Source organism: Lepidochelys kempii, chromosome 18 (genome assembly GCF_965140285.1).
Source record: "Lepidochelys kempii isolate rLepKem1 chromosome 18, rLepKem1.hap1, whole genome shotgun sequence".
NCBI lineage: Eukaryota > Metazoa > Chordata > Testudines > Cheloniidae > Lepidochelys > Lepidochelys kempii.
In genome coordinates, this window is record NC_136397.1 from 9,359,255 (window position 1) to 9,420,105 (window position 60,851).

Consider the following 60,851-nt stretch of genomic DNA (forward strand, 5'->3'; position numbering starts at 1 on the left):
ATGATAGGGCTGCTGGGAAAACTAAAGGTTGTAAGGAGCTCTGAAACCTTTGAATTGCTATAAAGTGAAAAACATTGAGGGGTTGTACGAGGAACCTTTCACCTTCAGAGAACCGAAATGTTTAGCAAAAAAATGCTATGAAATTTTTGCTAACACACATCACTGAATGGTAAATAGACTTGGGTTTAGGTACAGTATATTTGAATTGCTTAGCTCAGTCTGACAGCCCTAACTGCTTTGCGTCTTCGGATTTGATCTGTGAGCTTGGGTTAGCATTTAGTCTTACCTGTATAAAATGCTGCCAAACTTATGCTTTTCAGGTTAGTTAATGTGCCTAGATTTTAGAAAATGGGGAAGGGGACCTTTAAGGACATTGAGGTGCCCTTTCCTTTGAAGTTTGGAGGGCTAGATGAGTGATTCAATGCTGACGAGTTTCTGTTACATGCAGCTAAACATTTCCCTGGATGTCAGGTGTTATGGAAGAACAAAGTTAGAAGACAAGAACTGATGCACGCAAGACAGACAACCAGGAAGTTTGGCATTTATTTTAAGGGGGTTTTCCTTGTAACCAGACAATTACCATAACCCGTTTTCATCAACGAGCTTCAGAACACAGCCCCTTTTCACAGAGAAGCCCATTTGGTACGTGACTTGGAAATCAACATTCATAGTTAGAATTTTTATAAATGAAGAGCACAAAGATGAACCAATATCACGATGCTTCTCAGAAGGGCAGTACCACAAGCACAGGATGGCTGAGAATGATGGAGGTGGATACGTGCTTGGACTTTTGCCCTTTCAAGACAGAACAAGAAAAAACAGTATACAGGCAGCTAGAGATCAGATCTACAGTTGCTAGTTTTTGGCACTACTCGGGGAATTGTGAGTTCCAGTGGATTATCTCCAATTCAAATGCTTCGGGCTCTTGCTGTTCATGTTTCTAGTGCTCCTTCCAAAATGGATAATGCAAAACTCTTGGACAGTCTGTAAACCAATTGGTCTGCTTTTAAACTTAAGGACAGACTCCAAACAGAGGGGCAATCCACTTAAATCTGGCCCTTCTGGAGCAAGCTTAGGAATTGGTTCATCCTTGGATCTTTCCTTACTGGAGATCAAATAGCATTGTCACTCAAGTCATTTTTTCCCTTTAAAATAAGCTAATATACAGAATATAAAGCACAATATTTACAACAATACAGTAAACAGTTTCATTTCCACTCTGAACAGTAGTCTGTTTTAATGAGTATTAAAATAAAACTCTCACATGAGCCAAAAAAAACCCTAACAGACACAAAGTGACATGGCATGGAAAGGAGTTAATTAAGGTCTCCCCTTTAAACACTTTAAAAAATAAATACCATTTTTGGCAAAATTTAGCTAAAAAATAGCTTAACCCTAGGGACAGATGACTTTGTATATTCCTTTCAGTGAAACTCTATTATTAAGGAAGTGTGGTTAAGTGCCCAAGCTCTTAACCATCTTAAACATTTATTTCTAGAACAAGATTTAAGATTAACTCTGTATGGGTTGTCACTTTAGGCAGCCAACAAATTAAACATGGCCCAGATTTGCAGCACAGGGGTACATGTATATTTCACCATGGGAATGATTTGGACTGTCAATTTCAAAACCTTTAGACAAGTACTGCAATGAAGTCAAATGTGTAACTATTTCTTAAGCAGTTTTTCTGATGTTAGCATCACTGCCTGCCTGAAAAGACAGACCTATTCAGATTTAAGACCATATCTTGTTTGTGAAAGTGCTTCATTATTGGAGTGCCACAAGTCACAGATAAGGAGACCTGACATGCTCTTTTAAAGAGTTGAGGGCCTCATCAGCATCCAACTTCATCCAGCCTCTCAAAATCTCTGCTACTTCAAAAAGATGAGCTTTCTGAAAGGCTGCTTTAAATACAAAAGACGAAGACCCCAAAGCTATGCACAAATGCATGTGAAGACATTTTAAAAGGAAAATTTAAGCTCAAGTAAGAAGCTAAGTTCAAAGCTTGACAGGTAAGTCTTTCAAGTACACTTTTAAAAATGGTATTTAGTACAAGCCTACATGTGTAAAATTTGCTTGATGATTTGGGATCTTGGTATTATCTGTTATGTTTTTATGCTGGAGGCGAGGGGCACTATCAGGTCAAAGTTAGTCTAAAATTTAGGTTTTGTGAAAATGAGATTGGACAAAACTTAAGGCCAACAAATGTTTCAGTGATTTTTATATAATTTCAAAGGAAAACTTTTAAGCATGTCTTTGCTGTGTCTGCAATACAAATATTGCTTCTTTGTGCTAATGCACCAGCTCCTTTAAATAAAAGTCTAGAAACAAAATGTGAAAGAAGCGATCTGAGTATTACCTTGGATCCTTGGTCAGCATTATTATCCAAGCAGAGTTTAAATTCCAACAGAACAGCTTAGGTGAAAGACCCTTTTACAGTTTTCCACCGTTATAAGCATTAATAGCATTAAGAGTTTAGTCAGCAGCACTCCCTTTCAAACATTATGCTGCTCAAAGATGTAGCAGTCACAAAAATGAAGCACCGTCAGAAGCCCTTCATTATTAAGATGTTCTTCACTACATGTTCCAGGTACAAACATTCTTCCATCAATATTGATCTTTCCACAGTACAGAAATAAGGAAAACATAAGCAAATATCTGCTTCATTTCAACAGGTTTATGGGTGTTCCTGGTATGGCTGTAAGCACTCCTGTGCCACCAATGCCATCACTCATCCTAAGGGCCTGTCTCCACTTACAGGTGGGTGCAGCAATCCATCCACCGGGGGTCGATTTAGCGGGTCTAGTGAAGACTCGCTAAATCAACTGCCGATCACTCTCCCATCGACTACCGGAACGAGAAGCATAAGGTAAGTCAACGGGAGAGTTTCTCCCATCAACCCAGTGCGGAGTAGACATCGCAATAAGTCAACTTAAGGTACATCGACTCCAGCTACATTATTCACATAGCTGGAATTGCATCACTTAGGTCAACTTAACCATGTAGTGCAGACCTGCCCTGAGTCTGGACTGACAATGGGAATTTCAGTTTTTGAAAGCAAGTATGTTATGTTAATATTTCCTTTACCATATCGAAATTGCAACCAGTTCTAAAAAGCCTTCCTACATACAGAAAGATTCTGATCTCCAACTGGTATAATTCCATGGAGTTACTCCCCATTTATACTGGTGTAAGGAAATTAGCAATCAGGCCCCTCAAGTCTGAATTGCAGTCCTAATATATTCTACCCTGCTAGAGGGTAAAATACAAATCTTATTCTAGGTCAAATTTTAAAAATGTAAAATATGCATCTGAAGTATCATTTGTGATTAGCAGAATAGATGTCAGTCCATACTCACCCTCTAATAGAAGGCATTAGAATCAGTGAAGATGGGGAAAGATAATTCTGCAGTTACAGTAATGTTCGCAACATATGTTTTTCTTGCTATGAGGAAGAGATGGGAGGAGTGTTTCACAGACAGCCACACCTGTTACATTTGTTTCTCATGCTGATACTTGAAAGTGTTGAGAATTTGGAGTCCCATAAAACAGAGAATACTTTACAGAGGAAGACCTGTATTTGCTAACTGACTTCTGTTTGCATGTTTAAAAAAAAATATATATATCTAGAAAATAGAATAAACTGTGTTTATTTATAAATAGATTACACATTTCTCTTAGTTGCATTTAATGTTTTTCCAACCCATACTTTAAAAAATGCTTTCATTCCTTGTTTCTTGCCGGAGCTAACGTAGTATTTATTAAATCCTTGAAAAACGTTTGTACCACATGATTCTTTGGACTTTTTGAAGAACATGCATCCACAAAAGCACTGAGATTTATTCACTGAAAACACTGTTTTTGTACAAATCCATTTTAGGAATTTGATCTACTTTATTACACTGCTAACAAGCAAAAAAAGTTTGCTTTCTTGAAATCCTCTTTAAAAAATGAGGAAAAAAACAATGAGGAGGATTTACTGATAAGTCTAAAAAAGTGTCAATATGACACTGCGTTAAAAATAGAAAATAAAAAAAGTATTTACAGCTTTACAAAGGAAAAAAAGAGGTCATCAAAATGATTTCCAGCATTTTCACAATTTTTCTTCTGGCAAGCTTTTGATCTGGTCACTACAGATGTGTTAAATACAGACAAAATGGGACCACCGTCAGCTAAATCAGCAGCATCATTTGAAACAAAACTAAACAAAAAACCGCATGGGAAAACGACCATCAATAACTACCAAGGGGCAGACCCCGCTAGCTATCAGGTCCAATGCCTTGACTAAAATATAACCCCAAACCCAGGTATGAAGACAAACTTTAAAAATGGATTACATATGGTTATAGAAAAAACAGACAACAACAACAACCATGGTCATTGCTATTACCATCATACACATTTCATCATCATACACATTATTTCTTATTCTTTACTATACAGCTATCCTCACCTCCTACATTTCCAAACAATGCAACCTCATTACAGATGCTCCTCATAATTATGGCTATGAGATGAACTGTAGGTTACAGATTACTTGTATCAACAACTAAGTTTTGCTTCCTCAAGCAGTTCACTCTAACGCAGGATACTCTTCTCTTTCCCTGCCTCAACATGCCAACCATTAAAAGGTAAAACATTGAACCAGTCTCCTTGCAGAATACTGCATTTTACAAAGAAAGCAGCAGCAGCTAAGTAGGACGGCTGTTTAAACTGTTCAACTTCTCCCCTACAAAAGAGGTTTTCATAATCTGAGGACAGCTGACTGGAAGTCTCCAGGAAGGCTGTCTCATTACAGGAGCAAACTCCTGTTATAAACAATGTTTCCTCCAAAGTCACTAGAGAACGAACTACAAACATTCAGCTTTGGCAGGTGGTCTCAACCTTTCGAGAAACCTAATATATTTAGCAGCTGAGGTTCAAAGAGGCTTGGTAACCTTAAAAATACTTTAACTGAAAACATGGGAGTCCCACTCCCTTATCAAAAGGGCACAACTGACATGTATTTTTCACCCCACCCCGCAAATCCCACTCCTAGTGAACATAATTTACTGCTTTGGCTAGATAAGATATGCTAGGAATGAGCACTTTGGAATACAGGTTTCTTTTAAAAAAGGACCTAAGCACAATATTACACATGTAATGAAACATTTTAAAAAGGCCACTGAGGTACAGTCTGACTGATAAAAGAGTTCCTAACAAGAGATTATGCACAAGTGGCTTGAATGTTTCAAACAGCAAGAAAAGTAAAATTGTGTGTCCTTGCATTACAGTTCTTTTCGTGGACGGGAGTCATTTAAAACTCACATTGTGGATCCAGAAGGGTCTCATCACAGTTGTTCTTCCCACCTGGAAAGATATGGGGGGGCCATATGTTTCAGATAGCCCACATAATTCAGTCTGGGTCTATGAAGTCAGCTACAGGACACTCAATGGGAAGAGTAATGAGAGAATTACAGGCAGCAATGCAGGGAACCAGAGTCGATAAGATGGTACGGTACACAAAGCTACTGTACAAGCAAGGATCTGTCACTTCTACCAGAGTGAAGCAAGTTGTGCAAAATTCCAAGAGGCATTCTCTGCCTAATACAGACACTTGTGCTCTGTTATGGAGAAAGCAGCACTCTTCTGTGTACTAGATTTTGTTTGCTCACAATGCCATCCCCTGATTTTATTTCAAGTTGATGGGTACAGAACAGCCATCTCAGCACCACTTAACACTGAGAGGATGCTAAAAACCTGACATTTCTCTGTCCAATCTACATGAAATAGTATGGGAAGAAAACCACTCCCACTCCCAGTATTTTCCAACCGCTGTGGGAGGAGTTTCATGAAAGGGGGGAAAAAATAATAATTTGAAATTTAGTCTCTAAGTCTTAAAATGGTCACTAGCTACATAGTTACTTCTAAGAGATATTAATTAGGTCTTCAACAGTGGCCTGCAAAACAATCTGGTATGGTCTTCCGCTTGCTTACAGTCAGGGGATTTCCATTCCCCTTTTCTCTTGGCTCAGTTGTGATAACTCCTAATTATAACCAAGAACAGCCCATCTCATGCCACCAGCTCCCTGAATAGAAAGTAAATAAATTAGACTTTTGATGCTGCTTTCTCTGGTTTAAAATACAGAGGAACAGATACATAAGGCCTAGGTCTACTTGCTTTCTCACAGAGAAAGCACATGGCTGTTATTCCCTAATTCCAGAGCAGCAGTAGTTTAGGATTTGTTTTACTGTGCCCTAAAAAGCATTACAGTATTTTCTGATTTTCAGCTTTTCCAAAGAACAGTGGTCTGTAATGATATCACATCTCAAGCCTACATCTATAGCATAGTGTGTCAGTTTACCCTGATGCTTCAACCACGCTACTCATGAAATTGCATTTTATGCTGCTTATATCCCAGACAGTAAAGACAGACCTGCAACTATTATGATTAAAAAAAAGTATTGGAAAAAAAATTCAGGAACTGAAGGGCTGATCCCCCTCCTAATCCCATCCCAGGAAACAAAGGCATTATAACAGACATTCCTCCACAAAGGAAGCTCTACAGATAACTAACATGTGCAACTGTGTTTTTTAGCTTTCCTTCCACCAAGAGATAACTCAAGCCCAGCAGGGACCAAACATTCCATATAAATAAGGCAAGCTTTTTTTTTTTTTTTTTTTTTTGCATAGTAGTTTAACGGTGATATTCCCACCCCAGTGTACCCTGTCCATCTGCTTTGCCACCGAGCTGAGAACTGCTTCTTGGGATTCTAGACTCAGGCAAAAAGCTTGTGCAGATTCCAAAGGTCCCTCCACCCAGACAGATGGCATAGAGATTCCTTTAGATACCTTATAATTGCATGAGCCTAAAGTCTGCCTCTAACCCACTGCTATTTTTAAATGGGGTTAACGGCTACATTTGGAGGTGTTTACATTTTTTATTTATTTATTTATTTTTTTGGTCAGACAGCTGTGGTCATCATACTGTAATTGTGTTGTGTTCCATGCTCATTTTGCCACAGTGTTCCTTTCGCCAATCAGTGCAGCACTTCAGTAAGTTGTAAGTCTACCGAAACACGCAAAACTTTTCCAGCACCATTCTCTGCTGCGTCCAAATTTTTTTCCCCCTTTTTTTATTTTTCTTATAAAAAACACCTGCTATTAATATTTCATTAGAGCTCAAAGTGGCTCAGCTTGGGGCAAAGGCACAATTAAAACACCATATTTTCTTACAGAATTCTGCATTTGTAATTTGTAGAACAGTAGAAATGTACAGCACCAATCCTTGGGTGGGGTGGGGATGCGTATTGGAATGAGTCTTCAGGAACCCTGTGCCAGGGCTTATTAGTCTGTTCGGTCAGCATTCTATTTTTTCATTTTTTTTTTCTTCTGTATTTTCCCTTTTACTGGAATGCTCTGATTATGTATCAGCTGACCATAGGCTCCACATCCGCCTCTCTGTCAAACTCATCTTGAATCTCGTCTGTGTTTCCTGAGTCACTGCTGGCTACAGAGCTGGGAGATGGAGAATTTCTGCAGAGAAATGTAGAGAAAGGTTTAGACAAAGTTCAGCAAGTGATGCTGTTAAACATTGCTCTTTCTGTTCATTTTAAGAAAAAAGGGTCCCTTTCCATCCTCAGGTAAGATGAAAAAGTGTCCTATGTCACTGTATCTGGACTTACATTTTCTAATGAGTATTAATAGTGATATTTAGCACTTCTCATCCATAGAATCTCAGTGTTGTACAAATGTGAGCATCACTAGCCCCGTTTTACTGATGGGAATGTGGAGGCTGAGTGCGCAAATGACACACAAGTCTTCAAACACAACAGTGAGCATCAAGCCTCTTTGGAAGGTGCGTAAAACTTTCTTTCTAAACTGAAGAAAGCATCAACAGGAAGTATTTTACTTCAATGCTTTTTAATGGACTGTTAGGCAATGTGTCTGCAGGAGGAGTTCTTAGAGAACAGCAGAGAACCAAGGAACATCCTATTTACCTGTCAGCTGAGCCTTTGATAAGTCTACGACAGGTTTCCATCTGTACGTCCAGGCCCCTCTTCATGCTGCACATTTCCATGTATTCGTGGAGGTGGCGATTCATGTCACTCTTGGCTGTGGCTAGCTCCAGCTGTCCAAAACAAGAGACGGTGGTCAGCATATAACAAGGAGACTTGCTAAATCCCCGTCCTCTCCAGTTTTAAGGGTTGTTGGCATACTGAATGTCATGCAAGCACTCCAGTTACCTATTCCATACACATTCATGAGGTCCACAGGGCAGCCTTACTTTCCATCTTATCTGAGGTTACCATATTTATCAGCTTCTTCCCAGTACTGCAATCCTATTTAGTTTTAGTTTAGTCTTTCAACAGCTCTTGGCTACTAATTGTTTGCATCCTGTTTGTCAATGTACAGTGATTCCTTAAACTTGCAAACTGCCTGTGAGATGCTATTTATATTTTATGGCTCACAGATGGAGCATAAAGATCTTGAGAAGCTATACTAGTGCAGCCTGGCATTCTCTGAAATCATTCCTTAGCAACTAGAGGGGTTTCCCAAAGAGAAAGAAAGGATGTTGTAGAAAACTGACAAAATCTCAAAGTATTTTTATTTATACTCGTCTGAGCTGTCCTTTACCCACTAGTTACAACGTTATGCTCACTCAACATAGTAGTCTCAAGTAAGTTATTGCACTATTGAGGAAGGATGTGCTATACTGGATGCGATGCTGAGGGTCAAGTTCTGCAGTTACATATATACACTCCATCATCTTCAGTGGTCTGAAATTGAGCACACAATTTGGCCCAGGGAGTGTACCCACAGTACTGAAGTTCATAACAGATTTTTAAGATGGTAAATAAATCCTTGAGTATTTTTCTTTCACAGGGCACTCTCTCACCTCGATCTGTCCTATTGTTTCCTGATATTCTTGGTCTCTTGTTTTGAAGAAAGATTCTGTTTCATGGATCAAGTTCCCCAGATTCTCCTCCTGCTACAGAAGAACATTACAGGCCAGTTAGTTGGGACAGATTAAAACAGTTTATGGAATAGCTCATTTAGGTCCCAATCATGTAGCCCTTTAATTACACAACTAGCCCTACCCCACCCTTAATCCACTATGACTGCTTGTGGATAATAACTTCAGGATTTGTCCCACACAGTCACATTTTTCAACGTGTTTAGGCACTAGTAGAATTTTCAAACACCCTTCAGCGTCCAAAACTCATTGATTTCAATGGGTGTGGGTGCTTAGATACTTTTGAAAATCCTACTAGGTGCCTAAAGAACTAAAAATCTGCCCTTTAGTGACTCTGACTTCTAAAGACCTCCATGACTTCAGCCCTGGCAGCTGGGAGCTGCAGGGTCCCACCGCCTCCCACAGCAGCAGGGAGCTGTGAGGTACTCCTGCTGCCTCAGGCAGTGGGCCTTCAAGCTCTACAGCTCCTCGCCAGCCACAGGGGAATCCCCTGCAGCTCTGAAGCTCTGCGCCCTCACGGGTGGTGGGGACCCCAGAGCTCCCAGCCACCATGTAGCTGCCCAGTCCCTTTCCCATTTTATCATGATATTTTTAGTAAAAGTCAGGGACAGGTCACAGACTTCTGTGACTTCTCCTTTTTGCCCGTAGCCATGACAAAATCTTAGCCTTAATTATGGTTTGAAATAATTTTTCAGAAGTGTTAGTTTATTTGTAAACAAGGAATACTGCTTTGGAAATCTGGTTTATAGATTAACTTAATCACCCTTATTTACTGAGTCTCTGATTTTGGCACTGCTCCGGCAGGAGAGACAGCCACTGCTCCAAGGAGTTTGCACTGAATAAACATGAGTAGTGTAGCCAGGTGCCAGACAAACCAACCATGATACACTGGAGATATTTTGGAAGATTACGGCTACCAAACATTGAGCAATGAACAGATCCCTATAGGACACTCTAGAAACAACCCCACTTGATCAACAATTACCTATTTATAATTACTTTGAGACCTATCAGTTAACCAGTTTTTAATCCATTTAATACGAGTAACATTGATTTAACATTGATTTTTAAAAAAAAAAAGCATTATACAGAAATCAATGTCAAAAGGGACAAAATCAAACGCCCTACAGAAGACTAAGTATACCATCACAGTTAAATTTTGTTTGATGAAACCTATTTTCCATAAGACTATGATGATTGGCATTAATTACGCTACCATCCTTTAATTCTTTAAATATTGCATCCATATCAGCCTTTCCATGAGTTTGCCTGGGACCGATGTCAGGCTAGCAGGCCTATGATTTACCAGAGTTATCCCATTTTCTTCTTTTCCCATGCAAAAGGGTTTTAAGGAAGGAGGCCACAAATGAAGGTGGCTGGGGTGTTGAATAAGAACTCTACTGCGGGAGACTCAGGCATGTAAACCACTATGATGCTAAAGCCCAGACACACTCAGTCTGTCTTAATTCAGAATCTCCATGTACAAGGCAAATCTACCCTTTCCTTGTGTAATATTCATTCAGAAGGATTTAAGCCTCTTAAAACCTTTAGAGTTACACCACAGAAGGTCTGAGTTCTGTAATATGCCACTGATAACTGAGCTTATACATGCACACATGGCTATATGCAAATAATCTGTCACTAATTCCAGCACACAGCTACATTACTTGATCATTCTGGCACTCTCCCGGCTCACCAGAAGACATATAGCTAAATATGCAGTATTCTGCAGTCTTAGCTCCTTTAAGTAATCTCTGCAGTTTCAGCATGTGCCATATGATACACAAATGGAAAGATGTAAATTAACACACTCCTGGCAGTCAACACAAGACAATATTCAGAAGACAGCTGCCTCAGCATCTTTACATTCTAGTGGTGACGGGGTGAGGAAGGCAGAATTCCTACTCACCCAGAGCTGTCATGCTACTCAGTAATGGAGTAACAGTGTATACACCTCTAAGGTGCCCCTGTTTAAATCTTATCTCCCAAAGCCTGTCTCAAACACTCAAAATTTCTAAAAGAGGAAGCTTGTAGCAATCAGATTTATTTCAAACAGACTTAGAAATCTTATTAACAGCAAACTCCATGAGATTATTGCCAGATGGCCTTATCAAAAGGGGAGACAGAAGCACAGGATCCATTGTTTCAGAAGATACCAGAGACCCTATCCAGCCCGGTAATTCAAGTCTTTTGGCTTTGTCTGCACCACATATAACAAAGACATTTTATAAAAATACCTGGATGGCCAAAGTCTTTAAGCTCATCACATCTGTGAAATGTGGATACTATTCTACACAGATTATCTAAATAGATATTATTTCCACAGTGCCACAGCTGTACATAGCACTTTACACAGAAAGTGAGATAACGGCTCCTAAGGGTAGGAGCCAAAGGTAGTTAAACGACTTCAAGGGATGATGAGCAAGTGTGAACAATGTTCCCTCTAATTTTTGACAGGCCATGTGTGCAAAAAATTTCTTCTTGCAAATTTTTGTGCACGCGCACAGCTTAGAGGGACCAGTGAGTCAGAGTATGGGAAGGATAAGATTTAAAGCAATAGATCATGAGATGCAATAGTTTAAAAAAAGTATCTTGTTAGTTTCTTTTGCCTTGTATTTTATTTTTAACGTTATATTTAAGTTTTGAGGGAGCAAACAGACAAGACTGATGGAGTGTAGATCAGTATCAGAAAGCAAGCCAAAACCATTAGAGGATCTGAAAAAGCATGTTTTCATGGCCAACTGAATCACCAGCCAAAGATACAAAGGCTGAGAGTAGCTATACATGATAAGCTGCAGTGTGCCATCTCCTGAAGGAAATAAATGGGAAACAAGTGAAAAACAGAACAACTCAGCTCACTTCTCCTTGCAGGTCAACTGAAGGATTGCAGTTTGTGAAGTCTTCCCAGAGAAGCAGGGTGTCTTCATTCTCCTCCCATGTTAAACTGTCACAGTCATCATCAAAATCAAATGTCTCACGCCTGTTAAAAGAGCAGTTACAAAAAAAAAAAAAAAGAAGGGTAGAAATTATTTCAAACCATTTCTTTCCACAGCCTTGGAAATACCTTCAAAAGAACAGCCTTAAAACACTACATTAAAACTATAGGAGAAAAGGAAGAGAAACAGAAATGCAACAGCTGAAAAATCTAAAGGCTATTAAAACAGGCTCTGCTGCTCTGTCTGGAAGGTTCCGATACCTGGGTTTCTCCCCACCCTGCAACAGAGTACTGGAATCTTGTCAACATTCGATCTACTTTAAACAGACAATTCCAGTTTTGGCCTCTAGATGGTGCTTTAATTTTGCTATTTCAGCACTGAACAGTTGCTAAACCACAAGAATGTTTTAAATTATTCCGTTATGTAGGAGGACTGAAAACGCAGTTTGCAGAATTAGTTTGAAGACAAGTTTGACTGAAAATGTAGTTTTAAATGTTCCCAAAAGCAAAGGCCAATAGAATGGTTCCCATGGATTTTTTTTAAAGTGTCAAATGGAAAGTTTACACACAAACATTCTGCCTGCAGCACTAGCAAATCAAATGTTGCAGTTCCAAGAAAGAGACCCACTGTGAACAAATTAAATAGACTCCACTGATTTTCATTCTCCAAACAGAAGCACAAAACCGCATGAGTAAAAAATCCTGTTTACTTTCTCATTTAAATTCCATTTTGAGTAATAGTTTCATTAACATAGGTTAAAAATAGCCTGCAATAATTTTTAATTTGACAGTCCCTTTAATTTGGTCAGTTGCTAAGTAAATTAAAATTACAAGAAAGAAGAGACTTGAGACACTTGAACAGCAGCAGAATGGAAATTCTATTCTAGCTACTTTGTTTCTTTTCCTTGTTAAAGCAGAGCGGGGTGGAGGGGAGAAAGGCTTCTTGTTTTATATTCTCTCAATTGTTTCAGGCTTAGACATATTTTTGTTTCCTGAGTTCATTTCCTTTTAAGATGATCACATCAAGCCGGAAGTTGAGTCCAACTCTGTATCTTATGAAGAAGTTAAAGAACTTGGCAAGAGGACAGGCAGGGAACGTACGTCTACTGATGACCAGCCTTGCTTATTTTTAAAACTTCTAGTTTAATGCACCCACCCTTCACAGTCTGTTCAATCATAGAGTTCTTTTCACTCTAAGAGCTCACTGTTTGAAAAGACAAAGACCACACAATTTAAACTGCTGTCTGCTTTAGCTGTATTCATTGTTCAAAGAGGGTTATTTGTTTTATTTGAATGCTCAGGACCTTTCACTAATAACAGTGCTTTAATGATGCGCCTCATTAATTACAGCTCAAAAAACAAATTATTTTCATCTCTGGTGTTGGTATGAGTCCATACCCACAAATCCATTACCACAAAACCCAAGGGGATGTAAGTTTGAAATACCTTTGTTTATCACAGGTCACTTAAATGAACCTATGACCATTCAGTGTTATTTAGATCAACTACATTTGAAGTTAATAACAGGATTTCTATGTGCTACTGCTGATACAGGAGTTTTTTCTTTTTAAATCAAGTTTATAAAAACAACCATTGTAGAAGCCTGTTGCATTTTAATAATGAAGCCATAAATTACTGCAAAGCTTACGTCAGTAATTAATTGAAAGGAAAAAGGAAAGCAAAAAACGCACCAGCAGCATGTAGGGCTGCGTGAGAAGAGATAAGAAAGACACAATGAAGAGGGGTTAGTGTCCTACTCAAGAATCTTCAGAATGATGTCACAAATAAGTCCCCCGCAATAGAAAGTTTTATAAGGTGTGTGTGTGTTGTAGACCTGGAAGATTTATTTGCTAATTAGGAGAGTATTAGAGACAGAGTATTAAGAGGACTTCACCATACAAACCAAATCTTAAGTTCCTTGTTTTTTAAACTAGTGTTGGAATTAGTGTTTGTATCATGTTTTCAGTATAATACCGTAAATGCTAATTACTACTAAAAACTCCACAAAACTCCACTGTTGGTTTGCAGTTAAGCACACTGAATTTCAGCAACGAAGGAGTAGTAAAGAAACCTAAAATGCATTTCTATTACACTATGAAATAACTGCAGCTGGCTGAACTTTGACAAGGAGAAGAGGGCCAGAGGGATGTGATAGTGAGCACCTAAGATCCACATTTGGAGTGGCATTAACAAGGGAGCCATCTACAGCTCTCCAGCTCAGGGAGTTCCCATTATGTAAGGCTTGAAAAGCCTTATAGTGACTATTTTGATAGCAGCCAACCAGGGCAGAAAGCAATGAGCCTGAACTCTAGAGATTGTGAAAATTTACTATCTAGTACCATATCTTGTCCTATGTTGTGCGGGAAAGCACAGAGAGCCTCCCACTTTCCCAATGTATTCATTCAGGAGACAGGCAGGGCACACTCAGTATTTCAACTTCAGGAAAGGGCAGAGCTTGTGCACCTGCTGGTGTTCAAAGCCCCCAGAGCATGCTTGCCACAGTTGGGGGCAGATGCTAGAGAAGCACATGCCAATCCTTTCTAGAGAGGCAGTAAGGAGCATTCCAGAGCTCGTAGCCTCCAACCTTCCTGAACTATCCTGTCCTGCACCAGCAAGATGTTCTGGAGTTTTTGATAGGCTGCTATAGTTCTGCTACCACCACCCCAACTTTTGGGGAGGATGCGGGGGAGGAGTTAAAGCAGGAATTTGCCCTACTAATTCTAATCCACAAGAATACCAGTCCTGAGCAAGACTGTTCCAGCATTAGTGTCCTTAACATCCATAACTAGGTATTCTGGTAAAAAGAAAAGGAATACTTGTGGCTCCTTAGAGACTAACAAATTTATTTGAGCATAAGCTTTCATGAGCTACAGCTCACTTCATCGGATGCATTCAGGTATTCTGGTGTTGGAGTTCCTAGACAGAATCGCCATGACAGTTGGCTAAAGTTAATTCCAAACCGTCCTGCAGAAATTCTGTATTCATATTATGAACTGAGCTTTTAGCAAAGAAGTTAAGGAAAAACAATTATATCTACTCAAATCTCACATTCTCAAACTCTACTCGGACAAAGAGGCAGATGCAGGAAAAAAAATCTCACAACTCTGGAAACCTTTATGCCAGACCATATAAATAAGAGCGGAGTTTCATTCTTGAGCATCATACACGTCAGCTACAAGCAGGGTGATTATTAAATAAAAGTTTAGAAGTCTAATTTCACTATTTATTGCTACTTGCTTTCTGCATTCTACTCGGTGTGGACAGTGAAAATTAACTGTTCAGTTACACTTTTGTTTATATCTAAATTTCACTCCGAGTCTTATGCGGTACTAAAATTCTGCAGTCTGAGTTCAATTAATGCTGAATATTTGGTGAAAAAACTATTTTTACTGGACATTTAGAAAGTTTGTGGAAACACACTGGGGTCTTGGATTGTGACAACACCAAAAATCTGAATTTGGAGTCTCAGTTGATCTGAAAGTCCCACAATAAAGACCTCATACTCTACAGAATACTCACAGCTGATTAAACATTCGCTTCATTTCATCTGTGATGTTCAGAGAACAGCTGACTTCATCATCTGATAATCTGCTGTTGTCTCCATCCTGCTCAGAGAGGTCATCGTCAGATGTTAGCTTGCGTTCTTTCTTTTTGGAAGCAACCTTAATTGGAGAGAAGGGCAGTGACTGGAAGGCTCAACTGAGGTGCTGCACTGAAGGGTGCAGAGAGAAGAAAGGAGAGGTGTTAGGTTAGGTGGAAGATAATGGTTCATCAGTACCCAGTGATTCAGGTGCGTGAGTGACTGCACGCATTAAGGACAGGAATCAGATCTATTAGGAAGTAGTGAACGTAGAGCAAAAGGAAGCAGTTCAAAATGGCACAGAGCAAAGCAAGCTGCAGACTGCCAGAGCTCTACATACAGGATGTACTCACTGGCAACATTATATGGGCTACAGAAAAGCATGCGAAGGCTAGAACGATACAGGGACCAAGCAGAAGCTGGCAAGAATGTCCAGGCAGCAGGCTTGAGAGAAATAACAGTACTCTCCCTCTCTTGCCACTACCATCACAAGACTGGTCCTCTCAGAACTGAACACTCACAGAAAGTACACAACACTCTTTTAAAGGTAATCTTGATTCCATTGCTATTCCCACCCCACTGTCACAGGCACAGATTGCTAGTCATCAGTTTGACAGTACAAGAGATGTGAGAACTGAACTGAACAAACCCAAATAAATGCAGTTGATAGATGTGCAAAGAGAACCAAAAGCTAACTCTGAAAAGTGAAGGATCATTCTTTTGTCCAGTGGGACTTAGGCACAAATATTCATGAGTATTTACAGATGGTGTGATGCAGTCGCTAACATGTTTAAAGCACACAATAAATGCCAAATCTCTTTAATTTTCACTAATTTGCTAACTGAACCATTCAGGACTGGTGTTGCCCTTTGCGCTGATGATTTTAACCACTGCATACTTGATCAAAACTGTGTACTCAATTTAGAACAATAGCACAGTTTTACCACTTATCAAAGTTAAAAGTCAAGATCTCTCTTTAGAAAAATGGAATACTGTTGAACACAGGGGAGCTGCAATTCTCTCCCCCTATCAAGTAGGTAATTTGAATCAATTTCTGTCCAGATTACCAAAAAAAAAAAAAGCGCTAATGAAAAAACTCATGTTTACCTTAGCTAAGCATTTTATAAGATTAAAAAGTTGATTTGGAATGGAGGAGAGTTTACTGTTCACCACATTTAAGACATCCATGTGAAAGGCTCAAGAGAAGGGCAAGGACGTTTTAATAAAAAACCTGTGTTTGTACAGTGCAGCCCTTAGCAGCTACTGTACTGGAAAGATTAAAAAAGTCAGATCTATTTATTTGAAGATGGAAAGTTGAGGTAAGTTGCAAGGGCCAATGATCAATTTAAAATGCAGTTATGATCAAAAATTGACTGTGCTAAAGGCACTTGATCACTCCATAGCTCTGTTGTGTGTCTATTTTGAGCTATAACGGCTTACTTTTGGAGCAAAATAAGTTACTAGTTTTCCCCGGTTAGTACTGCACAGCCAATATAGCTATGGGAAAGTAAACTGTATTCTATTTGCCCTCACATATCAAAGTAATTGTAGTTAACTAACCATCAGTGTCAGAAATTTATTTATTTCTCTTCATGGTGTATGAGCCAAAAATAAGGGCTCAACTTGGAGATCACAGGATGCAAGTACAGTGCATGAAGTTAAATCCTCTTACTTGTGAAGGGAGCAAATCTGATGGAACCATTTAGGTGAACATAGAATCCCAGGATGCTTTTTTGTACAGTTACTTGTAAACTACCACCAAACTTTAATAGTATTTTTCAAAGGACATTCTGAGCTCTCTTTGGAAGGTTTTCTATAAACTCTCAAGTCTTAATACTGCAGCAGATTATGTGGATCATTGTTACAATTGGAGACAGATTCAGGATGAAAAGAAGTCTACTGGGGAGAAATTTCAAAAGAAGTTGAGAATGTTGGATGAAGTTTGAGCATGAACTAAACTCCCCAACATTCCCTCTCTTTTCCCTCCCTCATACTGCCATCATCTTGTCCTGCCCTAGAGAAAATTCAGGGCCTAATCACCTGGAATATCTTGGAAACATCTTCAGAGTTGCGCTGCTGTGCTACATCGCACAGCTTGGCTGTAATATCGATTCGACGGCAGATGTCCATGTCCACCTTCATGGCCTTTTCTTGGATCTTTGTGTCCAGGTCTGTCATGGGCTGCAGGAAGGACAGTAGTGGATTATCTTCTATTGTTACACAGTTCAGGAGTGAAGGGATATGCACTGTACCTCTATAAACCCAGAGCACACCATTCTTACACCACATTGCGCCTGTTCTCCAGGGAAAGGCAAAACAAGGATAGTCTAGATTAGACAACTACTGGAATTAACACTTTCAAATCTGATTCCAACAAATGCAAGTGTTTGAGAATGAAAACTAGCTACTGAGATTCTTTGCTATGGGAACAAGTGACTCCTAGACCTAGCAAAAGTCACCTCTTATGGATTCAGTGAAACTATAAAATGGGGGAGGAAAAGATGTAAACCTGTTAAGCAAGCAAAGAACAAGATGAGAGATTTGATGATACTTCATCACTTTTGCCCACTTCAGATAGGAAGTTAGCACTTCACTGTAAAGAAAAGTTAGTCAGATTCTGCTCCGAAAAAATTGTGCACCAACTTCATATATATCTCACAAACACACAAAAAGTTAAAACAGGGCTAGGTCTATAGAAGTCCATGTGAGTTTGGTACAGAGCAAAAGTAAGAACTGCCACTGCATCATATCGTGCTGCACATTAGACAGAAGTTATATATATTATTTGTAAGTAGCTGCTCCTCCTTCCCCATTGGCAATGTCGCTGCATGATTGTGCGGAGATTTTCTCCATTTACAACTGTAGAGTTTCTGGACTAAAAAAAAAAAAAAAACAACAACTTTGCTTTGTTGGGAAGGACTGACCTGAATGCAAGTCATAGCCTGCTTTCACATAGTATTTGGGAAAACACCAGTCAGATGTGTATTACTCTGTAAGCACTACTTTCAAAGTGGAAATGCTTTTGCTAACTAAATCAGAAAGAAAAGGAGTACTTGTGGCACCTTAGAGACTAACCAATTTATTAGAGCATAAGCTTTCGTGAGCTACAGCTCACTTCATCAGATGCATATCGTGGAAACTGCAGCAGACTTTATATATACAGAGAGAATATGAACCAATACCTCCTCCCACCCCACTGTCCTGCTGGTAATAGCTTATCTAAAGTGATCATCAGGTGGGCCATTTCCAGCACAAATCCAGGTTTTCTCACCCTCCACCCCCCCACACAAATTCACTCTCCTGCTGGTGATAGCCCATCCAAAGTGACAACTCTTTACACAATGTGCATGACAATCAAGTTGGGCTATTTCCTGCACAAATCCAGGTTTTCTCACATCCCCCCCACCCCCATACACACACAAACTCACTCTCCTGCTGGTAATAGCTCATCCAAACTGACCACTCTTCAAGTTTAAATCCAAGTTAAACCAGAACATCAGGAGGGGGGTAGGAAAAAAACAAGAGGAAACAGGCTACCCTGCATAATGACTTAGCCACTCCAAGTCTCTATTTAAGCCTAAATTAATAGTATCCAATTTGCAAATGAATTCCAATTCAGCAGTTTCTCGCTGGAGTCTGGATTTGAAGTTTTTTTGTTGTAAAATAGCGACTTTCATGTCTGTAATCGCGTGACCAGAGAGATTGAAGTGTTCTCCGACTGGTTTATGAATGTTATAATTCTTGACATCTGATTTGTGTCCATTTACTCTTACGTAGAGACTGTCCAGTTTGACCAATGTACACGGCAGAGGGGCATTGCTGGCACATGATGGCATATATCACATTGGTGGATGTGCAGGTGAACGAGCCTCTGATAGTGTGGCTGATGTGATTAGGCCCTGTGATGGTGTCCCCTGAATAGATATGTGGGCACAATTGGCCACATATCTATTCAGGGGACACCATCACAGGGCCTAATCACATCAGCCACACTATCAGAGGCTCGTTCACCTGCACATCCACCAATGTGATATATGCCATCATGTGCCAGCAATGCCCCTCTGCCATGTACATTGGTCAAACTGGACAGTCTCTACGTAAAAGAATAAATGGACACAAATCAGATGTCAAGAATTATAACATTCATAAACCAGTCGGAGAACACTTCAATCTCTCTGGTCACGCAATCACAGACATGAAGGTCGCTATCTTAAAACAAAAAAACTTCAAATCCAGACTCCAGCGAGAAACTGCTGAATTGGAATTCATTTGCAAATTGGATACTATTAATTTAGGCTTAAATAGAGACTTGGAGTGGCTAAGTCATTATGCAGGGTAGCCTGTTTCCTCTTGTTTTTTCCTACCCCCCTCCTGATGTTCTGGTTTAACTTGGATTTAAACTTGAAGAGTGGTCAGTTTGGATGAGCTATTACCAGCAGGAGAGTGAGTTTGTGTGTGTATGGGGGTGGGGGGGATGTGAGAAAACCTGGATTTGTGCAGGAAATAGCCCAACTTGATTGTCATGCACATTGTGTAAAGAGTTGTCACTTTGGATGGGCTATCACCAGCAGGAGAGTGAATTTGTGTGGGGGGGTGGAGGGTGAGAAAACCTGGATTTGTGCTGGAAATGGCCCACCTGATGATCACTTTAGATAAGCTATTACCAGCAGGACAGTGGGGTGGGAGGAGGTATTGGTTCATATTCTCTCTGTATATATAAAGTCTGCTGCAGTTTCCACGATATGCATCTGATGAAGTGAGCTGTAGCTCACGAAAGCTTATGCTCTAATAAATTGGTTAGTCTCTAAGGTGCCACAAGTACTCCTTTTCTTTTTGCGAATACAGACTAACACGGCTGTTACTCTGAAATAAATCAGAAAGGTTTGTTTTGTTTTTAATTTCCTCCATCCAGAGTAATCTTTCTCCACATGAAACTGAAGTAGACTAGAGAAGATTTTTTTTTAATCAAAATGTTTCTATTCAGAAAAAAAAAGTCTACACAAACATGAAAACATTTGACAAAAGTTTTGATAAAAAGTATTTATATCTATTCAGTTTGTCAACAGGACAAAAAACAACCTGCAAATCATTTAGTTAGCCTTTTTTTGTCCTGAATATCATTGGGTAACTATGCAAACACAGTTATGGCTTTCCACACAGCTTTGTGGCCTTCTCTACCACTTTGTTTAACTCCACCTTGCAGAGCTCAGAAAGGCTGGAGGAAGCACTTGTACTTCAAATACAACAGGATGTTGTAGTAAGGATGCAGCTCTAACAAATAGCTCACATTCCGAGTAACTTTCCCAGACCTGAAGAAGAGCTCTGGTGTAAGCTTGTCTCTTCCACCAACAGAAGTTGGGCCAATAAAAGATATTACCTCACCTACCTTGCCTCTCTAAATTGCTCTCCTTCAGACTGTATTTAACCCAGCAAGTATTTCTCTTTTTGATGAACCACCCAAAGAGGGGGGTCAGTGAACTGCTGAATTTTTTAGGAGTAGGCCTACCAGCCCTGAGAGAATGGATGCGATTTCAGGGAGCAGGTTCTGCAAGTTTGCATCAGACCAAGGGGGGGGGGGGGGGGGAGGGATAAAATTCTTATAAAATTACAGACTAGATATGCATCATGAATTATCTTAGCTACACTGCTGGCATCAGCACCTCTTCAGTAAAAGAGAAGTCAGGTGAACCTTAAAATCCTGCTCTTTCATCTTACTTACACATTTTCCTCTCACCTATATTTGCATACTAGCGCTACACACTGACAGTCAGATAATATGCTATGACTATAGCCAGACTGTAAGATAAAGTTCTCAAAACTAACTGCCAGTTATGACATTACCAGATCCCACAGCTTTGGGGAAAATTATAGACTCAAAGAGGACAATGGAAGAACTCCAGAGATATACACAGTTCATAAGTTTTCTAAAAGGAGACAGCAGCACTGCAGACAAAGCCATATCCTGGAACCAATGACACAGATAAACTGGGATATTCTTGATAAGAGCCTTTCACAAAGGTAGAATTGGGAGAGCTGTTTTAGATTTTTTTTTTCTGACAATAACGCTTGTATGACTCAAATCAAAATCACCCTTTATTATAAGAGTACCAATGGCTGCATAATGGCTGAACTTTTACCCTAATAGCATGTGGATTCTCCAATGCATCATTTCAAAGGCTGCAAGTTTGAATGAGGTCGTTGCTAGCTGGCGAGAAGGGAATGGGAAGTCAGGGTTATGGGCTAAGCAGCAAGTTTAATGCATCTCTACACAGACCAGACAGGAAGCGCGGGGAGGTGGGGGCAGGGGGGGAGAGAGTGATCTGTCTGATGCATTAGATCATAAAGGCAGCCATAATATTAACTACAAAGCAGCACTCATTAAGACCATAACCTTTTTATGAATGAAGCCATTTGCATGACAGAGAGATTTCACAAAAGCAGGTGGGGATGGGCCACTCTACTTCCCAGGGTACTTACATCACTCATCAGACCCTTAAAGACAACAAGCTCTGCTTTCAGCCGCTCAATCTTTTCATTTAACTCTTCCTGGACAGCTTCAGCTTCTTGGGCCTCCTATGAGAGAGGAAATAAGGAAATAGCTAAATATCTGAAAGCATTAGTTAACTGCTACGCTTCACAAAGGTGGAAAATAGCTGGAAGGCAATATCGGCTCTTGAAAGCCTGCCCGTACCACCTGCACCAACCTCAATAGTCCCACTGCTACAAATGCAAGTGGTGGAGGGAGCATGGGTGAGTTTCCGGACCAGCCTACCTTGCTGCTCAACCAAGAGCATAGTGGGAGTGAAGAAGAGGAGAATATTTAGATGGAGTGTGGTCCAGGGGTTGCATCGTATCAGCATATTTTCCCCTACTTCAATCTGAACACTAGGAACTTCCGATGTTAAGAGAACCCAAATTCAGGGATTGGTTTTGTTCTATTAAGAAGGGTTCTCATGATGATGAGAGGCTAATGGCTTGGACTACTGTAGCTGAACACTCCAAAGAAGCGCCCCTTTACCTTCATTAAGTTAAGAGATTGCTTTCTGCAAAAGAACTGATACAGGATTAACATCCCATTTATTGCATACTGAAGAATAAAGATGCATTCCTTGCAGATTGAACTAGGTGAATCAAGGCACTCCTCCTGCTTCAATCAAAATTCAGCATCAAGCAACCTAAGGTTTCGAATATTAACAGCTCTATCCAGCAGGAGGTAATTCAGCTGCCACAACTACAAGGGCTCAAGACTCTTAGGATCAAAGAGTAATTAATCCAGACAAAATATTAATTTTAAATGACCACATGAAAGGGGAAAAACCTATACTATGAAGTATTTTAGCTCAAGAGTTGGAGGAATGGTGGTCAGTACTAGGAAAGCCAAGATCCCACTCAAAACCCACCTCTTGCATGGTTTCTACAATAGACTCCAGACCCATTCGCTTTGCCAGTTCCTCCTCCCATCTGAAAGAAAAAAAAGATTTGCAGGTAGAGATTAGAACAACATTTCTGGTTGAGTTTATTCCAGCCACAAAGATCTTACCTTACCTCTTGTAATAAAAAGATTAGATAGTTATTGTAGGTGTCCAGTGGAAAGCCTCCCTCAGTCTCAGCCACATGTGCACACACATACTCAAACTGACAATTTTCAAAGTAGCAATTAGAGTTTAATTCGTTTATCCACTAACACTATTTTCATTCTTCAACTGTAGCATGCGGACATGTATAAAAATAGGACACTGCAACAGCAATAGGTTGAAAATCTGGACAAGTCAGCAAATTTGCTACTTCTGGTATTTAGCCCTATAAACTTCAGGGACTAGTGATAAGCTTTCTTCATGACAATATCTTCAAAAGCCTATATTTATTCCAGTTGTATCAGAGAAGTACAGTTCCAAGCAGAGTATCTATCCTGCATGGGTATCCTTGAATGCTGTATGAATGCATGACATGCATGTGATAGTAACAAGGAGGGGAGGGATAGCTCAGTGGTTTGAGCTTTGGCCTGCTAAACCCAGGGTTGTGAGTTCAATCCTTGAGGGGGCCATTTAGGGATCTGGGGGAAAAATTGGGGATTGGTCCTGCTTTGAGCAGGGGGTTGGACTAGATGGCCTCGTGAGGTCCCTTCCAATCCTGATAGTCTATGATTCTTTGTAAGAGGCACATAGTGGGAACCAAGATGGCATTAAGGGAGGGTAAAACTTTCCATCGGTCTCGGACTGCAGGGCACACACACTATTTCTAAAAGCACTGCATCTTAAGGAAGGACAGTCCTGAATGATTTTTACACATTCCATCTCATCAGTGAGCCTCATGCTTATGACTCAAAACTCTAGTTCCCAAGGACAGGAAATGGGGAGCTGGTAAGCAACAACAGGACATTTGGACCACCAGGAGAGGAAAGAGAAGAGAAGATGAAGACTATTTAACAACATTGCCACATGTGGCAAATGCTAAAATCGTGGAACCAACTTAGGCAAAAATAGACTAAGCTGCTTAAGCTACCTCTTACTAGCCAATGTTTTAAAAATATACATTAATGCCAGTGAATAGGACCAATTTAGGATGAGTGATATTGAGTGTAAATATATACAAAATAAATATTTCTTCATGTACATTTATATATCTGATCTGTCAAACTTCAGGCCTGTTCAATAAAAGCAGCAGTTCATATATCTGAAAATACTGCTGTTTGCTGACATGTCTCACAAAAATAATTAAACATGAGAAGCAAGGGAGGTCAGCATGAAAAAATAGAGCACAACCACTGAAATAGAAGAAAGGAAGGATGCCAAGAGGTCTGTCATCAGGTCCGGATCCAATCCTTTCCATTAGCAGTTTTTTGAAGAAAATCTTGTGGGGCTGTTTCATTTCTTTTTAAAATGTTTATTGGTGCTAGCTTAATATTCACTGTCCTTTGAGCTGATGTCCACCATAAACCAAAGGAGGTATGAACTGAGCTAGATAGCGTTTTAGCATCTGTCTCTCATTTGAGTGTTTTGGATTTCAATGTTCCCTTCATTTCTTTTCCAAGATTTCCCCTCATCTTCCATCTCTTTTGATTAAGATTATTCTCCTTTAAGCCCCTGTATCATTCTTGATGGCCACCAATAGTTTTCCCATGTTTATCATATAGCAGAAGTAGGGTATTGGTGGTAAGTACTCCACCAATTGGCTTACCCTCAGAAATTCCAGGTTCTCTCATTTATCCTTGCCACTCCTCTACATAGTGTTCCTATTCTATTCAAATCACTCTGAATTATCCTCCCCCTCCCCAGTTTTCTTAAGTCTTAAGGTTTCATGACCTAACTGCATGGTTTTGTGTTCTTTCTTCCAGGTTGCCAACAATCAAGTCCGGTCTAATACTGACAGAAACACAGGCCAGGAGAAACAGTTGCTCCATCAGTGACCAACACCCATCAGTCCAGAAACAGAATCCCATCTTTTCCACAAAAACCCATAATGCATATCTGCAGTATTGCATGATTTGCTACACCTTCCTTGCAATATAACTAGGAGAATCAGGAATTGAAATTAACACTGATTATATTTCCATCAATCACAGAGAGATGAGAGTAAAAATAACTTTTTTTAAAATCAGTTTTATTAAATGTTGTTACATTAAGCTCTTCGAACAGTCTTTTTTAATTAAGAATTTATTTTTAAACAGAGTACCTAGTAAACTTTCAAATGCTGTATGATAAATCCTAATCTGATGTGCTATTTATAAATATTATGGCATTTTAAAAAATTATTAAAGACAGTGCCCCTTTAAGAATATATGCCAAAGTAATAGATTTATAATTGACACTTTAGTTTAACATTGTTGAATTATGAATCCATCATTGGATTAGTGTGAAAATATCTGGCAGCCATCTTCCCTTCACACATGGAAAGCTATATGTGGTGAACAAAGTATTGTAGAATTATGCAAGGTAAGTTTTGGGGGAGGATGGCAACAAGGTTTCTTCAGTGGATTTTAACATTCACAGAATTGTTGTCTATTACCTTTCTTGGGCCAAGCTTGTGCAACTATTCTTGAAGAGAATCTTTCCTACAGGACACACTCATTCACTCCAGTTTAGTAAAAGCCAAAGCTTTATCTCTGGAAAACCTGTCTGAAGCATTCCCAGCTCACTAAAGCCAATTGAGCCCCAAAAAACAGTAGCTTCATCAGGCAACAAGGGATTCTCCCATTAAGAATAAAGCTTCTTTTTATAGTTTAACAGAAGCTTGGCTTCTGGCACCAGCAGTTAAAAGGAACCAGGGTCCACTGACTCAGACAGCTAAACATGCAACAGAAAGTTTCCGTTATGTAAACCTTTGGAATGCAGCAGGTCACAAAATCTGCGCAGACCTTTCACTTAACGAATCCCCCGACAGAGCCTGGGAATTTGAAAGCCTAGTTAAGAGTATGACTGATCTCTGCCATTAAGAAATTTGCTTGCACTAATCCAGTAAATACTGTCTACCAAATGACAATTAAAAACACTCCTGTAGTCTCTAATTATAACAAGGTACGCAAGGAAAGTTATTTTTGTTCACACTCAGACAAATAGTTTTACAGCTAAATTAGAAGATGCAAGTCATGGATATGGCCATCTACCCCCCAAAAATATATATTTTAATCCAAATATGATATGATTAAGAATGTTGAAAGGAGAGCGAGTGTGCATTTTCTGGCTCAATTTCATAATCTTCCCAGCACAGTGTTAAGTCTTCCAATAGGAATAATTTCACCATATTTTCAAGTTTACAAGAGAAACCTGGTAAGGTGACTGGATTTTATGGGATGTTTGTATCACATTAAACAATTCTGAATTCACATACTATATCATAAGCCCCAACACACCCCCTCACAGACTGCAATAGGTTTGCATTTCAAATGCAGTTGAATGCCAAAGGATCATTTCAGCAGGGAAGAACAAAGGCAGCTGTGGGTGTGCTGCAGTTCTCGGTCTTAATCCATGACCAGCGGCACCTGAATTTATCATATCCTAATACAGTAGCAGCAGCATTGACTAAGCCCCGCACTAGTGTATTACAATGACAGGCTGACCGCATTTACTCTTCCCCTGCCACTGCAGGGCAGAAGTACTTGGCATGGTAACATTATGTCAACTCTCCAATATGTCACTGAACGCTAAAGTGGTACAGAAAGATATTACCAGTGTCTTTTCTCTGCCAATGATTTACTGCCAAACAGACTAAAATATTTAGGCTGGAATTTGTATTTGCCACAAATATTTTAGCTTTCATTTCCAATGTCCTATCTGCATTTAGGCTGCTAGTCACATGTACAAGTAGCATTGTTATTTTTCAAACCTCATTTGGTCATCTCACCTTCTGGACTGTAACGGACTACTTAATATTAAATTCACCTCATGCAATATGGTCCCCTTCTGCTACATTGAGGATGGGTCATATGGTTTTAGTCATTCATACTGCATTGCTGTCAGTTGTAAATGCAAGATAGCGTAACTAGATATTAGGAAAACTGCAGTGCGCTGTTCAAATTGTGAATACTAATTATATTTAGGTGAAGAGATTTAACCCATTATTTGCATCCATGCCCAAACACAACACAGCTCTGCGGGAAAATTATTTTTACTAAATATTACATCTATATATATATTTTACTAGTTGTAAGCCAAAAGCAAGCAAAATGCTTCAGCTTCCATCCCAAACACTTCAGTCACTCTGGAAAACTGTCAAAATCGTCATTCAGAATCTATGCACAGCCTATGGGGTAACAGTATTAACTTCCATCATAGAATCATAGAATATCAGGGTTGGAAGGGACCCCAGAAGGTCATCTAGTCCAACCCCCTGCTCGAAGCAGGACCAATTCCCAGTTAAATCATCCCAGCCAGGGCTTTGTCAAGCCTGACCTTAAAAACCTCTAAGGAAGGAGATTCTACCACCTCCCTAGGTAACGTATTCCAGTGTTTCACCGCCCTCTTAGTGAAAAAGTTTTTCCTAATATCCAATCTAAACCTCCCCCACTGCAACTTGAGACCATTACTCCTCGTTCTGTCATCTGCTACCATTGAGAACAGTCTAGAGCCATCCTCTTTGGAACCCCCTTTCAGGTAGTTGAAAGCAGCTATCAAATCCCCCCTCATTCTTCTCTTCTGCAGGTTAAACAATCCCAGCTCCCTCAGTCTCTCCTCATAAGTCATGTGTTCCAGACCCCTAATCATTTTTGTTGCCATCATTCCACTGCAGTTCCACTGGATTAGTTTTTCCATCCTTATGCCATAATTTAACTGCATTTCATATAAAGGAAGCACACAGCCCCGGTTCCTTTAAGTAGAAACCCAAGATAATTTTTGTGGAGAGTGGAAGAAGGGTGCCATCTTTTAAATAATAGATTAAATATATGCTGAGAACATAATTTTATCCATTTCTCCAACAGAAACAGAGATCTGGGCCTTTTAAATATGATAATTTTTAAGTTAAGTTTTCTTCTGAAAGTAAGCCAGGAATTACATTAGACTGATGATAAATCAGGGTCCCCACCATAAATCACTGATCAGTAAAGTCAACTTGTTCTCAGTTTCAGAATGTATTCCTTACTGCCAGGCTGACTAGCCTCATGTAACACCTGGAAAAATGAAGTCACTGAGTTGACATCTGGGGGGAAAAAAGTCTTCATTTTCCCCACCACTCTTAACACAAACCTCTGGAGACTTGTTTTTTGGGGGATGAGGGGGGAAAATGGAAGGAGGGGGGAAGGGAAGAATGGAGGACTGAATTGAAGATTAAATCGTCCCTTAATGCCTCCAAGCAAGTTAGAGAATAGATAGTGTCAGAAAACAATCATCCTGTATTTGCAGTAACACAAGTATTTTAAAGGGCCTTGGGCAATTGCTGCTACTGTACATTTGAGTATTGCAATAAGCAAAGAAAAAGACAGCACCTTCCCAAGGGTATGCGAACTACTGTGCATTGGCACAGATATATGAAACATGTACTAAGCAGTACTACAGAATTTTAGGCTAGCCAATTTCTGCCCACTCAGTTACTCTCTTCCAACACAAGAGCTGAACTGCAAGTAAACCACAGCATGTTTCAGATGCCCTTAAAAATCCTCTGCTTCTAAGCAACCTTATAGGCTCCACATGTAAGTGGTGCTGCTGTGAGAGATCTATGAAGATGCTTCTGTAGCACTTCAATACATATGTCGCTTCCTTCCCTCTCCTCCCAAGGAGGGAGAGAAAGCCAGCCTGCTTAATCAGCATCACCCCTGCAGCATAAATGAGAGCCTGTAGTTTCCTGGCAGGACTACAGTGGGAAACCAGATCAGCTCTTCCCATTGGAGCAGTGATGTTTGCTGCTCTGAAGAAAGAGAGGTGACAGGAATTACCAGAACAATAACGCACAGAAGGGAAGTGACTGTACAGGCTACCAGGCTGAAAACAGCGGTCCTCATATTTGTGCTGCAGGATATTAACTAGACAGCTGCTTCTACTAGTCTCAGATATAGGAATTTGATGTTGAGCCCAGAAATAGCTATGATTTCCAGCTGCAGCCAAAGTGGCTTTCAGAGCTGGAGAGGCAAATGTTGCTAACCTGAATGTACATATGGAGAAAAGGCTATTGCTAGCCTACTCCAAGCTTACTAGGATTTTTTTTAAAAATAAAATTCAGAAAGGGCAATTTCAGTACTGACTATACTCTTCCCCTCCACTCTACTGAGGGCAGACATTTAAAATGTTATGACTACCTTCTAAATTCACAGATTTACAGGCTTATATTACAGTTATTAGAACATGAAGGTCTAGTCAAGATAAAACTAAGGATACATTTCCCTTTTTCCAGATGTGACATTACATTCCAAATGTATTCAATCACTGCAGTTTCAGGCCTCAAACTGCCTCTGCAATCATGTGATTAGGAATAAGCATTTTACATAGCTTGGCACAAAGTGAAGAACTGTGTGCCTTTTAAGAGAGGGAGTAGCTAGAGCATGAGACATTGAACTAACAAGATAGTAGGATGCCGAATAGCCTTGCAAGGATTAACACTGCTTTTGTAGGTTTTAGAGTAGCAGCCGTGTTAGTCTGTATTCACAAAAAGAAAAAGAGTACTTGTGGCACCTTAGAGACTAACCAATTTATTTGAGCATAAGCTTTTGTGAGCTACAGTCCACTGAATGCATCTGATGAAGTGAGCTGTAGCTCATGAAAGCTTATGCCCAAATAAATTGGTTAGTCTCTAAGGTGCCACAAGTACTGCTTTTGTAGTACAGCTGAATCACATTTCAAACACCCATGTTTCCTTAGAAAATGGAACAGTACACAGAGATCAACACTTAGATGAGCCCCTGTTCAAAAGAAAACAGGTGGAGATTACAAGGAAATCTGATAGTACCCAGGTGTAAATTGCTCTAGGCTTCCACTATTCATAACTTTCATTGGAACTAACCAGACATCCATACTGAATCCTTATCGACAGACAATTCACAGCTAAACCAGCTTCCCCCTCCCTGGATCACCAAGGCTAAGCAACATGATCTTGAACCATCTCTTTACCAGTATGAGCATATAAAGTTTAGGTAGGATTCTGAGTGGTGGGGGAAACTGCCATTTAGAGCCACATTGTCAAAAGAGCTCAGCACATTGATAAGCCAAAAGTTATGTCTGAACCACATTATCAACTCCTTTACTGACAAAAAAGATAAAGTACTCCTCATTCACCATTAAATGAGGATTCCTATTTTGTCAAAAGAATTTCAACGAAAAAAATATTTCTTAGATATGAAAAAATGTAGCAAAGAAACACTGCTGTAGGATGTTGTGAAGACAAGAAACTCTTCTTATGGTACTGTTGAGGTTTTCCCTCTGTACTTCCATCTCTATGGGGTACCAGACTGAAAGCATAGCAATAATCAAGCTCAAGCAAGCCTCCTTGTTGTCAGGGTACATGGGATCACACAAAAGAACTCTCTTCGAAGCACAAGTTCAACTGAACACTATCAATATGCTACCAATGGAAATACTAGCTGCAAAAGCCTGTTAACCCTAACTTAAGTGTTCAAGTGTCAAACCATTTCACAGGACAGGAAGCATACAAAAACACAGAAAAAAACCAGACTCAAAGATGTCAATATTTCATTTGGGCATGTGAGACACACCTAGTACTGCTCATCCTTTATATGTGAAGCATCTAAGATGCATTCTCTGTGATGTGTCCTACCTGTAAGGACACAGATGGGAAAATATGTGCATTCTATGCCAGGCTCAGTTAATTATACCTTAGGTGTTACCCAAAAGGGCTTGTGTTCTGCAATCACAGGTTAGAGAGACATTTTTTGCTCTCTTGTGGCAACATCACTTGTTCTTTTGTGGTTTGATGGCTTTTGACGCCCATATTTTGTTTAGGTGAACTCTGACGGGCAGGGCGTGCCCCACCATTCACTAATGTTGGCATGAGATTTGATGTTTAGCATGTTCAAGCCCAACCAATTTAATTGTTTGAGATTACTCATAGCAATCTCATGCTCGTTTTCTGTTTAGGTCTGTAGTAACATGCCCATTAATCTAGTCTCCCCACATCTATCCAGTGACATCTAGATATCGCCACCAAGGTTTATAATTGTGGGTATGACACACTGATTTCATTCTAATTGCCATATTGCCCCAGGAGTAGCACTTATGCTGCCATACAAAGAATCCAGTTTCAAATCTCATGTTTGGTCAGAGAAAGACCATCGATGATACTACTTCTGACAGAGGATGCCCCTGCTTATGAGGAGAATGTACTTTAGCACGTGGAAAGATCAAGATCTCTTGGTCAAATTTTCTAATGTGGAAGTGTATAAATCCTTTTCATACACACACACACACACACACCCTTAAGAGTTTGCAGCATCCTAGTTCCCTTGTAACACAAATCCTGCCCCATACTGGACCCATATTTGTAGGCAGGTCAGGGGAAGAACCTGTCTACAAGATGAACACCAGAATCCCACCAATTCATTGCAGTGACTAGGGACATACATTGCAGAAAAGTCTGAATTAGCAAGTCAAACAATATAGAGGACTCAAGGATGTTGCAACAAAAGATGCATTTTGTCAAAACAAAATACGTATTTGTTGATTACAAAGCCACACTAAGTCTTTTGTTATGTATTTTGTTAAAATAAGATTGTTTAGTAATATTACACCTCAGAGCACTGTCTGTTATTAAACCCCTACTCTGTAAGATCCTCAGAACAGGAAACTGACCCATTCCACATTCTGTACAGTACGGAGCACACAGTCAGTACTCCGATTACATTGGGATGTGGGAGAAGAGCTGGGATTTGTGAACAAGCTAGGGAAGCATTAATGTGTAGGGATTATATATTATCTGCTGTACTGTATAGGGATTCTTCAGATTTATCTCAAAGAGACCAATTTCAGGCCCAAGAGCCCTGGTTTCTTACTGAAATACAAATTAATGCTATCTGATTAATACATTTTACACTGAGCCAATTTTATTTGAATGTCTGATTCCATGAAGCCTCCCTCTAACATAACAGCACAGCATTCTTGAATGAAGTGATCGGTGGCTTGCTACTTCATAGGGTCTGTCCCCTGTGTGGATTCGCTGAAGTGTAGTCAGGGAAAATCTCTGAGTAAAGCTTGTCCCACACTCACAGCTTTATGCAAAAGGTCTCTTGTAAGGTATCATAAGAAAGGTTATAAGCTACTGAATATGTTCCTCCTATTTGTATGCATATATCATTGTGGTATCTGAAGCTAGAAATATGAAGTATAACTGAAGTCCTATTGTAATTATGCAAAGTGTGGGCCATTAATGGTGGTTTAGAATCTTGATGGCTCCCATTGACTAGGACAATTGGTTGTAAATGCTTAATTTACCTGCAAGCCTTCCTGTGTACCTGTGGGCCAACCCAGGAAGAATGGAGACTAGGGGGGTCTTACAGTGATACATGACCATGACACGATACTGGAATCCATCTTAAATCTGGTACTTTTCCATTCAGAAGGAGGGGTGGGGACCCAGAGAGACAAAAAGATTTCTGCCTTGTGCCTAAGCTATAAAAGGGGGTGGAGCAGGACAAAAGGGGCTGCCAGTCATAAGAAACCCCCTGCTTACCACCTGAGATGTCTGCTGGAACTAACAAAGACTGTACCGGGGAAAGGATTGGGCCCACACGAGGAAGGAGTCTAGTCCGTGAAAGAAGCTTATTGGAACATCTCTGAGGGTGAGATATTACCTGTAATCAACTTCTTAATGTATTAGGCTTAGACTTGCATGTTTTGCTTTATTTTGCTTGGTGACTTACTTTGTTCAGTTTATTACTTGAAACCATTTAAATCCTACTTTTTATACTTAATAAACCAAAGTGATTTTATTGATAGATTTCAGAGTAGCAGCCGTGTTAGTCTGTATCTGCAAAACGAACAGGAGTACTTGTGGCACCTTAGAGACCTAATAAATTTATTAGAGCATAAGCTTTCGTGGGCTGCAGCCCACTTCATCGGATGCATGGAATGGAACATATAGTAAGAAGATTATATATCTATCTAATATATAGATGATATAAATATATATAATCTTATATAGAATATATAGATAATCTTCCCATACAGAAACAAACCTGGATTCTTCCAGCACAAGAGGGAAGTGAATCCAGTCATTTAAGATGCAACTGCTTACTCAAGAAGGCTTTTTGGCATAATGTAGGACAGCCTGTTTGTTGTATGTGCTACAGGGTCTCTGCAATCTTTTTGACAATTTTTTTTTTTAAAGAAAAAGCAGTGGAGAGAGAGCTTGCTGAAAAGGAGTTTACATCGTTCAAGTTTAAGACTGATATCTGTAACGAAATAAGACAAGTTATACTCAACTTTGTGACAAAGTCAGCTGAGAGAACTGAAAAGTCTTAATTTACCAACAAAGTCATGATTGTTAGCATCTATGATAGATTCTCACAGCAGGAGACAAACGCAATAGCAATTTAATTTGAAACAATAGTGCTATCTAGAATGAAGGTCATGAAATCAATCCCTTATGTTGGCTGAGGACCATACTGTAGTAATGGATAACTTATGAAGCCATCAAGCAGTCTATATTGCTAACCTCTAGTTTTAGCAGGAGACCAAATTCACAGATCCTAGTCTCCTTTATTTTCTAACAGCAACTTAGTTCAGGGATTCTATGTCAACTTGCATTCAGATCATGACTGTAAATGTCTCAACTACCAACTGACTTAAAGCAAACTCTTGGTCGCAAGGAAAGCTTTTATTTTCTCAAAATTTTGTAGCTTATGTATTGGAAATAATTGTTCTTAACTATTCTATAGGAATGACCACAGAACCTCTGCAAGTAGATTTTACTAGACTCATTTACTGGTGTAGTAGAGAAAGAAGGTAGATGAAGTAATATCTTTTATTGAATTAACTTCTGTTGGTAAAAGACCAGCTTTCAAGCTTACACAGAGTTCTTCTTCAGGTCTGGGAAAGCTACTCAGAGTATATTGAATTTCTTTCCTTTCCCGTTCTTCCTACCATTTCACAGGATTCTCTGTAGCTAAATGGAGACAAAGAGAGGTGAGTTCATTTTAAGCATGCTAAGGAATATTTGTCCATGTCTCAAATCAGTGGGAAGCCAAGACACCAACCCTTGTTTTTGAAGTAGGCCAGATGGCAAGACTTCTCTGTATACGGCATTTAAGCAAACGTTATATGCAATGCTGTGACATCTGTTCATGTCAGTGTAGTTACGTCTGAGAACTACTAGTGCAGCAGAATATGAAGGAGGAGGTCCTCTATTTTAAAGAGATCTACTGCAATTTTCTCTAAAGTAATTCTCCTCCGCACCTAAACAATCGTGCTGTTCATATGAAAATTATTTGTTTCATGTCAGTAAAATAAGAGTTTATTAATCAAAAGTGTAAATCCTGGTGATGAGACACTGTCCAACTGTGGGTAGTGAAACTATATCACTGGACATGGCCCACCTTGATTACCATGCACATTGTAGGGAGAGTGGTCACTTTGGATGAGCTATTACCAGCAGGAGAATGAGTCTGTGTGTGTGTGTTTTTGGAGGGGGGTGAGGGGGTAAGAGAACCTGGATTTGTGCAGGAAATGGCCCACCTTGATTATCATGCACACTGTGTAGAGAGTTGTCACTTTGGATGGGCTATCACCAGCAGGAGAGTGAGTTGGGGGGGGGGCGCGGAGGGTGAGAAAACCTGGATTTGTGCTGGAAATGGCCCAACTTGATGATCACTTTAGATAAGCTATTACCAGCAGGACAGTGGGGTGGGAGGAGGTATTGTTTCATATTCTCTGTGTGTATATAAAGTCTGCTGCAGTTTCCACAGTATGCATCCGATGAAGTGAGCTGTAGCTCACGAAAGCTTATGCTCAAATAAATTGGTTAGTCTCTAAGGTGCCACAAGTCCTCCTTTTCTTTTTGCGAATACAGACTAACACGGCCGTTACTCTGAAACCTATATCACTGATAACTGTGAACATTTAAGTACAGTAGTCAAATTACTAGCTACATGTGATTTCCTCCACCCCACTTCCTCTTGTGTCTGCTAATACTATGCAAGACATTGCAGATCTGTGCACGCAAAACCTTCTTCTGTAATATAGCTTGATACGGCTTTCTGTAAGACGCTGTATTTACTTCTCAGCACACAATAGTAACGCTGACAGCCTGCACATTAAGGGAAGGCTGGAATTATTAGCAGTACTAATAGTACTGAAGTGTCTCACGTTTGAGTGAATAGTGACCTGTTGGCTGGATTCTTTCTGACATAAAAGATCCTTCCTGACAGTCACAAAAACAGAGGATTGACAATACAAATAAACCTGATGAGATTACTTATGTGCTTAGGGAACATACGAGTTTCAATACCAGAGCAGGCCATTGATCCAGATGGGTTTGTTAACCTTCTTAGGGAAATAAGAGAAAGCAACATCCAAATAACTTGAGCTAGAAAAGCGTGGTTTTTGTTTTTGGATTTTTTTTGGGGGGGGGGGGGGTGAGGGGAGAAGGTTAGGAGCACTCCACTCCTCTAAAGTCAGGGGGAAAAAACAGATTACATGACCTAGTTTTAGAATGTGATCAGGACCCAAGCAGCAAGCATTGTAATCTCCACTCTACACTTTAGAAAATAGTTGAGTTTACAGCAGAGTGTTTAGAAAAGTATCTTTTGGATTATGTAAATACGGAAAACTAACTAACTTCTTGCATATCTAAGCTAAAAAAACACAGGAGGTTCCAACACCAACAATTCCTCAGGACAGTTTAGTATCTCATTTATTCCTGTAAAAATATTTATGCTGGTACTTGGAACCCTTCAACAAACCTACACTTCTCTAAACTATGTGCAAAGCCTAAACAACATGGAGTTATTACACATTTAGAATGGTTAAAAACCAGTTTCCAGTACTTCCCTTCTCCCCCAATGGACCCTGGGGCAACAGAATCTCTTCAGTAATAGGAGAACCTGGGGACTGCCTTCCTTCCACTCTACTAATTCTGCTACTCAAGCATTGTAGTGAATTCAGTGCTGCAGTATACTGACTGACCAACAGAAAATTGAAGCCATTTGTAACCCTCATCAGGGAAAGAGCTCAGCCAGTCAACATCAACAAGATAATCATGGTCCCTATAATTAGGTTGATAGGCCATCATCCTTGTTCATCCGGAATAACCTGAAAGCGCAAGAGCACCTTTTTCAGCTTCAAGTTAATCTGGGCTGAGGTGGACTAACTTGGTGCATTGAGATAAAGGTCATCTCCATCAGACCCAAATGGTCTAGTAATTAAGTAGCAACCTGTTCTCTTTCCTACAAATTCATTATATGGCAAGTTCTCATTCCAAAAATGTTCATTTTCAAACTGAAATGTGTAAAGAACTGCCTATTATACCCTCTGAGCCCTACGTAAAACAATTACCATCAAGGCTTTATCATATACCTGGGGCAAAAATACATGCTACATTGTTCCTATAGCATTGTAACTGTCATAACTGTAGATTAAAATGAGCCAAAATAATTCTGTTTGTAATTGGTAATCTGAAAAGCAGAAGATTAAATTACTGTAAACATCCAGAATGCACGTTAAATATTTAACTCATGTTTTATAGAGTGCCTCCTTGCAGAAGCAACACTAACCCAGCTGCTTTTAATAGAATGTGTATCAAAATACATTTTTCTCCTTGTCCATCAGCTGGCTGCTTTAGAAATATTTCAGTATGTCAAGAGAATGGTGTTCTTGAGAGATAGTTTCCAGTATTTTGGCCTTGGAGTGGTAGTATAAGACCACATAGATACAGGACTGCTGTTTATTAAATGGACTGGCTTGGCCATTATTTCAAATGGGAAAGTCTCAGAAGTAACTCAACAGGGGCTATACAATGAGAGGTTAAGTAAATAGAAAATAGACATTAAAGACTCCGAAGAAATGCATTTTTATGTTTATTTGTAAAGTTACATCACTTGCAAAGAAGGGGGGGGGGGGGAGAAGAGAGTGAAACGTCATCTGTATTCAAATCTTCCTTTCTGAACAGAATGGTGACGCCACTCTGGATGTGTATCTAGATAAGGACTGCAAAGCCTCTTGGGACAACCATACCTCTGAATAATATAATTATGTACCTTTATACTAAACTGGTTCAGCTTCATTTTCTGGGAAGGAAAAGAAGGCAGTTAAATCTGAGTAATCGAAACAAACTATCAATATAATCCTATTGTAATAAATAGAATTCATATCAAATTTAAATGTTTTGATAGATATCACAGTGTGCATGTACAAACATTAAGTATTTGGAGAAACTGAGGAGCAGAAGTAGTATAGTGTTTTGGAACACGTGCATGTTGCTCAGACAATTTCCAGGCCTCTCATATTATTCAAAGATGAGAAATTTAGCCCAGGGTTGCCAAACTATTTTGCAGTCAGTATTTGTGCAGATGAATACCCAACATCTGAAATCCCTTGGAGCATCCAACATATGGAAATAATCTGCCTGCAAGTGTTAATGCGTGAGAATTTCTGAATTAAGACCTCCTACACTGAAAAGGTCACTTGAAACAAGCTTTTAGAGGCCCAGCATAGGCAGAAAAGAAGCTGCTACTGTATTTTCCACTCCATGCATCTGATGAAGTGGGTTTTAGCCCATGAAAGCTTATGCCCAGATAAATTTGTTAGTCTCTAAGGTGCCACAAGGACTCCTCGTCGTTTTTGCTTGATTAGTGTGTACTGTGGAATACAGTATGCTATTATGGTGCCCTGGTAATGCCAAGTGATTCACTTTGACAGCTCATCTCCGGCACCCTCATCATTGCTGGAAAAACTATGGGCTACAGCTTAATAGAATAGAGCAGGAAAAAGCAGCATTTTTAAATTTTCTGAAATATTTAAACAAATTAGAAGTGAATACAAATTAAGTTGTTTACATGAGTTACCAACAGTGACTATTTGCATGCTCAGTTTATCAGTGACAAAACAGCAAACAAGATGCAACTGTGACAGATATTCCAATCCCATTCAATGTCTTTGAGGACCATACTGTATTAAGTTTATGAATCTATGTAGGCCAGGGACTGTATGCAACTCCAGTGGGGAGGGTCACCATAGTCCTTCAGGAACCATTCAGAAGTAAGGAATTGGATGAACTTCTGTGGCTCAAGAACTACCTTGGGGGTACCAAGATTAACAAACAATGCCAACTGTGACTTGAACAACAAGGAGGCTGGTGGCACCTTAAAGACTAAAAGATTTATTTGGGTATAAGCTTTCGTGGGTAAAACACCACTTCTTCAGATGCATGGAGTGAAAATTACAGATAAAGGCATTATATAATGCCACATGAAGGAAAGGGAGTTACCTCACAAGTGGAGAACCAGTGTTGACAGGACCAATTCGATCAGGGTGGATGTAGTCCACTTCCAATAATAGAGGAGGAGGTGTCAATTCCAGGAGAGGCAAAGGTGCTTTTGTAATGAGCCCGCCACTCCTAGTCCCTATTCAAGCCCAAATTAATGGTGTTAAATTTGCAAATGAAGTTTAGTTCTGCTGTTTCTCTTTGAAGTCTGTTTCTGAAGTTTTTTGTTCAAGTATAGCTACCTTTAAATCTGTTACAGAATGTCCAGGAAGACTGAAGTGTTCCCCTACTGGCTTTTGTATGTTACCAGTCCTGAGGTCCGATTTGTGGCCATTTATTCATTTACATAAGGACTGTCCGGTTGTGTCTTGTTGTCAAGTTGTGACTTGAACATCTACACTTCCATTATTATGCAGATACCCACTAGGAAACGGTCTTTCAGCAGTCCTCTTAAGTAGAGCACAATCAGATAAGATTTTCAGCTCCTACCAGCCTAGACTAGAACTAAACTAAACTAATGACCTGCAGTGACTGAGAAAATTACCTCCCTCCCTCCCTTTTCTTTAGAACACCACACAATTAAAAGAGTGCTATGCTTTGAGTCATACGCCCAAAACCCAAATCAAATCAAAGTCCAATGAGCAGGAAAGCCACGCAAGCATGGCACAGGGAATAAATCCTATTCAATCAGTTAAAGCTGCTACTCAGTTTGGGGCAACGGGGGAAAAGAGTAACACAATAAATGCTTCATGCATTTCTTGGAAATAAAGCTGAATTGTGCATTGGGGGCAGGGGGTGGGAGGGATAGCTCAGTGGTTTGAGCATTGGCCTGCTAAACCCAGGGTTGTGAGTTCAATCCTTGAGGGGGCCATTTAGCTTTCTGGGGCAGAAATTGGGGACTGGTCCTGCTTTGAGCAGGGGGTTGGACTAGATGACTCCTGAGGTCCCTTCCAACCCTGATATTCTATTATTTGAAACCAGAACTGAAAAGGTGAATCTCTCTACAGCAGTTATACCAATATATAGCTAATTCTGCACATGTGCACTTATTTCATAGCAGCAGGAGTAATATAGTTTACCCTTACAATATCTCATGGTGATCTTGGAATCTCAGGGAAATAATCTTGTATTTACTGACTAAATACAATAAAAGGTGGAAGAGGCTGTACCAAGTTTCAACAACTACATGGAATTTATTAACTAAAAACTTCCCACAATACACTGTGCAAAGGGACAGAGTAATCCAGCACCAAGAAAGAGGAAAGAGAAGCAGAGAAGTTTTGAGAGCAGAATGTTTGTTATCTGCATATTATTAAGATACTACCATTGGGAGCTTGTTACGTTTCAGGACTAATTAGGGAGACAGCTAGCTTATTTCAGCCACAAAACATACTTCTTCAAAAGGACAAATCCCAAACAGCATCCCTGAAAATGAGATTTAACTTCCAGAGTAGCTGTGTCCCTTTAACAAAAGCTCAACAGTCACTGACAACTAGCAGCTGTTGCACTGTGGATAAGAATACAGATTAGCAGAAAAGATGTTTTACTGTGTATTATAATACTTGTACTTAACTTCTCTGTTTCCTCATTTGTAGAATGGAGATAATGCTTAAAAGCACTTCTTATAAAAGAAGGTGAGATTCTTAAATGAAAAGCAGTTAATGAAAAGCAGTTAAATGACTTACCCATTATCACACAGACAGCAGCAGAACCAAGAATAAAGCCCAGGTTGCCTGACTCCTCCAAGATACTGTCAACTGGCCAATACTTCCTCTCCCTCACCCAAATAAAAAAAATTAAGAGATTCTGCATACATGAGTAGCTTTTTGTGATTGCATTTGTGCCAGTAGTTAGTTTTCGAAACAACTGCTCAATATCATGTACAGATATCAGAGTAGCAGCTGTGTTAGTGAGCTGTAGCTCACGAAAGCTTTGCTCAAATAAATTTGTTAGTCTCTAAGGTGCCACAATACTCCTTTTCTATGTACAGATATGATTCTTTGGAATTACACTATGTTGCCAATCAGCAAAAATACTAAGCACTGACAATTTGATTTCCCAAGATTTGGCATCTATAGCTGAGAACAGAATTGAGCAGGTGATTTAACACCTGTTACAGAGAAGACAATTATTTCCTCTTTTTTAAAAAAAAAGAGGACAGGAGATCTTGAATATTTTAAAAGACAATTTTAACAATTATGCCCTATTTGTAATAGCTGCATGCCTGTTTTGAGTTTAACATAAGCCCTGTGGTGGATGAAATTGTCTTGGATCCAACTTCTGTTTTAATGATACTTCAGATGTAAGAACCAATGTTAACCTTCAGTTATGAATATAAACAATGTACATTAAAAATCTTAATAAAACTATTCTATTCTAATGCAACAAGCATCTACATATAACTTGCATTTTACAAAATACTGGGGCTAGCTGCATCCCAAGTTATGTTTCTATTTGATAGTTTACAGCAACTCTGCACGTTGAACTCCTCCTATCTGTGAAACAATTTAAATTGGGAAACCACAAAATTATTTATCCTGTCTGTATAGCATCCAAAGAGAAAATTAAATTACATTTTTCAGATTGTCCATAATGCCAAGAGAAAAGGAGTACTTGTGGCACCTTAGAGACTAACCAATTTATTAGAGCATAAGCTTTCGTGAGCTACAGCTCACTTCATCAGATGCATATCGTGGAAACTGCAGCAGACTTTATATATACACAGAGAATATGAACCAATACCTCCTCCCACCCCACTGTCCTGCTAGTAATAGCTTATCTAAAGTGATCATCAGGTGGGCCATTTCCAGCACAAATCCAGGTTCTCTCACCCTCCACCCCCCACACACAAATTCACTCTCCTGCTGGTGATAGCCCATCCAAAGTGACAACTCTTTACACAATGTGCATGACAATCAAGTTGGGCTATTTCCTGCTATCACCAGCAGGAGAGTGAATTTGTGTGGGGGAGGGTGGAGGGTGAGAAAACCTGGATTTGTGCTGGAAATGGCCCACCTGATGATCACTTTAGATAAGCTATTACCAGCAGGACAGTGGGGTGGGAGGAGGTATTGGTTCATATTCTCTGTGTATATATAAAGTCTGCTGCAGTTTCCACGATATGCATCTGATGAAGTGAGCTGTAGCTCACGAAAGCTTATGCTCTAATAAATTGGTTAGTCTCTAAGGTGCCACAAGTCCTCCTTTTCTTTTTGCGAATACAGACTAACACGGCTGTTACTCTGAAACCTGTCATAATGCCAAGGTTTGCTTTAGTTATAATTTTAATACATAACCAAAGGAACTCCACTGACATTCCATCAGATTAAAGATGAACTAAATTTGGAACCACATTACGAACAATAATGATGCAAACAGTGTGTTAGATCCCATGTAACTGGCCCCTTTATTAAGACAGTATACCTTGGAAACTTCCAGGATGATAGAAGCCAAGGCTGGAAGGACTGGGTGCATTTGGAGAGAACTGTAATCCACAAAAGAGTACTGGGTTTCATCAACCTAACCAGAAGTCTGATCCAAACCCAAATGCTTATTTTCAAGCTCTAGCTCATAAAACTTTAAACATATGCAACTAATTTTCCTTCACTAGATTGTGTTAGCTTGAACCCTTTTCCAAGCAGTGATCTCTGGTGCGAATTGGATACGTGAACTCCAGCAGGATGTTTCAGAGTTGTGTGTCCAGTCATTGTCAGTCATGTGGTTATGAATTATGCAGGGATGGAAGTGCCCAAACAAAAAGACTCAAGACATGCATCATCTGTGATTCAACTTCACACAGTAACAATTCAACTAGATTGGAGTTCTGTGGTCACTAACAAGCAGGAAACATCATTAATGGGCACAGAGCACCATTCTTTCTAGCCTCTCTATGTTCTTGAAGTAGACCCGGGGCAGGACTGATGTAATGTTTTGTATATGGATCAACAACTCAATGAATACATACAAGGCAAAGAGAGAGATTTAAACACATTTTCAATATTAGAGCCAGATAGGAGAGTAGTTTTATTAAAAGTATTTTAACCAGATGCCATATTAATGTCATGATTGTGAAAACAGTTTCAAATTGGACGATCTTGCTACTGAAGACTCCACTCTGCATGGCAGAAAGCAGCATATCTATTCCTCCAACACAACATTCCAGAAGATTCTATCTGCTTGCACACCAATTCTGAACATGTGGATGCATAAAAGAGCTGAAAAATCTGATAAACTGCTGGATTTCTAGACACTGGCATTTGATGACAGAGCCTGGTGCAATAAAGTTGTATAAAGTTCAGTTTGAAAAGCAGCCAAAGCATTATCCCTCCCTTCATTTTGGGAAGAAGCCCCACACTCCTTCCTACAGCACTTCTCCAGAGCTGACATGAATACTGATTTCTGGCCACTAGCCAATCACTTTCACTCATGGATCCCAAACAAGACAGTTTCACAATATATCTGAACTCTACTGCCATGTGCTCATCCGACATGCCACCATACATTATAATAATCTTACATTGTTCTGCTAATCAAAACTGAGGTTAAAAAGAATTTTTCCTTAAACTTCATCAGTCAAAAATAAAGAGGTTTCTATACAAATTGTGAGAGACAGAAGGAGGATGAGACTTGATGCTAAAAATCTTAAGAATTAATATATATAGCATGTAAGAGTGGGGATTTGAGTGACAGATACTTTTCTCCCCACTCCTATCAGAGCATTTGTTTGGGGGAGAACCTAGTTAGTTTGAGAACTGACTGTTACAAGCATAGCCTAGGGATATGCTGGTTCTTTGCCCTGCTTACTGAGCCAAATCCCAGTTGAAGCTGGCTGATCTGTTTGTTACTACAAACTAAGTTCACAGGACAGTGTTAGATAACCTTTTACTAAGCAAAGGAGGCATGTCTGGGGGAAAACTTTATGGAATTCCAAGCTGCAAATGGCTTCAGTTAATGGCCCCCATTTTAGCACACTTAATTTAGTTTAAGATTTTAACCCAATGGGTAATAATAAACATCTCCAATTCTTGTACTAATAGAAAAAAATGGTTTCTCCACCCCTTTGAATTTAGTGTTGTCTAGACACACAAAAGCTTTAAAAACAGAACCCTGAGAAGATATCAGAAAGCCATCAACAGGACAAAAAAAAAAAAAAAAAAAACATATGCAAGAAGCCAATTCAAAATCCTGGCAGAGCATCACCACAAAAATCTGAACCACAAAAAAGCAGCTGCACCAGTCCCATTCTTTCCTTAGTTACAGAAAGCCAAGCACTTGAAATGCATTACTATACAGCAATTTAAGCCTATGATTATACATAATGAATAGCTAGAAATATCTTGTTCCTGGGTTTGTTTTTGCTTGACTCCTAAATTGCACATGTCTTCAGAGACAATTTGGGTTTAAGATTTTTAAAAGAGCTTGTTTTTGCTCTATCAAGTGTACTTCAGAATCTGGTTTTTCAGCCTTTGGAAGACCTGAGTTTACTTTCATATGGATTCACAAAATACTGAAAAGGTGTATTAAAAGCTATAAATTAGAGGACAAGTATTACAGTATTTTCCATGGACGTAGCCATCCTTTGAAAGGCATGGAAGTCTTCCTCAACCACCCTAACCAGAATATAAGAGGGATTCCCTCCATTCCAGAGGCTTAGAAGGTCCACCCCTGCCTTAGCCTCATGGGGTGACAGGAAAAGCACAGCTCCAAAAAGCTCAAAGCACCTCATTAATAGAGAGAATGGGAGCCAAGCACCAGTGTGGAGCTCAGCTAGAACTTTCCTTGTCCACTTCCTCTGAGGGTGTCATCATGGTGAGGGAAGATGAACCCCTTCTATGGAACCATACCCCGCTGCCACACCTCACCAGCTGGCTCTGTTGAAGGGAGGTACCCCTTTCATCTCCCAGGGGCAGAACTACCCCATGATGTGAACAAGGACTCTAGAGAGCACCTCCATAATCCCAGACCACAGTGCCCACGCATACTCCATCAATTGACTTTTCTTTTTTGTACCTTGACAGCTGCAGGGACCCACTCAACAACAATAAAGAGTGGAGAACTCTGGAACCCCTATTGCCTCCTATCCCTTTATGGGACAGACACCCCAGGGAAGGGACAGTTATCTGAGTTGCAGAGCTAGCTTACACTTAAAATAAATAATAAAAAATAATAATAAAAAAAGAACCAATGGTAATAGATAAAGGGGACCGCAAACCGCATGACTTTTTCAAGGGTGCAAACATTAAAGGGGTAAGGAGAAGCTGCAATGTAATAGGGAATTTTAAGTAGTGTGATTAAGAATTAAGTGGTTCACACTGTTGCCTATGTAACCATATAGTATTGTTACTGTCACTCCTGTAATAAACTATTTGAGGGAGGACAATCAAATTTAAACAAGACATGAGTAAACTCTTCAGGGCAAGGGACCCAATCCTGACTGGGTCTTCGTGGCACTACTGCAATGTATATAAGGGAGGACTGAAGGGGAAAAAATACTTTGCCTTCTTCCCAAAAGCATGAGAGCCCTCACTCCTTGGCCAATTACTCTAGTTTCTACTTGTATTAGAATTCAGAATCTGAAAGATTTGATACGGATTTTTTCCAAAATCATGTTAATCACAAACACTGGACAAAGATGCATCATCAACATTAAGGATAGCACAGTAGCACAATTCAGAGACAAATACATTTCTTACACCCAGACTACAAAAAGTCTAAGTCAGTGGTTTTCAATCCGCAGACCCTTGAGGGTCCATTTAAATTTGTTTAGGGGTCTGCAAATGAAAAAAGGCTGAAAATCACTGGTCTAAGTAACAAAAGACAGAGTTATGGAGCCAAAAAGTCCTGCTTCTCTAATTCCTAGTAATGATATATTCTGTAGCACAGCTATTGTTTTTGGCATCAATCAGATAATTTTCTCCCTTCCTCAAGCAGAAATTCTCTCTTGCTGTTAACAGCTAGAATTCCTTTAACACTAACTTTCAATTTCAGAAGCATGAGCATTTACTTCAGAATTTTCCTTCAACAAGGGTAGGTGAGAAGTATCTGAATTTGGTTTGTCCAACTGGTAATGAAATCTCTACTAAGCACTTTTACTGAAAAGCCAACTGGCCCTTTTAAACTGTAAAAAGGAGAGCAGAAATATACTGGAATTACGAATTAGAGGGAAGTACCTTAATTTACAGGTAGAAAGCATTACTAGCTCTGTAACAAACTGAAACATGGAGGGGAGAAAATCTAGTACCCTGAAGAAATTCTTGTGTTCACCTCAGAAGTCATGCTATAATACATGGGGACCCAATAAAAAACATTTGCATCATATTACCATTGATTTTTAAGTTTAGACATTCCTACAAATTTTGTCCTAAGCAAAATTTTATTAAGTTCCTTTAAAAAAAAAACCACAGATCTAGTTAGTTTTGAAATGCTTTGCCTTTGACAATGGAAATCTATCCAGCAGCAGCAAATTTGAGATAATCTCTTGTTCTTCAACCGGACTTTATTAATTTTCAAAATGAAAAGACCATCCTGAGGAAAAACAACTATTTCCAGCTCAACTATTAAGTTTCTTTCGACTGCTACAAGAAAAAAAACCCTCAATATCTGGTAGATTCTAAATATATGAACCAATTAAAAACAATTTTAAACCCATAAAATATAATCCATTCAAGTGTTCAAACTAAAGCTCTGGACAAACTGATCAGCAGGTCTCTTGCAGAGAGATTGTTTTTTTTTTTTATTTTTAAAAGCTATTCAGAGAGAAGAATATGGAATGACTGCAGGAGGGTTTTCACAAACTCAACAGACTTTTGTTGGCCACACACAGGAATATTTGGACAGTCACAGTGCTCCCAGATCTTAATGGGAGAGCTACACATACCCCCCTCAGAGCCTAAAAAGGTGAGAACCTGAACTGTTACCTACCTCAAAATAAAATAAATAATAAATAAATCTTAACATGTGCATTTTTGTCTTGAATAGCATATTAGAAACCAAATTCCATGCAGTGCACATTTCGGTATATTTCATAAACTGGGGTGTCACCCTCCTATGTTTAACCTTGATTTATAATGCTGCCTCTTCAAATAGTCAAGACAGACATTCTCCTACAGTCCAGGAGAATGCATTTCAATGTGTGGGTATGTGGTTAAGCTCATCTCTTTGAATGGCATTGATTAGATCCCAGCTACACTACTTCACTTGCTAAAACCTAACAAGAATCCTAAATTGTTAACATACTAATAAGGCGATTATGTAACACAATAACTAGACTGAACTATGACAATATTGTTTACAGTTTTGCATCATTAACCATTCTTCTGAAACAGGATTCTTCTTATAACAAGCTATACTGATCATCCTTTGGGTAACCAGGCAAATGGTTATACATATGCAAAATGCTGCACTGATCCAATATAAAAATTCACATTTATATAACATCTACAAATCCACTGTCTCTCAAAGAAAATGTTGAAGATTTTTTCCTTCTCACATCTCCCAAGTTTTTCTTCCTATGACAAAGGACACATGCATGAACACCATTTTATTTCTAACTTTTAGAAGTAACATTTAAGATAACACCTACTGAAAGACTGGAAAAGTGATTCTCTGGTTTACTTACTTTGTATACAGTTAACCTAAGTTTCCCTGTGTAGTTAGTTTCTCCTGCTTGCATATAGGTCTTTCAAATAGCAACAGAAAAGGAGTTAAACACAGTGAAGTGTTGTTACCAGATGTCAAAAATTGACCAAAGGACTTGTGAGCAGATCTAGAATCAGAAGCTACTTTTAATAATTATCCAGAAATTAATAATTCAGAGTGATAAAGAGAAACAGAAAACGTTTAACGAAGTGGCTGTTTTCATGTATCCTTGAATAAAATAGTAGAGGGGGAGGGAAATTAGTTCGACACAGCCTGTTTCTTAGTCAGCTGATTCCTCATGGGAACTTTTGCTTATATCTGCTCCAGACTTTACTCACATTTGTAATTTTAAAACAAATCACAGCATTCTATTGACCATAAAATATTAGCCAAAGGTTATATATGTTTCAACATTATATCATAATAAGCTGCTGCTGCAGCTCCAAGAAAATCTAGACTTTCATAGGTGGAAAAAAGGCGTGGGGAATTAAGCAGTCTGTTGTTAGAGGGAAGCCGTTTGTAATTTTAAAGTTTGCTTGTGGAACCTCTTCTGATAAAAAAATCTTTGATAACCTTCAGATTTTTTAGACAGTTTTACCTCCTCTTTACCAAAAGCTGCTCTCAATCTGACTGCTGTGTTTTTCAGCTTGTGACTATGGCATGATTTTCATATTTGTGCAGAAGGAAGTTTCAATTTTAAAAAAAAATTAATTTTGAACATGATTTTTTCCTACTAGCATTAAACAGGCTACACATGAACTACAAGACGTTGACATTCAAGAGGAAATTGTGCTCGCCACACCTTGCAATCCAGTCATGGAGCTTATTGCAACTATTTCAACAGGGGACAATATTTGTGTCACCAAGACTCAGAAGCTTTATGTGAATTGGTTGCTTGGTACAGAGACTGTATAACCATTGTGTAACCAAAAAAACAAACCAACAAACACTACTAGCAATGGTATTTGCACAACTCAGTAATGTAGTCATCTGTCACACATCTTGGTATCAGTATGTTTTCCTATAAGATGTATACTTAAGGGCTGATACACATTTCTAAGTGGCAATTGTAAAAAGTATTTATCAGTAGGATTAATTTTACTTGTTTTGTGGTAAAAAAGGAAGATCATCAGAAAATATGCTTTACAACCTTATTGTTGTTCCTTCACAATCTCTTCTTGAGAATTTTCAGAATCAAGGTGACTGGGCAACAAAATGGCAGAACTTTGATAAGTGTGAAGTAATGCACACTGGAAAACATAATCCCAGCTATACTTACAAAATGATAGGGTCTAAATTAGCTGTTACCACTCAAGAAAGTTCTTGGAGTCATCGTGGATAGTTTTCTGAATACAGTCATTTAATGTGCAGTGGCAGTCAAAAAAGGTAACCAAATGTTAGGAATCGCTAGGAAAGGCATAGATAAGACTGCAAATATAATGCTCACAACTTGAATACCGGGTGCAGTTCTGGTCACCCCACCTCAAAAAAAGATATTAGAACTGGAAAAGATGCAGAGAAAGGTAACTAAAATGATTAGCAAAAACAACAAGGAGTCCTTGTGGCACCTTCGAGACTAACAAATTTATTTGGGCATAAACTTTCGTGGGCTAGAACTTATGCCCAGACAAATTTGTTAGTCTCTAAGGTGCCACAAGGACTCCTCCTCATTTTTGCCGATACAGACTAACACAGCTACCACCACCACGCTAAAGCGATTAGGGATATGGAGCAGCTTCATCTGAGGAGGAATTAAAAAGACCAGGATTGTTCATCTTAGAAAATGAGAGGATATGATAAAGGACTATAAAATCATGAATGGTGTAGAGAAAGCGAACTGGGAAGTGTTATTTACCCCTCCACAGAACACAAGAAGCAGGGGTCACCCAGTGAAATGAATAGGCAGCAGATTTAAAAACAAACATAAGGCAGTACTTCTTCACACAACACACAGTCAGCCTGCAGAATTCATTGCCAGGGGATGTTGAGAAGTCCAAAACTACAACAAGATTCAAAAAAGAATTAGATAAATTCATGGAAGATAGGTCCATCAATGGCTATTAGCCAAGATGGTCAGGGACACAACCCCATGCTTTCAGATGCTAGGAGTGGATGACAGGGGACGGATCACTCAATGATTGCCCTGTTCTGTTCATTTCTTTTAAAGCATTTGGCATTGGCCACTGTCGGAAGACAGGATACTGGACCAGATGGACCACTGGTCTGACCCTGTTCTTATGCTTAAGCTCTCCCCTGGAATATTAGCATATTATCACAAATCCCCTAGTGCATTATTAGCTCCCCAATAAAAAGAGCATGGACCAAACTGAAATATCTTACCAACAACATGATTAGTAAGTCACTTCAAAATAGATTTTCCAATGTACTCCATACTGGAAAGGCAAATATGGTATAAAAACTGGAGGTGAATTTATTTCTGAATCTCAGAATTCATATTCACCACCTATTCAGTTCTTCTGCAAAGGAAGAAGTGTCTGACAATTGTGCCCTGTCTGATTAGGTGGTCACACCCACCAGAGCATAAATATACTGCTTTGGATAAAAATGTATTAAAACAATGAATCCTACTTTCCGAATCACATTCTGCATAGGAGAGCGGTATCTTTCAGCCAGTACGACAACAGATCCCTTCAAAAAGGCTTAGAACCAACCACTGCCATTGGCGCAAGACACCCCCTTTCAAGATTTCTACCATCTTGACCTAAGAGGAAAGCATCTAAGAACACTGTAACACATCTGGTAACTATATTAGTTCTCTTCCTCCAAGGAAGTTGAAGTTTGCTAACAATAGTTTAGAGCACCCAAGTAATGATTCTCCATCTTGCCACCTCAAGATAGTAGCCTTTCAAAAAAGTATTGCACACAGGTCTGTTTTCCAAGTTAACAGTAAGCAAGCTAGCCAGACATCTTTGCAGAGCAAGACTTATGCACATGTTTAACTCTTTGCTGACAATGTTCTTTCCAAAAGTGATAGAAACAAAACGCACTGGCTTCTTTATTTGGAGACTACTGTGCTAGGAGAAAAGGAGTACTTGTGGCACCTTAGAGACTAACCAATTTATTTGAGCATGAGCTTTCGTGAGCTACAGCTCACTTCATCGGATGCATACCGTGGAAACTGCAGCAGACTTTATATATCATGCAGTTGATAGATTTCCACTCCATTGGTTAGTCTCTAAGGTGCCACAAGTACTCCTTTTCTTTTTGCGAATACAGACTAACACGGCTGTTACTCTGAATACTGTGCTAGGAGTAATTCAGTCATCAGGGGGCACTATCAGGTACTTTAAACCCAAAATGTGATTTTACAAAAAATACACAACAGAAGCGTTGGCAATGACAGCTAGCTCAGTCAGCAGAGCATCAGGCTCTTAATCTGAGGGGCCAGGATTCTAACCCATTTGGGCAGCTAGCTTTTTATTAAATAGCCCTGCCTTGAGTGCAGGAGACTGGACCAAATGACCTCTTGAGGTCCTACACTTCTATGATGCTAAGTGTTTTCATTAAGAAAAATGATAGTTGTTTGGGAAGTAAGCAGTCTCTATGGTGTTTGCAACGCAAGCATTTCCATACTGTGGTAGTGCATGAAAAAGTAAAACTGAAATCTATTATTACTGCTAGAGCTGAATGAACAAGTAAACAGCATAAATATTTTCTAAATCACACAAAATTTGCTAGATGTCTCACAAGAAAAACACAGGTTTCAGAGTAACAGCCGTGTTAGTCTGTATTCGCAAAAAGAAAAGGAGGACTTGTGGCACCTTAGAGACTAACCAATTTATTAGAGCATAAGCTTTCGTGAGCTACAGCTCACTTCCTCAGATGCATATCGTGGAAACTGCAGCAGGCTTTATATATACACAGAGAATATGAAACAATACCTATTCCCACCCCACTGTCCTGCTGGTAATAGCTTATCTAAAGTGATTTCCAGCACAAATCCAGGTTTTCTCACCCTCCACCCCCCCACACAAATTCACTCTCCTGCTGGTGATAGCCCATCCAAAGTGACAACTCTTTACACAATGTGCATGACAATCAAGCTGGGCTAAAACACAATCAACTCCAAAGACCAGGTCACCTAAAATATAGGTTTGACTAGTGCAGGGCACAAACAGATAAGGAAGGGCGGGGGGGTCAGGAAAGGCAAACTAGAATTGTAATAATTAGTTACTTAGTAATGGACATACCCACATTGAAGGAGACATTAAAAATGCAAGTCTTTCCAAGGAGACTCAAGATGTTAACACAATCATACACACTTGCACTTATCTACACAATTTTTGTACTGCTTTAACTGCCTCAGTTTAGAAACAGATCTAATTAAAGCAATAAGACCCGCTAGTGTGGATGCAGTTATACCGGTATAAAGGTGATTAGACCAAAAGCAGCTATACTGGTATAAGCACTTTTATATGAGTATTGCTGCATCCACACTAGGGGTTATACCTCTTTAACTTCATCAATTTCTAAACACAAAGTTAAAGCAGTGCAAATCTGTGCACTGACTACACCTTAGCCTTTTCTTCCAGAAGAAAGCACCGTTCGTCTATTTAAAAAAAGAAAGTAGCACTAGTCACTGATGACACGACCCACATCCTAGGGATAAAGAAAAGGAGTACTAGTGGCACCTTAGAGATAACTTTCTTAAATGAAACAAGGCTGAATACATATTCTCCCAAGTGTCACCACCCATGTTCTTAGTATAGAGAATGAAAACAAAATAAGCCGATGGCGTAATGTGCCTACTACTGCAGACAAAAAAATACACCCCAACTTTCCTTTAATCAAATCACATTTTGAAATCAACTCCTGTCAGAGCACTAAGCTCTGAAGGCCTATTACCCCGGTTTAAAAATGTGTTATCAAATAGGAGAGTAGTTTCATAGTGTACAGACATCCACATCACATAACCAGTACAACTGGTACGATTTACTGGGAGTTGAGAATCAAATAGATAAGACTGGGTTACTCAGATATGAGCCCTTAAAGAAAAAAAGTTGCCTTGCCAAAAGAGAGATGTCCCTGGAATACAAGCCATCAACTACTTTTCAGCATTACATTTGAGTTCCCACCCCACAGAAGTCATACTACTGAAAGCCACTTAACAGTAGAAACCAGTTGGAACTGGGATTTCCCAGATTATCTTATTTTCATGGTTCACACAGCTAGATGCAAGGAAATATCAGGAGTGGAAGGGTATTTTTAAAAGTAGCCAAAGAAAGTTTCCATCTGTCACATCTACAAGTGATTTTACTGCATGGTTTCCAATTTAAGCCAACAAATTTAAAATAGAGGAAAATATATTAATTTAGCCATTTTCCAGTTTCAATAGTCTATTCAACATGACACATAGGGACAAACTAGAGCAACCCCAAAAGATACATTCATGTATCATACACCTCCCCAGTGTTAAGATTTTTTTAATCATAAATGTGACAAACTAACAGCTTATAAAGGAACACAATGTTCTCATCCATGCAGAGCGCTGCAATCAGAATGTGCTGTATGCCACATGGCCAAAACCCTGTCTGTCTCACAAAAGGGTTGTCTGAATTTGCCCTCCTACAAAACCAAACTGCCAGAGACAGACCCCATTCAAACCAAAAGGCAACAGAATTTAGCAGTGGTTGCCCAGGTCTGTCCTTCAGGATGCCCTGGGCACCCACTGCATATAGAAATCTGTCTCCAGGATCCCAGCTACCGACTTTTACTGGCCTCCCACCCTCAGCGCACATAGACTTGACTCTGTATGTCTAGTGTATTTAGAGATGTTTAATTTTGCGAAAAAATCTCCCAAGGCTTAACAAAAATGTAAGATGAATTTAAATTTTTCAACAAGTATGTGTTTGGTGTGTTTTTTTTTTAAACAGTTCAATGAAGCAGTTTTTGTTTGGATGCAAACCTTTCCCTGCAGTGTTTGCAACCCAAATATTGCAGCACTGAGCTAAGTCACAAGAGCCAGAAAGTGAAATTGACCATGAAAGGGATTAACCCGTTCTCATCTCCCAAGCTAAATTTAGGGCTAATTATGTAAACAAACATTAATAGTAGATCGCTTCCCTCTCCAAGGACGGGTTTAAAAAAAAAAAATCTGTTAAGCTTGCAATGCTCCCTTTGAGACAGGAACGCACAGAAAGCTTGAAAGTGGGCCTTCAACCTCCAAAGGGCCTCCAGGTTTTCCGAATACCACCCACCCTACCCCAGAAAAATCAACCAGCTTGGTGGGAGGGGCAAACTCTCTCGAGGAGGGTCCCCCAAGTTTTCCAAATCCATCGGCCTCCTCTCTCCCTAGACAGGAAGTCTGGGGGAAGGGAAGCCACGTTCCCGCCTGGGTCTCAGATTCCCCAGCCTAGCTATCCCTTCCTCACCCTGGGACGGCTGCCCCGAGGGGTCCCCCAAACCCTCTCCTTCCTTCAACTCCCCCATGCAATACAAACAAGCGAGCTGGACGTGGGAGCCACACACTGCCCGACTTCACCTCCTCCCTGCGATGCTCATTTCAGGCCTTCCCCGCACTCACTTTCTCTTGTACTCGTCCCTCTCCCGCTTGACTTTGGCCAGCACGTTGTAGAGGGCCCGGATCTCGGGGGTGATGGTGTCGATCTGCACCCCCACGCCGTCCGGATGGACCCAGGAGACGCCGGGCCCCTGCAGGGTCTCCAGGCCGCCGCCGCCGGTGCGGCGCACCTGGGTGTAGCTCCAGATGGTGCCAGGCAGGCGGCCGTAGGGCTGCGGCGGGGCGGCGGCGGCGGCAGCAGCCGCGGCGGGGCCGGCGGGCCGGGCGCCCTGTCCGGGAGCCGGGGGCCCCGAGTCCGTCTGCACGGCCTGGTCCCGGGAGAAGGTCTTGTAGCGGAAGCGGCGGTCGCGCTCGCTCTGCTGCGCCTGCAGCTGCTTCTCCAGCAGCCGGTTGCGCCGCTCCAGCTCGTGCACCTTGGCCAGGAAGCAGCGGAACCGCACGTTCAGCCCCTTCAGCAGGTGGATGTTGGAGCCCAGGTCGTTCCGCAGCGCCGCGGTCACCGGCGGCGGGGCAGCCGCGGGGCTGCCGGGGCCCAAGGCGCCGGGGGCCGGGCCGGCGGAGAAGGCGCGGGCCATCTCCCCGAAGAGGAGCGAGTTCATCATCCTCCCGGCCGGGAGCCCTCGCAGCAGGGAGGGGGAGCGACGGGGACTGGGATCCTGTCAGCACCGGGGGCGGGTAGGTACCCGGCTCGAGGGGAGAGGGGGGGGGATTCAACCGGAAGTGGCGGTTAGACGAAGGGTGGGGGGGAGCGAGGGGAGACTATTTCTGAGGTAAAAAAAAAAAAAAAAACCCCAAAGCGGCCCAGGATCGCGTCCCTCCCGCAATCCGGGTGTCTCCAAGCGAGGGGGGCGCCCGGCCTCGGCTGCTAGCTCGCTCGCTCCTGCGCCAGCCGCCACTGCCGCATCCGGCGCAGCTGCCCGGCCGCTGACTGACTGAGGCCGGCGACGCGGGGCGGGACTCGGCACCGGCCGCCGCGCGGGCCACGCCCCCCCCCGCCTCCGCGAGCGGCGGCAGGCGCGGCCCCGCCCCCTCCCCACCGTGGCCCCGCCCCCTCCCTCTTCTGCCCCGCCGGCCCCGCCCACCCCGAGCCGCCGCACGCCCCCGTCCAACGCCGGCTTTTCCGAAACGGCCCCGCCCCTCGAGTTGTAGCCGCGCCCCCGCGGGATGGCCCCTCCCCTCCCCGTGCCTTTTCATGTGCACGCGCCACCCCCTTGCCCCGCTGGCCGCTTTTGCTGGAGCGCGGTGGCTTGAGCCGGGTTTCCCCGGGAGCCGCTTCAAAAAACCCCCCCCAGCCCAGGCTGCTCGTGGCCAGGGTCCACGAGGGGCAACCAGGACCGGGCCACTAAGTTCCTCCCACTCAAAGGTTGCTGCTGTGGGTCCCAAGGGAATCAGGGGGGGCTGCAACAATTTGTACAGTGGGGATGCTGAGAGCCATTGAACCAAACTGCCTCAGTCACCCATTGAATTCGAGAGAGGGGGCTGAGCAACCTATGGAGTGTGACGCCTGCACGGGATTCAGGGCCTTGACAAGCCTCTTCTTTTCCTTGTGCTTTCCTGCCCTGCTTATAAGGTTCATAAGAAGCAGCTAGTTTCCCTGGCCGATGTAAACAGAGCTTCAAGAAACTAGGCTTTGATTCTGCCTAGTGCATAATTAAAATCCAGACAGCCTATTCTTCTAGCTGCAAAAACTGGCCTTGCTTATGAAATAAACATTTTCCCCATTATTTGCCTTCTGCAGTGCCAGTTTGCAGTTGTATTAGTAATTGTCTCCTTTACAGTTCCCTTGTGCTTGGTCTTATAAGAATGCTTAACAGGACATGGATTTTTTTATGGAACTTCATTGTTACAATTTTGAAATAGGAGGAGTGTTTGGAAATACCACACACTAATATAGTCTAATACAGACTGAATTGCTATTTATTGCTTTAATTTAGTCCCAGTATTTGCTATTTTCCGGATCCAATTTTGGAGTAGACATTAGGGCACGCCTGCCGAGATTAACAATAGGAATGGCATGTTTGCTTTCAAACAGGCCACTGGCATGATCCTGTTCCAATAAAGTTAATGGGACCTTTTGCCTCTGAGGCCAGAAAAACGCTTCATGCTGCAAATAGGCCCCCTGGGAGTTGCCAGTGGTCAGCAGGCATTCAACACTTCACAGAATCATGCCCCAGAAGGGTTGGTTTATATAAGTCACATAATAGGACTGTGATCTATGAAAGATTTATCATACTTCTCTATTTAGCTTTAGACTTATTACAATTATTTCATTAATAAGATTAGATTATATAATGACATATTTAGTTAATATTTGTATAATAGTTTGAAGGTGGGAAGCCTTATTTAAGTGCCAACTAATATTGATATTATACTATTACAATTATGACAGGTTTCAGAGTAACAGCCGTGTTAGTCTGTAATCGCAAAAAGAAAAGGAGCACTTGTGGCACCTTAGAGACTAACCAATTTATTTAAGCATAAGCTTTTGTGAACTACAGCATCCGATGAAGTGAGCTGTAGCTCACGAAAACTTATGCTCAAATAAATTGGTTAGTCTCTAAGGTGCCACAAGTACTCCTTTTCTTATTACAATTATGTTATTATTAAATAAACATTCCCTACTGTTGCAGATTTCTCCAGATGATCATCTCAGCTGCTCAAAAATCAGAGGGATATTGTTTAATTGTATTATACATGTAGTACCATAGGAGTGCATGATACTTTACAGGAAAATAAAAATCTTAAGAGCCAGATTTTGATCTCACACTAGTGTAAACTTGGCTTTATTTCATTATCTTTAACAGAGTTAACAAACTTAATCCAGACTTACTCTATTGTAAATAAAAGCAGATTTTTAGCTTGGTTTACCTATTCATTTTTACTTCATTTAAGAAAAACAATTGGTGGCAATTTTAATATTTAATTTTAATATTTGTTTAAGAAAAATATATTGCACTAAAGAATAACATATATAAAATGCAGTTTCTTTATGTGGTAGGAAAGGTATGTTTCAAATATTACACTTTCAAAAGCTCTTAAGCAAACAAAGTATTTTCTTTGAGAAATCACACCATGTTGACAAGAAGACATGCTGGGTGAGATGTTTCAAAATATAACACATCCTCTCAGGTGGACAGACATATTCACACACAGGCAGTTTTTCCTCGTGCCTCACAATGCACCTTAGGCGTGCAAACCATTTGTCATAAAATAAGACTTGTTCTGTCTGTTTGCTTAAATAATGATTTAGGGTGGATATGCTAAATCTGCCTAATAGGCAAAAATTACATAGTGCTGCATAGGCATTAGTGGTCACATGAGTTCTCTTAAGCATAATGTAATAGAGCATTAGATGGGATAAGTTTATCATCTTAAAATATTTTTTTTCTTTCTTGGCCCCTTATTTTGCAAGCATTTTACTGATTTTTCAGTAAGCCTAGTCCTGTCTGCCACATAGTGACATGGTAATGGACCCTACACGAAGCAGTATTGACACACTAAAGCCCATTCCTGCAACTCTCACACAGGGAAAGCTCCCAGTGAAATCATGATCCCACAGAAATCAGTGGGATTGCAGGAGCAAGTGCAGAATTTGCCACTAAACAATTAAATCCTGTAGGTCATTGAAGGCATTGATTGCTACGATTCTGCTGCATGAGAAGCAGTACAGCATGGGGGGAACCTGCTCAAATACATCAGTTCCCTCCTTTCTGATGTGCTGCAGACTAGCGCTCCTTGCGGCTTTCTTGCATGAAGCATGGAGGGGGCACAGAGGCAAGGTGGTGGTATGGTTCACAGCATATGCAGCAAGAAGTTAGATAAAAACATAAAATGCTCTTGCTGGAAAGTTGCAGCCTAACACTCCTTTATTTCTTAGAATTCAGAATGACAACACACAAGAACAGGGAGACAAAACTGGCCCTTAGACAGAGCCACAACTCACTCACCCAACTTCCTCTTTACTCTGACTATTGCAAGGGCCAGATCACAGCTTCCATACAGAGCTCCTAATTGTCAAGCAGGACCAGTCAACACCCCCCCCCAAACCCCCAAGAATTTAAAGTGACAACCTAAAATTTTAACACACCACAGCTGGGACTAACACTAAGGTCACCTCTAAACAGATCTGCTATCCAGTCCTTGCAGAGATGGTAGGGACACAGGAGCTGTAGAATTGAGGGGTTACTGCAACATTGGGGAAGGGCTCCATGGCTGCTCTATGACCTTGCAAGTGGGGAGAAGGATTCAAGTCCCTTCCAAACTCACACAGACCTCAGAGTGCACAACCTCACGATACACAGGGAAGGCAGCATGACATAGTGCATTGAACACTGAACTGGGATTCATGAGAAATCCTGGCCCTAATGAAATCAATGGGAGTGTTCCCATTGACTTCAGTGGGGCTAGGATTTGCGAACAGTTTGCTTTACAAACCAAAATGTGGGACAGCTTCTTTACTTATTACAGTGGAAGCTATTTAAATTCTATCGCTCAACCAATGACTGTTTGTAAAGCACTTTCAGGTCCTCCATGAGAAGGCGTTCTAGGAGTGCAGTGTTGTTATTGTTGTTATTCCATGTTTTCACTGCAGCTGGCCTCATGCCCTGGGAAAAAAATGTGACATCATTTTGTGGATCTCATTGCGCTGGGTGGAGGCGCTATGTTAAAGAGATGGCTCAAAGAAACACTTTAACATGATTATCTCTCATCAAATATAAAACCCAGTTAATGTATGTTGAAGTCTTATTCATTTTTGAGGCTACAATTAAAACACCTTTCACCATTTGATATTTCAACTACCCTTACCTAGAACTAATGATGTTGAGTAGCAGTGAACCTATCAAACTAAATTACCTATGTATTTGATTTTTTTTATACACATGGTTATTTTCTGTGTTATAATCTAGGGCTGATCATCCCCTCCATAGGGGGGGCTGAAAGGAGCCAAAAATCCATTGCTACGGTCAACATTTTGTTGGAGGGAGGAGGGTTGAGCCGATGTGACAGCCCCCTGGCTCTTCTCTCTAAACTCATTGAAGTCAGTTGATGCAAATTCCAGGAGTATGGGGCTCTGTGGTTGCAGGAGGACATGGCTGTGTGAATGAAGCTGGAGAAGAGCCACTCTCTATAGCAACATCAACATCAAACCTGTGGGGATTTTGCCCCTGTAAGATAATGCTGACCCTGTTGACGTTATACTAGTGAACTTCCATTCTGTGCTGTGAAATGGGGGATGATTGGCCAGGCATAAGTGGGAAGTCTGAAGAAACCATACTGAGGTCCTTAGGGATAGCACAGACATACTAGGCTTCCTCATTAATGTCTTGGTCCTCCATAGATGTTCAAAGATCTGGAAAGAAATATTAGGAGATTTGCAGGTTCGGCGGGTCCTCTCCATTGCTCGGGGAGGCAACACCAACACCAACACCACCACAGTGTAACCAAATCTCCAGCTTCTGACTGACTTGTGGCCAATGTTCCCTCTAATTTTTGACAGGCCGTGTGCCCAAAAAAATGTCTTCTGTGCCAATTTTTGACAGGCTATGTGTGCAAAAAAATTCTTTTGTGCAAACTGTTGTGCTTCTGGGCAAATTTTTGTGCATGTGTTCTTTCGTCGTGTGCGTGGGGTTTAGAATCTGTGTGCACGGCACAACTTAGAGGGAACAGTGCTTGTGGCCTTCCTGTGCATTTTCCCCATGATCTGGGCTCTAATCTCTAGTACTTCCGGGTGCTCTTCAGTTGCCAATTTGTGTGAATGCAGGAGACAACATGGGAGCTTTTTGTTGTCATACCTCGAAGGTATTTTAGGAGGACAATACATGCTAGAGGACAACAAGCAAAGGGAATAGCTCACCAGGGAAGTTTTCCATCCTCAGCATATATTGCACTGTAAATTTGCTACAATTGTTACAAAATGTGAGGATTTAGTAAAGCTGCAAGTGATAAGTTTCGGGTGATTAGCAGGGACAATCAAAACCCATTAATTCAGAAGATGTAGGCTTTTCTCACTGATCTGGGTAATTCCCCAGAATCTAAGCTTTCATTATAGAAGAAGGAGTTTTTAGCCTTTCTGCACATCTAAGGGCTGAATTTGACCCTTTGAGAAGTACATAGCTACCTCCCAACATCCTCCCAGTTCTCCTCCATGCTATCTGTGGAGACTGTGGTGTACACTGTACTAGAGAGAGAAGAGTGATCTCAGGAGAAAATGTAGTCAGCAAAACAGCCCTGTGAACAACCTAGGAAATTCCTATTAAAAATTGGCATTTTTTTCAAGGAGGCAGGAAACAGTTAGAAAGCAAGAATGTCCCCATGTTTGGGAGGCTGGCAAAATGGTCAGTTAATTAGTGTAACTAATTAATGGTGAGCTTTGGTACCTGTCCTGTGAGATTATGTGCACTATTGCTGTTTATTAGGCACATTTATGAGGCAACCATCACAGTAGAATCTGGGTGAACAGATCTACTAGGGCTGGATCCAAAGCCAGCTGAGTCACTGAATATCTTTCTATTGACTTTAATTGACTTTGGATCAGGCCCTTCATGCATAATGTCACATCTTGTAACAGACAACAGCCCAGTACATGGACAATCACTGGATGTACTGTAGAACAATTCAACAGGAGGATGGGGTGCCTTCCCCAAACAGTAACAGTGTTCATGTAAGATGCAGCTCACAAATTGGACCGGGTTCCCAAACTGCTCTTTATCTGGCAAGTTCAATTCAAAGGGTCTTGGAGGCAGGGAGACAATTAAGCCCATTCAGTAAGAGGGTAGTATTAAGCTGCTGCTAACTCGGCTACTGTTTCATTTTGTCTCCTGAAAGTGAATCATTCTGAATTAATGACCCTAGGAACAATTAATTAGGATTAGGTTCAGATTCTTCCCAGAAACAGAAAGCTTTGTTCCATAAGGATTTGTGCAACCACAGACCTAACTCGCTGCCACAGAATTTCTGTCAAGCAGCCACAGTTAGTGAGGGGCTATTCTCTAAAAGCTCTTTGCAGTGCAGAATTAACAGCTCACGGAATGCCCCATTACTGCTGATTCCTATAGGGATTCCATTAATTCTTTCGGTTATAAGGATCTCCACTGCCTGACAATAACAGATTTAAATAATGGTGTTCTGAGTAGGATTTATTTAACTGGAGGGAGAGGAAAACAAATAGGAAAGAGGTTTGCTTTTAAATAACTAACTAGCTATAGCTGTGCGTAAATAAAAATAAAATAACAATAATTAATACAAGCCCAGGCATACTACAGTTGTTTTATCCAAAGAGGGATGTGGTCCAGTGGTTCCAACAGGGACTGGCACTCAGGATTCCTAGTGCCTGGCTTTTCATTATCC

The 60,851-nt window shown here is 40.5% G+C and overlaps 1 protein-coding gene across 3 annotated transcripts; it reads right to left on the reverse strand.

Annotated features, from left to right (window-relative positions):
- Positions 1–492: 492 nt before the first annotated feature.
- On the reverse strand, positions 493–54,428 carry IFFO2 (intermediate filament family orphan 2). 3 transcript variants are annotated; one of them, XM_078849379.1, is made up of 9 exons: positions 53,508–54,428; positions 22,873–22,933; positions 21,950–22,045; positions 17,513–17,653; positions 15,412–15,554; positions 11,817–11,937; positions 8,880–8,969; positions 7,981–8,111; positions 493–7,516 (listed from the first exon to the last, which is right to left on the reverse strand). In XM_078849379.1, exons 1-9 carry the CDS (start codon positions 54,104–54,106, stop codon positions 7,411–7,413), a joined length of 1,488 nt encoding a protein of 495 aa, XP_078705505.1. In that variant the 5' UTR covers positions 54,107–54,428; the 3' UTR covers positions 493–7,410. The 3 variants fall into 3 exon arrangements, with proteins under 3 accessions (XP_078705505.1, XP_073173216.2, XP_078705506.1); XM_073317115.2 differs by having other exon boundaries at positions 8,880–8,972; XM_078849380.1 differs by lacking the exon at positions 17,513–17,653 and having other exon boundaries at positions 8,880–8,972.
- Between the last annotated feature and the right edge of the window lie 6,423 nt (positions 54,429–60,851).

Coding starts and splice junctions, on each gene's coding strand:
- IFFO2 (XM_073317115.2), bottom strand. CDS start 54,106: ATGATGAACTCGCTCCTCTTCGGGGAGATGGCCCGCGCCTTCTCCGCC. Junction 22,046..22,872: donor TTGTAGAAACCATGCAAGAG/GTGGGTTTTGAG, acceptor CCTCTCTCATAG/GAGGCCCAAGAAGCTGAAGC. Junction 8,973..11,816: donor CAGTTGACCTGCAAGGAGAA/GTGAGCTGAGTT, acceptor GTTCTTCTGTAG/CAGGAGGAGAATCTGGGGAA.